The sequence below is a fragment of the Phyllobates terribilis genome, unplaced genomic scaffold (assembly GCF_046119375.1).
Source record: "Phyllobates terribilis strain yellow unplaced genomic scaffold, ASM4611937v1 Scaffold_7__3_contigs__length_470593459, whole genome shotgun sequence".
In the NCBI taxonomy this organism is placed as follows: domain Eukaryota; kingdom Metazoa; phylum Chordata; class Amphibia; order Anura; family Dendrobatidae; genus Phyllobates; species Phyllobates terribilis.
In genome coordinates, this window is record NW_027362767.1 from 440,027,526 (window position 1) to 440,099,614 (window position 72,089).

The window sequence follows — 72,089 nt, forward strand, 5'->3', positions numbered from 1 at the left end:
GTGAGTGACCCCCTCCATGGATGAGAAGCCCCCGCACACTGTGAGTGACCCCCTCCATGGATGAAAAGCCCCCACACATTGTGAGTGATCCCCTCCATGGATGAGAAGCCCCCACACACTGTGAGTGACCCACTCCATGGATGAGAAGCCCCCGCACATTGTGAGTGAGCCCCTCCATGGATGAGAAGCCTCCGCACATTGTGAGTGACCCCCTCCATGGATGAGAAGCCCCCACACATTGTGAGTGACTCCCTCCATGGATGAGAAGCCTCCGCACATTGTGAGTGACCCCCTCCATGGATGAGAAGCCCCCACACATTGTGAGTGACTCCCTCCATGGATGAGAAGCCTCCGCACATTGTGAGTGAGCCCCCTCCATGGATGAGAAGCCTCCGCACATTGTGAGTGACCCCCTCCATGGATGAGAAGCCCCCACACATTGTGAGTGACCCCCTCCATGGATGAGAAGCCCCCACATGTGAGGTCTCAGGAGGCTTCACTGTTGGCAGCACAGGACTCATGGCAGCGTCATCTTCTCTTCTCCGGACAATCTTTCTTTCTGATGTCCCGAACAGTCTGGAGGGGCTTCCGTCTGGGTGGGCACATCTATGCCTTGATAACGGGCCTTCATCTATTAAATGCACTGGATACAACACAGGTAATGACAGCTCAGTGCCAGCAGGCAGCGCTCTTGAGTTGTGGATGTGGAATTACAGTCCTGCTGTAGTCAGTGCCTCCTGCTGGGGAAGATTCTGGTCTTCAAGAAACAAAGAAAATTGCAGTCATCTTCACTTGGGTAATAAGAAGTTTGTCACAATCGAAATCTTTCTAAAAAAAAAATCTATCTTCTGAGTGTGAGAAAGGTTTTTGTTGCATAATGTAAAATCTTATGATCGTCTGGCACTTCATTATGCTGACAGGTAGCAGCGGTATTCTGATATAACAGACGGATAACAGAGGATCAGTGTCGGACTGGGGCGCCAAGGGCCACTGATATGGGGCCACTGTTCAGCTACACACAGATATTTTCTGATCCTCAGTCACTAATTTGTCTCAGCCTCTATATTATAATAATCTGGGTATTTTATTGAGTTATTAATTGTATGGGGCCCACTCCTGCATAAGGACCCATGGGGGGTTCACCTGATCCCTTGTGGGACAGTCCGAGCTTGAATTGGATCCACCATTGACAATAGATGTTCCCCCTGCTCCACCTCACTGCACAGGGAACTCTGCACAGATCCACAAAACTGTGGCCAACGGCACTTTTAGGCTGTGTGCCCACTATGCGTTTTTTAAGCGTTTCCGCAGAGGCAATTCCGCCGCAGAAACGCTTAAAAAAACGCTTGGTAGAAGGTCTGCCATGTTCCCCAATGATAATCCGCTGTGCTGTGCACATGCTGCGGAAATTTCCAATGCGGATTATCATTGCGGAAAAATTTGCAGCACTACCAATTATTTTGCGTAATCGCAGCGTTTTCGCCGCCATTGACTTGCATTGAATCACTTAATATCTGCATGACTACATGTGCACAAGCGGATATTAAGCGATTCAATGTGCGGATGGTACCCGGGTCTGGAGAAGAGGAGACTCTCCTCCGGACCCGGGTACCATAGAACCTGTAAAAAAAGAATAAAATAAAAAATATACATTATACTCACCTTCTGATGGCCCCCGGTCTCCTTAGCGATGCGTCCTGGCTCCCTGGCAGCTTGCGATGGTCTAAAAGGACCTGCCAGGACGTCATTTAGTTATGTGATGGGTCACGCGACCGCTGACGTTGGCGGTCGCGTGACCTGTCACATGACTAAATGATGTCATGGAAGGTCCTTTTACACAACCGCGAGACACCGGGGAGACCAGACGCATTGGATAAGGAGACCGGGAGCCATCGGAAGGTGAGTATATGATTTTTTTATTTTTATTTTTTTACCATTTTTATTCTTTTTTATAACTAACTTGGTCACACTATATAGATCCATGCCGGTTGCCGTTTGCATGGATTTATATTGTGTGACCAAATTGTCAAGCACTTTCCAAGTGATGCTAAAATCGCTTGGAAAGCGCTTGACAAGCCGCATGCGAAATTGCATGATCAAAACGCTTCACTTCCACTTGTCCCTGGTAGGAAAAACGCATGTACAATCCGCATGTACAATCCGCATGCGTTTTTTCTGCCAGGAAGATGCAGGAACGCTCAGGAAAAATCCGGAGCATTTCTGCATCATGGGCACATAGCCTTATGCACGCCTAATAAAAAGACGGACACCGTGGGATCACAGGCCAGACGGCGTCCATGGTGCCTCCATCTGCCTCGTTATAGGGAAACTTCGGGGGTTCCGTCTGAATCACTTATTTCAGAGATTTACACGGAAACCCCGGTGTAAGCGCTCAGCGCAGAGCACAGGATAACTGTGAGCTGAGCCTTACTGCGATCTTTGGGAGGCGGAGTGAACAAATCAGCAGCAGGTGAAGAATAGGTTTTATTTATTTTTTACTCCGTTCCTCGTGCGGTATAAGTGATTAGACGACTTTATTCTTCGGGTTGGTACAATTACAGCGATACCTGATTCATATCGGGTTTTTATGTTTGGCAGCTGTCACACACGAAAAGACGCTTTTATTTTTTAACTAAAACTAGTTTTTGCATCACTATAATTTTTCCATATTTCGTCCGACAGAGTCATGTGACGGGTTGTTTTTTGCGGAATGAGTTGACGTTTTTATTGGTGCCATTTTCAGGCACGTGACATTTTTTTGATCACTTGCTATTCTGATTTTTGGGAGGCAGAATAAACAAAATCAACAATTCAGGAATTGTATTTTTTTTTATTCTACTCCACGTGTGGTAAAATTGATAAGGCAGCTTTATTCTTCGGGTCAGTACGTTTACAGCGATACCACATTTATATAGTTTTTTATGTTTTGGCGCGTTTACACACTAAAAACTATATTATAGAAAAAATAATTATTTTTGCATCGCTTTATTCTGAGAGCTGTAACTTTTTTATTTTTTGCCTGATAGAGCTGTATAGCAGCTTGTTTTTTGCGGGACAAGATGATGTTTTCAGCGGTACCACGTTTATTTACATTTGTCTTTTTGATCAAGGTTTTATTCCACTTTTTGTCTGGCGGTATGATGATAAAGCATCGTTTTTTCCCTCATTTTTTTTTGTTTTTTTTTAACCGTGTTCACTAAAGGGGTTAACTAGTGGGACAGTTTTATAGGTCGGGTCATTCCAGACACGGCGATACCAAATATGTGTAATTTTAAGTGAAGGCGTCTTCCCCCAACAGCAATTGTAAGATCTCTCCTCAGGTGATCAATGGGATTTAGATCCGGACTCATGGCTGCCACTTCAGAACTCTCCAGCGCTTTGTTTCCATCCATTTCTGGGGGTTTCTTGACATATCTTTGGGGTCATTGTCCTGCTAGAAGACCCATGATCTAGGACACAAACCCAGCATTCTGACACTGGGCACTACATTGCCACCCAAAATCCATTGGTAATCTTCAGATTTCATGATGCCTTGCACACAGTCAAGGCCCCCAGTGCCAGAGGCAGCAAAACAACTCACAACATCTTTGAACCTCCACCATACCTGACTGTAGGTACAGTGTTCTTTTCTTTGTAGGCCTCATTCCATTTTTGGTAAACAGTAGAATGATGTGTTTTACACAAATACTCTAGGTTTGTCTCATCTGTCTACAAGACGCTTTCCCAGTAGGATTTTGGCTTACTCGAGTACATTTTGGCAAACTACAGTCTAGCTTTTTTTATGTCTCTGTGTCAGCAGTGGGGTCCTCCTGGGTCTCCTGCCATAGCGTTTCATTTCATTTAAATATTGACAGATAGTTTGCGCTGACACTGATGCACCCTGAGCCTGCAGGTCAGCTTGAATTTCTTTGGAACTTGATTGGAGCTGCTTATCCACCATCCGGACTATCCTGCATTGCAACTTTTCATAAATTTTTCTCTTCCTTCCACGTCCAGGGAGATTAGCTACAGTGCCATGGGTTGTAAACTTCTTGATTACATTGCACACCATTGACAAAGGAACTTCAAGATCTCTGGAGATGGACTTATGACCTTGAGATTGTTGATATTGTTCAACAATTTTGGTTCTCAAGTCCTCAGACAGTTCTCTTCACCTCTTTCTGTTCTCTATGTTTAGTGTAGCACACACAGTCACACAATGCAAAGATTGAGTCACCCTCTCCCCTTTTTATCTGGTTTCAGGTGTGATTTTCATATTGCCCACACCTGTTACTTGCCACAGGTGAGTGTGAACGAGCATCGCATGCTGGAAACAAAGTTTTTTTACCTACAATTTTGGAAAGGTGTCAACAATTTTGTCCGACCCATTTTGGGGGTTTTGTGTGAAATTATGTCCAATTTGCCTTTTTATCTCTGTTTTTTTTGTGTTGTTCCAATACACACAAAGGAAATAAACGTGTGGAATTGTGATAATTTTCGGCAGAAATACATAATTTTCTGGAAAAATTTCAAGGGTCCCAACACTTTCGGCCATGACTGTATATATCAGAATGGGGACCATATATAAGAGAAAGGCGCCCAGGATAGGGGGCATATATACCAGGAAAGGGCCCAAGAAAAGGGGAAAGTATACCAGGACAGGGGACATATAAAATGAAAGAACCCAGGATGGTGGGCGTATATACCAGGAAAAAGCCAAAGATGGGGGGACATATATATCAGGATGGGGGACATATATACTAGGAAGGAGCCCAGGATACGGGGCATACATACCAGGAAAGGAGCCAAGACATAAAAAAGGAAGGAACCCAGGATGGGGGGACATATATAGCAGGATGGGGGACATACAGTGGTGGCCAAAAGTATTGGCACCCCTGCAATTCTGTCAGATAATACTCAGTTTCTTCCTGAAAATGATTGCAATCACAAATTCTTTGGTATTATTCTCTTCATTTAATTTGTCTTCAATGAAAAAACACAAAAAGAATTGTCCTAAAGCCAAATTGGATATAATTCCACACCAAACCTAAAAAAAGGGGGTGGACAAAAGTATTGGCACCGTTTGAAAAATCATGTGATGCTTCTGTAATTCATGTAATTAACAGCACCTGTAACTTACCTGTGGCACCTAACAGGTGTTGGCAATAACTAAATCACACTTGCAGCCAGTTAACATGGATTAAAGTTGCCTCAACCTCTGTCCTGTGTCCTTGTGTATACCACATTGAGCATGGAGAAAAGAAAGAAGACCAAAGAACTGTCTGAGGACTTGAGAAACCAAATTGTGAGGAAGCATGAGCAATCTCAAGGCTACAAGTCCATCTCCAAAGACCTGAATGTTCCTGTGTCTTCCGTGCGCAGTGTCATCAAGAAGTGTAAAGCCCATGGCACTGTGGCTAACCTCCCTAGATGTGGACGGAAAAGAAAAATTGACAAGAGATTTCAACGCAAGATTGTACGGATGGTGGATAAAGAACCTCGACTAACATCCAAACAAGTTCAAGCTGCCCTGCAGTCCGAGGGTACAACAGTGTCAACCCGTACTATCCGTCGACGTCTCAATGAAAAGGGACTGTATGGTAGAATACCCAGGAAGACCCCACTTCTTACCCCGAGACATAAAAAAGCCAGGCTGGAGTTTGCCAAAACTTACCTGAGAAAGCCTAAAACGTTTTGGAAGAATGTTCTCTGGTCAGATGAGACAAAAGTAGAGCTTTTTGGGAAAAAGCATCAACATAGAGTGTACAGGAAAAAAAAAGAGGCATTCAAAGAAAAGAACACGGTCCCTACAGTCAAACATGGCGGAGGTTCCCTGATGTTTTGGGGTTGCTTTGCTGCCTCTGGCACTGGACTGCTTGACAGTGTGCATGGCATTATGAAGTCTGAAGACTACCAACAAATTTTGCAGCATAATGTAGGGCCCAGTGTGAGAAAGCTGGGTCTCCCTCAGAGGTCATGGGTCTTCCAGCAGGACAATGACCCAAAACACACTTCCAAAAGCACTATAAAATGGTTTGAGAGAAAGCACTGGAGACTTCTAAGGTGGCCAGCAATGAGTCCAGACCTGAATCCCATAGAACACCTGTGGAGAGATCTCAAAATGGCAGTTTGGAGAAGGCACCCTTCAAATATCAGGGACCTGGAGCAGTTTACCAAAGAAGAATGGTCTACAATTCCAGCAGAGCATTGTAAGAAACTCATTGATGGTTACCGGAAGCGGTTGTTCACAGTTATTTTGGCTAAAGGTTGTGCAACCAAGTATTAGGCTGAGGGTGCCAATACTTTTGTCTGGCCCATTTTTGGAGTTTTGTGTGAAATGATCAATGATTTGATTTTTGCTTCATTCTCTTTTGTGTTTTTTCCTTGCAAGCAAATTAAATTAAGAGGATAATACTAAAGAATTTGTGATTGCAATCATTTTCAGGAAGAAACTGAGTATTATCTGACAGAATTGCAGGGGTGCCAATACTTTTGGCCACCACTGTATATCGCAGGAAGGAACCCATGATGGGGGACATAAAAGTCACAAATTGTGTAATTTTTCCATTATTCTTACCAAAAGTTGAAAAAGTGGACATTGTTTAGCAAGAGAGGACAAGTCTAATTAATTTTTGACACTTTTATTAAACTTTGTAGGAGATAAAGTTGACAAATTTTGTTCCAAATCAGCACCTGCTCGTAGGAGGTTTAGGTTTCATTTTGTGACTTTAGAACCGTCTGAAGCTTCCCCGGAGTTATTCAGTGCTGTACTAAGAGGCGCCTTTTAATAAATTTGGTGCAGTTTACTTGGATGATTTTTCCTACTTTGGTATAAATCTGCTCGAGGGCAGTTTTCCTCCTCTTTTACCCCCGTGTGCAGCCATTACACCGGTCACGTAAGTGTCAGGATTTTTCTCGCTCGATCTTCCATTCCTCGTACGCGTCTTGCAGACGTCTGTGACTTGGAGATATTTATGTATTGGACTCAGCTCCAGTTTTACTGTTATGTTCCCGGCCAAGATCCTCGGAAAAACTTATCAGCTGTGAAATTATCTTGACATGATATTAGCAGAAGTATCAGGGAGACGAGCCGCCAGGTAGCTCCCGCTGCAGGTCACAGGCGGATGCACTTCTGTATTAACTTGCTGCAGCTTTAGATTTCAGATCTCTTCAGCTGAAACCTAAACCTGATGACATTCTTCTGTTCCCAGTCAGCTTTTAGAGAATCCTCTCCCAGAAAAACAGCATAAACTGTCAGTCAGTGAGCAATAAACCAAGAGATGGAGCAATTCCCTGCAGGATATTGGCTGTCCGGAAATATCTCATAGGTGTTACATTGTAACGTTTTCATTTTAACTGAACTGTAGTGCTGTGCATATAACGACCAACAGGGGGCAACATTAGGAAAGAATATAGCCATCTGAAGGCATAAAGAATGAATGGTGAATAGACCATATCACAATCCCCAGTCATTAATGTTCTTATAGTTATATTGTAACAAAATCAACAGTATCACAAACTATAGTATGAGCAAAGGCTAATTAAATTTGACTCCACAGGCAGAATAGAGAGTGCAGCTCTGGAGTATAATACAGGATGTAACTCAGGATCAGTAATGTAATGTATGTACACAGGGGCTGCACCAGCAGAATAGTGAGTGCAGCTCTGCAGTATAATACAGGATGTAACTCAGGATCAGTAATGTAATGTATGTACACAGTGACTGCACCAGCAGAATAGTGAGTGCAGCTCTGGAGTATAATACAGGAGGTAACTCAGGATCAGTAATGTAATGTATGTACACAGTGACTGCACCAGCAGAATAGTGAGTGCAGCTCTGGAGTATAATACAGGATGGAACTCAGGATCAGTAATGTAATGTATGTACACAGTGACTGCACCAGCAGAATAGTGAGTGCAGCTCTGGAGTATAATACAGGATGTAACTCAGGATCAGTACAGGATCAGTAATGTAATGTATGTACACAGTGACTGCACCAGTTGAATAGTGAGTGCAGCTCTGGAGTATAATACAGGATGGAACTCAGGATCAGTACAGGATCAGTAATGTAATGTATGTACACAGTGACTGCACCAGCAGAATAGTGAGTGCAGCTCTTGGGTATAATACAGGATGTAACTCAGGATCAGTAATGTAATGTATGTGCACAGTGACTGCACCAGCAGAATAGTGAGTGCAGCTCTGGAGTATAATACAGGATGTAACTCAGGATCAGTAATGTAATGTATGTACACAGTGACTGCACCAGCAGAATAGTGAGTGCAGCTCTAGAGTATAATACAGGATGTAACTCAGGATCAGTAATATAATGTATGTACACAGTGACTACACCAGCAGAATAGTGAGCGCAGCTCAGGGGTATAATACAGGATGTAACTCAGGATCAGTACAGGATCAGTAATGTGATGTATGAACACAGTGACTGCACCTGCAGAATAGTGAGTGCAGCTCTGGAGTATAATACAGGATGTAACTCAGGATCAGTAATGTAATGTATGTACACAGTGACTGCACCAGCAGAATAGTGAGTGCAGCTCTGGAGTATAATACAGGATGTAACTCAGGATCAGTAATGTAATGTATGCACACAGTGACTGCACCAGCAGAATAGAGAGTGCAGCTCTGGAGGATAATACAGAATGTAACTCAGGATCAGTAATGTAATGTATGTACACAGTGACTGCACCAGCAGAATAGTGAGTGCAGCTCTGGGGTATAATACAGGATGTAACTCAGGATCAGTAATGTAATGTATGTACACAGAGACTGCACCAGCAGAATAGTGAGTGCAGCTCTGGAGTATAATATAGGATGTAACTCAGGATCAGTAATGTAATGTATGTACACAGTGACTGCACCAGCCGAATAGTGAGTGCAGCTCTGGAGTATAATACAGGATATAACTCAGGATCAGTACAGGATCAGTGTAATGCACACGCCCGGACTGACTAGCGTGTGCGTGATTAGTGATTCCACTGTGCCATGAACCGGAGAGTGCCTGGAGGGGCGTAACTAAGTATCTGCCCGATCCGACCAGGGTCGCACGACGGCATACGACGCCAGTGCACCAGGGAGGAACCAAGCAGAGGGACCAGGTGCCACTCCAGGTCAGACCCCGGACACGGCTGTTGACCCACACCGGGGAATACAGGAACAGGCAGGCTAGAGCGCAGGCTGGGTAGGGTCCAGTACAGACTGGGAGACGGGTTCAGAGCCGCAGATGCGGTAGACAAGGCTGAGCAGAGTGAAACCGCAGACGCGGTAGACAAGGCTGAGCAGAGCGAAATCGCAGACGCGGTAGACAAGGCTGAGCGGGCAGGAACCGCCGAAGCGGTAAGTAAGACAGGACAGAGATAAATCGCCGAAGCGGTAAACAAAGACAAAGCAAATTGGACAGGGCTCTGTTCACACGGAACAGACTGGAAAAGAAAGGCAGAACCAGATACACACAAGGTACTTGCAAAGAAGTAGCGAAAGGACTCCAACTCACAAACGGAAGTACAATGACAACGAGTAGAAGTTAGGTGCAGGGACAAGAACAGTTACTGCAACAAAATGCAGGAACGAGCCTAGGTAAAGCCAAGTGCTGGTTCAGACACTGCAGAAAAAGGGAGCAAACGGACATAAAGACAAAACAGGTAAGAAGCTAGAAGACAGTTCAGACAAGAACAGTTACTGAAGCGAGATACAGGAGCGAGTCTGGGTATGCGGCCCCCAGAGGGCGGGACGAACAGGCTAAGAGCGAGTTCACACGGGCCTGGAATTACAGCCTCCAAGAAAGGCAGAAAGACAGCTGGCTAGAGTGCACAGACAGGACATAGTTCAGACACGGGAACTGATACCGCAAGGCAGGAAACATAGACAGGACCTGGCACATCAGTGACTAGAAGCCAACTGACAGAACAAGATGCTCAGGCATGGGTTTCAAGGAGGAGCTGGTTAAATACCAGGTGACAGACAGCAATAGGCTGAGGACGCATTAGAGGTGTGTCTGCAGCAGCTACAAGAAACAGGAAGTTCAGCGGGCGTCGCCCTAAGCAGCCAGAGCAGAGCAAAGCAGATAGTATGGAAAGAAGCCAGAGTGGCAGCTGGACTGGAAATCATGTGCGCGCTCTTGCACAGTGGGAGATGGACCACTATGCAAGGACGCCACCAGGTATGTTACAGTACCCCCCCCCCCTTACGCCCCCTCTTCTTCAGGCCTGCCAGAATCTTCCTCAGGGAATTTGAGGGCCCATCCTTCTCTTCAAGGAGATTACTTCTACTGTCCACAGGAAGAGACAAAACTGGTCTCATCTGGGTAGCTAGGATGCGGCCTCCTATCCAGCCATCCTCAGCAACAGACGAAACGGGTGGAGTACCTTGAACAGCACACAAGGAAGTCTCTCTCCACTTATTATCAGGTAACACCCCAGAGGGTTCAGGAGACAACTGGAAGTCCTCCGCCGGGTTGGAGGGGTGCAGAGACTCGGGGGTAACCTCTGCTTCGGGGTACATCTTGTCAAGCTCACAGTATGAAATGGGCGAGGTATCAGGTACAAGGTGTAGAAAAGTCACTGTCCCTTTGTTATCTGGTGGTACCCCGGAGGATTCAGGAAACAACTGGAGGTCCTCCGCCGGGTCGGAAGAGTGCAGAGACTTGGGGGTAACCTCTGCTTTGGAGTACACTAGGTCGGACTCACTGGACGAAGCAGGCGAGGTATCAGGTACAGAGTATAGGAAAGTCTCTGTCCATTCGCTACCAGGTAGCTCCCCGAAGGGTTCAGGAGACAACTGGAGTTTCTCCGCCTGGTCGGAGGGGTGTAGAGACTCGGGGGTAACCTCTGCTTCGGAGTACACTAGGTCGGACTCACTGGACGAAGCGGGCGAGGTATCAGGTGCAGAGTATAGGAAAGTCTCTGTCCATTCGCTACCAGGTAGCACCCCGAAGGGTTCAGGAGACAACTGGAGGTCCTCCGCCCGGTCAGAGGGGTGTAGAGACTCGGGGGTAACTACGGCTTTGAGGTACCCTTTGTCAAGCTCACAGGACGGAGCGGACGAAGTATCAGGTACCGGGTGTAGGAAAGTCTCTCTCCATTTGTCATCAAGTGGTATCCCGGAGGATTCAGGAGGCAACAGGGGGTCCTCCGCCAGGTTGTAGAGGTGCACAGACTCGGAGGTAATCACTGCTTCGGAGTACCCTTCGACAGGCTCACCGGGTAAAGTAGGTGAAGTATCAGATACCGGGTGCAGGAGGTCCTCCTGTGTGGATTCTGGGTGGGCAGCAGTCTCTTCGGGCAGGAGAACTGGTGCGCTACCCACGCACATTACCCGTCGGGGCTGCTCCGGGATACTGGGAAGTGAACTTCAGCAGGGACTTCAAGGTTGGGGTCAAGAGGTCTTAGGCAGGTCAGACCCTGGCGTGACGGCTTGCCTCTACGCCTAGCACGTCTGGACTGCCTCTTGAGGTTGGGAGAAGTATTCCGGAGAGCGTAGTCATCCTGTGTGGATTCTGGGTGGGCAGCAGTCTCTTCGGGCAGGAGGACTAGTGCGCTACCCACACACATTACCCATCAGGGCTGCTCCGGGATAATGGGAAGTGAAGCTTCAGCAGGGGCCTCCGGGTTAGGGTCATCGAAGACCATTAGAAAGGCCACCAGAAGGCCTGCAGGTCCAGGACGATAGGATCCTGTGCTTCCCATAGGGGGGTGATCCATTTCAAGGCATCACCCGCTAGGTAAGACATCATGAATCCCACCTTAACCCGATCGGTGGGAAAATAAAGAGGGTACAACTTGAAGTGTAGCATGCATTGCTCCACAAATGCACGACTCTGTCTTGGATCCCCATAGTACCGTGGTGGATCCGCAGGAACGAGTGCAGAAAGCTCCATCTGGACTGGTGCGTAATTCGCCTAGAACTCAGCTAGTAGCAAAAAAATAAATAAATAAATACATTTCTTCTAGATGCACGCATTCGCTGGAAAACGTCTCAGAGAGCGAAGGCCGTGGGGCTCAACGGGAACCATGGCCTGAGCATGCTGTAATGCACACGCCCGGACTGACTGACGTGTGCGTGATTAGTGATTCCACTGTGCCATGAACCGGAGAGTGCCTGGAGGGGCGTAACTAAGTATCTGCCCGATCCGACCAAGGTTGCACGACGGCATACGACGCCAGTGCACCAGGGAGGAACCGAGCAGAGGGATCAGGTGCCACTCCAGGTCAGACCCCGGACACGGCTGTTGACCCACACCGGGGAATACAGGAACAGGCAGGCTAGAGCGCAGGCTGGGTAGGGTCCAGTACAGACTGGGAGACGGGTTCAGAGCCGCAGATGCGGTAATCAAGCAGAGCAAAGCGAAACCGCAGATGCGGTAGACAAGGCCGAGCAGAGCGAAACCACAGACGCGGTAGACAAGGCTGAGCGGGCAGGAACCGCCAAAGCGGTAAGTAAGACAAGACAGAGATAAATCGCCGAAGCGGTAAACAAAGACAAAGCAAAGGGGACAGGGCTCTGTTAACACGGAACAGACTGGAAAAGAAAGGCAGAACTAGATACACACAAGGTACTTGCAAAGAAGTAGCGAAAGGACTCCAACTCACAAACAGAAGTACAATGGCAACGAGTAGAAGTTAGGTGCAGGGACAAGAACAGTTACTGCAACAAAATGCAGGAACAAGCCTAGGTAAAGCCAAGTGCTGGTTCAGACACTGCAGAAAAAGGGAGCAAACGGACATAAAGACAAAACAGGTAAGAAGCTAGAAAACAGTTCAGACAAGAACAGTTACTGAAGCGAGATACAGGATCGAGTCTGGGTATGCGGCCCCCAGAGGGCGGGACGAACAGGCTAAGAGCGAGTTCACACGGGCCTGGAATTACAGCCTCCAAGAAAGGCAGAAAGACAGCTGGCTAGAGTGCACAGACAGGACACAGTTCAGACACGGGAACTGATACCGCAAGGCAGGAAACATAGACAGGACCTGGCACATCAGTGACTAGAAGCCAACTGACAGAACAAGATGCTCAGGCACTAGCTTCCAGGTGAAGCTGGTTTAAATACCAGGCGACAGACAGCAATAGGCTGAGGACGCATTAGGGGTGTGTCTGCAGCAGATACAAGAAACAGGAAGTTCAGCGGGCGTCGCCCTAAGCAGCCAGAGCAAAGCAAAGCAGACAGTATGGAAAGAAGCCAGAGTGGCAGTTTGGACTGGAAATCAAGTGCGCGCTCTTGCACAGTGGGAGATGGACCACTATGCAAGGACACTGCCAGGTATGTTACAATCAGTAATGTACTGTATGTACACAGTGACAGCACCAGCAGAATAGTGAGTGCAGCTCTGGAGTATAATACAGGATGTAACTCAGGATAAGTAATGTAATGTATGTACACAGTGACTGCACCAGCAGAATAGTGAGTGCAGCTCTGGAGTATAATACAGGATGTAACTCGGGATCAGTACAGGATCAGTAATGTAATGTATGTACACAGTGACTGCACCAGCAGAATAGTGAGTGCAGCTCTGGAGTATAATACAGGATGTAACTCAGGATCAGTAATGTAATGTAATGTATGCACACAGTGACTGTACCATCAGAATAGTGAGTGCAGCTCTGATCAGCTGCTAGTCAGTGTGGTGATCACGGGTGTGGTGGCTGCAGATCCTGCTGTGAGCTCCTGATCTCTGAGAAACCAACACTTCTCCACCTGGGGACCTGTTCTCTCTCTTTCCCAGGGAGAGAGCGGGTTTCTGGGATGAGTGAAGGAGCCAAGTCCCAGGCTTCTGCTTCCCGAACCAGGCCGGCGAGGGGCAGAAGAAACCAGCAACCGGCCTGCACATCAGAGGACTCGGGGGTGAGACGCTGCACCAGGAGTCGCAGCAATGTGGCTCCTACTCCCCCCGGGATTGTGGAGACCCCTAGAAGCCGCAAGGCTTCCAGCATGGAGGAAAAGCCTGACAGCGGCGTGCATGATGGCGCTCCTTCCGGAGGAAAGCTGAGTGCTCATGGAGGTGAGGCCGACCTCCCTGAGGGGGGGTGGGCGCTGTAGGGACCCCGGGAGTCTGTGCCACCTATGCCTCCCGGGTCATGATCCACCTCCATGAGTATGAAGATGCCAGTAAGCTCATCAGGAGGCTCCGGGAGGAGCTGCGCTGCACAAGCGCAAAAGCTGCGGGGGCCTCCAAACCAAGGAAGGCCAAGCTCCAGACTGAAGTAAAGAGGCTGACCAGCGAGATTGACCTGCTGGAAATAAGGAAAGCCACAATCAGAGAGCAGAGTGGTCCATTCAAAGAAAAACTAATAAGTGAAGACTGCTTTAGAGAAATGGCTGATACCAGAGAGCAAAGGCAGATGGGGCTGCAGCCTGAGAGCCAGGTGGATGATGAGAGTGATGATGACCAGCAGGAAGCCCCACCTGGCAGCCTGCAAAGTCACCCGCAGGCCACGTGCAGCGAGCTCCCTGCAGGACAGGCGACAGTGACATCCGGTCGCAGTTCTGCCGGCTCTGGGGAGGACAGTGACAGCAGCGGCCAGGGCGGGGCGCTAATGGCGGAGATTAAGCTTCTGGAGTCCCCAGTGTGCCTCCAAAACTTCCATCTTGGTGACGATCTACCAGAAGAGGCACCTGGGGGCCACAAAAAGGCAAAGAAGACCAAGCCAAAGCTGCAGGAAGCGGTAAGATACGTATATGCCCCCCTCCCTGTACCCCCTGAGTCGGCGGCAGGCTCAGCTCGCTGTATAAGCCCCGTTGCCCAGCCCAGCCCGGGTTCTGCTGTGGATCCGGTGCAAAGGCGCGGGGAGATTACAGAGCGCGGTAGTGAGGCGCAGAGCTCCGTCTCTGCTTGTAGTAGTGGGGACGCAGCAGGAGGTGCATCAGCCGAGAGGCTGGACAGTGAGGGCGGCCCGGCGGCGGGCGTTCCATCAGGCCACGATGCTGTGGTGCGCTCCTCAGTGGGAGGGGGGAGCAGCCCGGTGTCGGGGGCAGCTCCGGTAGCCTCGGCGCCTCTGAATGCTGTTGCCGCTGATCACTTAGTTGAGAAGCGGCGGCAGTGTGAGGGGGCAGTTGGGGCTGAGCGTTCCGGTCCTCCCATGAAAGTGCTATTTTGTGTTGGCGTCGCTGGTCCGGAAGATCCTGATGCTAAAGATCAGCGGCGCCTAACTGCAGCTAGAGATCAGCGGCACATTATACCAAATGCCAAACAGCGGAAATTACCGACCGATGATGTGGAGGGCACACATAAGACCGGGGGTGAGGTCGCCTCCAGTTCTATGGAGGTGACTGAGCCCCTTGTGCCTGATGCGGAGGTCAAAAGGTCATCCACCATTGTTACTGGTCCAGCAGGAATGAATGTGGTGGTGGAGGTGAATGAGGATAATTCATTGTCTAGTGGTGTGGTTGCTGGTTTGGTGGAGGGTGAGATGGAGGTGGGTAATGGTGATACTGTTGGGGCTGATGTGGTCACTGGTCCGGTTGCCCCCCCGGGGGTGGCAACACCTGTCCAGAGTTATGCCAGTGTCACCTCCGGGGCAAATAGGGCATCCTCCTCGTCTCCGGGCTTTGGGGACGGCATGTTGCAACGGCGCCTTCTGGAGGCTCTAAAGAAGGGGGAGAGATCACTAATGGTAGAGGGTCGAGAGGTTGATCTATCCTTCTGGATAGAGAGGCATGGCCTCGGGGCCTTCCGAGAGCAAAAAGGGGGAGATACAGTGTGGTCCCTCCCAACAGCCGGGCCAGGCAGTGTGCGTAGGAATGTGGTCCGTCTTCGGTGGAGGGGCAGTGATGCATGTCCGCCATGGTCTAAAGTTGTGGAGCTCCTGCTGAGGATGGGCTTCAAGGCGATTGACATCTACGCCTTGATACATCCCTATTCCACGCCTGAGTTTGATGTCAGCTTTGTTCGGCCGGAGGGGCTTGAGCTCTTTTGGGCGAATTATGAGTTGGCAAAAAATGAGCCCGGCTGGCGAGACTTTGCCGTTCAGGCAGTGTCTCGCCAAAACCAGATCAAGAAAGTGACCGTGATGACTCGTAACGAGTCGCTTTCTTGCTATGACATCATGATGTGGCTTGGTCGGTATGGAGAGGTGGTGGAGATGCCAAAGAAAAACCGCGACGAGTTTGGTATCTGGTCAGGGGCCTGGACGTTTATGGTAAAACTTAAGCGTTCAGGTGGTACGGTTGCCCACATTCGATCGTCTGCCTTCCTGGGTAGGGATCGTATCCTGGTCTTCTACCAGGGGCAACCGAAGCTCTGTCACAGGTGCGGCGACCCCACACACTTCAGTGCAAACTGCACCGTGCAGAAATGCGCGTTGTGTGGGGGTGTCGGCCATCTTGCCGCCTCTTGTGTGGAGAGTTAGGCCACCCATTCAGCCGTTGTCCTCGCTCCTTTGCTAATGCAGTCGAGACCCCGGTGGGATAAGCCGTGAGGCCGATTCTGCTGGAGAGGGGACTAGCAGGGCTGGGGGAGCTGAGGGGCCAGGGAAGAAAAGCAATAAAAAGACGCCTGCCCAGCTGAGGCGTCTAGACAAGCGCAGACAGGAGAGGGAGCGGGGCGAGCCCCAGACTACCGGGGCAGCCCCTGTCCTGGATGCCAGTGTTGCTGCTGAGGCCCCGAGGGATGATGAGTTGGATGAGGAGGTCAGGAGGATCCACAGGGAGGAAACTGCCTCTGCTTCAGAATCCTCCCATTATGAAAGTATGGATGAGGATAATAAGTGGTGGCTAGAGCACAAGCGTAAGCTCGGCACCAAAAAGAAGAGAAAGAAGGGAGATAAAACATCTTCTCCCGCTCTGACCAAGGTACCTAAGGAAGGTAAAACCGACTCCCCTCTAGTTGGTCTTTCTAACCGGTTCCAAGCCCTTGATAACATCTCTTCCTCTGAGGAGGAGGCTGAGGGTGAGGTTCCGGCTTCAGCGGAGCTTACAGGGGGCGCCGAGTCTCCTTCTCCTGGGGATGCAAGGTCCTTGGGGGGAGGGACTGGCCCAGAGTCCGGAGACGAGGACGAAAAAAGAAGGAAAAATGTGGGAATGGACACCTCTGTGTCATTAAAGAGGGGGAAGGATTTCTCCTCTGAGGCAGAGGATAAGGGGAGTGGGAAGAAGAAAGCCATCTAACTCAATCACCAATGATGGCGGTACCCACTCCGTTGACGCTGGCGTCCATTAATGTCGCCAGCATTAAGTCAAACATGGCTAGATTTGCGGCCTTTGATTTTCTCAGCCGGGTTGAAGCTGACATTTTCTTTTTGCAAGAGACCAGGCTGCCAAATATGGCAGAGGTGTTTATAGCTAAGAGGGAGTAGAGACTCGGGCCCTCCTATTGGTCTCTTGCGGCCGAGCCGTATAGCGGAGTGGCGGTCCTTTTTACCGCACTGGTAGAATGCCGACGGGTTATTGAGTTAGAAATGGGGAGGTGCCTGATATTAGATGTCCTCATGAAGGGACAAGAGCTTCGGCTCATTAACATCTATGGTCCCCAATCTAAATGGGACCGGAAGTGTCTCTTTATGAGGATCAAGCCCTACCTTTTTACGAGTCGGCAGGTCGTCTTTGGAGGGGACTTCAACACTGTCACGAGGCCCCGGGATAGAGGAGGTTCCAGAGACAAGCTGACTTATGATAGCGTTGCCCTTAATAGTATAGCTAGTGAGGCTCGCCTGGTGGATGTCCACATCCGGCACACCGCAGGCCACGAGGGGTTCACCTATCATAGAGGTAACTGTAGGTCCAGGATAGACAGGTTTTATTTAAAGGAGGAAGCCGTCTCTTCAGCAGTATCTGTTGTTGAGGTGGAGTTCTCCGATCACTGTTTGATTTTGTTTTCCCTGAATGTTACAGAGACCCCCCGGATGGGAAGAGGCTTTTGGAGGCTCAATTCGTCTCTCTTGGAAGAAGCGGAGATAAGACAGTCCTTTGAGGATTTTCTTCATAGCCAGGTACCCTTACTGGATCTTTGTAGTAGTAAGTCAGAGTGATGGGAGATTTTTAAGAAAAGGGTGGCGAGATTCTTCCGCCAGCTCTCGAGCCTCAGGAGCCTGGACAGGTACCGCCTGTATCAGGGCCTGAGGAGGAAACTCGAGCATCTTGTCTCAACTGGAGGTAGCCGCGAGGAGATCTCCAGAGTGAAATCTTTGCTAATGAGGTGTCAGTATGATAGACACGCATCTTTGGTTTTTGAGAGGGATTACGGGAAGTACCGCTCGCCCGACCCTTATAGAAACTGCAAGATGTCAGTGAATAGTAAAGTTGTTACAGGACTGGTTGACACTGCGGGGTCCCTGAAAAGATCCAGATCAGGGATCCTGGAGGTCGTCAGATCCTTCTACTCGCACCTCTTGGGGAAGAGGGATCTGGATTGGGATGAGATGTCGGCTTTTCTGGCTGAAGCCGTCCCCGAACCAGGGGTAGACCCCTCTCTTGGCGTTTTGACAGAGATGATCAGGGAAGAGGAAGTTAAGTTGGCGATTGAAGGGCTTGCCCTGAAGAAATCTCCCGGTCCAGATGGCTTAATATCTGAATTCTATAAGACCTTTAAGGACGCCTTGGTTCCCCTCTTGACTGAGGTATTCAATGAGTGTCTTTCCTCGGGCACTCTGCCAAAGTCAATGAGGAGGTCTGCCCTGATCATCTTGTCAAAGGGTAAGGACCCATCTTGCATTGAGAATTGGCGTCCCATAGCGCTTCTCAATGCAGACAGGAAGGTTTTGGCAAAGGTGCTGTTTAATCGGCTGGTGAAATTTGCACCCCAGCTCCTTTCGGCGGCCCAGCATTGCTCTGTTCCGGGCCGCAGTACAATTAGTGCTGTACTCTGTGTCCGAGAGGCGGTGGAGCAGGGTAGGGCTGGCCACTGGAAGGGGTACATGCTGTCATTGGACCAGGCAAAAGCGTTTGATCGGGTTAATCATGAGTACCTCTGGTCTGTCCTTCTGAGGTATGGCCTGCCGGGGGGGTTTGTTGATTGGCTTAAGACCTTGTACTCTGGGGCAGAGAGTTTCCCGCTTGTGAACGGTTGGATTGGCAGCTCTTTTGAGGTTGGGTGTGGTGTTCGCCAGGGTTGTCCCTTGAGCCCGCTACTGTACGTGTTTGCGATTGACCCACTTCTTAGGAGGGTGGAGCGTGGACCGTTGGCTGGGATCGGGATGGACCGGGCAGCACCGGAAGCCACTCTGAGAGTGGTGGCGTATGCCGATGACGTCACCGTTTTTGTTTCCTCTGATGGGGAGGCAGAATGGCTGATGTCAGAGGTAAATCGCTACTCGGAGGCATCCGGGTCTAAGATCAGCAAAGCATTTGACAAAGTATCTCACACCATCCTTATTGAAAAAATGACCAAGTATGCAATGGACCAGGCAACTGTTAGGTGGATTCATAACTGGCTTAGTGATCGGACTCAAAGGGTGGTTGTAAATGGCTTCACATCCAGCTGGATGAATGTCTCAAGTGGGGTACCACAGGGCTCCGTCCTGGGATCTGTATTGTTCAATATCTTTATCAATGATTTAGATGAAGGAATTGAGGGTAAACTGATTAAATTTGCTGATGACACAAAGCTAGGAGGGATAGCTAATACTAGAGAAGAGAGAGAGAGGATTCAAAAAGACCTAAATAAACTGGAGCAGTGGGCAGCAACCAACAGAATGGTTTTTAACAGGGAAAAATGCAAAGTACTACATCTGGGCAATAAAAATGAAAAAAGCATATACAGAATGGGAGGAATAGAGCTAAGCAACAGTACATGTGAAAAAGACTTAGGTATACTAATAGATCATAGACTGAACATGAGTCAACAGTGTGATGCAGCAGCAAAAAAGGCAAATACAATTCTGGGATGTATTAACAGAAGCATACAGTCTAGATCACGTGAAGTCATTATCGGTCTTTACTCCTCTTTGGTCAGACCTCATCTGGAATACTGTGTACAGTTTTGGGCACCACATTTTAAAAAAGACATAGACAAACTGGAGCAAGTTCAGAGAAGAGCGACCAGAATGGTGGCCGGTCTGCAAACCATGTCCTATGAGGAACGGTTGCAGGATTTGGGAATGTTTAGCTTGCAAAAAAGAAGACTGAGAGGAGACTTAATAGCTGTCTACAAATATGTCAAGGGCTGTCACATTGTAGAAGGATCATCTTTATTCTCATTTGCACAAGGAAAGACTAGAAGCAATGGGATGAAACTAAATGGGAGGAGACACAGATTAGATATTAGAAAAAACTTTTTGACAGTTAGGGTGATTAATGAGTGGAACAGGCTGCCACGAGAGGTGGTGAGTTCCCCTTCAATGGACGTCTTCAAACAGAGGCTGGACAGACATCTGTCTGAGATGATCTAGTGAATCCTGCTTTGAGCAGGGGGTTGGACCAGATGACCCAGGAGGTCCCTTCCAACTCTACCATTCTATGATTCTATGATTCTATGATCAACCGGGATAAGTGTGAGAGTCTCTGGCTGGGAGGAGGAGATCCTGGTTTTGATCTCCCGGACACCCTTCCAGAACCCAAAGTCTCTGCAAAAGTTCTTGGCATCGAATTTGGCCAGGGGGATTACCCCAAACAAAATTGGGACAGCAGGCTAGAGATCGCCACTCAGAAGGTGAACCAATGGAAGGGTTGGTCTTTGACCCTAAGGGAAAGGGTAAACCTGATCAAAACTTACCTGCTCTCTTTGCTGATCTATCTGGGCAGTGTGTGCATCTTGCCAGAGCCTCTCTGGACTCGGGTCTACAGTTTGTTCTTTCAACTGTTATGGGGGAATAGACTGAACCTGGTCAAGAGGGAGGTTACCTACCGTACGAGGAGACTAGGAGGGTTGGGTATGGTCAACCCTGTGGTATTCCTTGTGAATACCTTCATTAAGATCAATATTGCAAACCTCTGGAAAGAGATGGCTCCTCCGTGGGTATTCTCCTGTAAGGGATGGTTTCAGCCTTTCTTCCAGGAATGGGAGACAGGAGGGCAAGTGAAGGATCTCCGCACACCGCATGGACATCTCCCGGCTTACGCTACCGTGGTTCTGAAGGTAATTCGCCGGTGGGGTCTGGGAATGTGGGAGCTCAGGACTCTGCCAAGGAAGCTCCTTGACAAAAGGGTTCTGTTGACCCATTTTCAGAGGCCTCTGGCGCTCAGGGATTGCCCAAGTCGGGATCTTGGGGTGGGTCTGCATCTTTTGAATTCTATCAGGATCCCCTCGAAGGTTTGGGACTTGGCTTGGCGCTGCTTCCATGGGAAACAGTGTGTGAGGGACAATCTGAAGTGTAGGAGCTCTGAGGACAGGAACTGTCCTCGGGAGCATTGTGGTACCATGCTTGAAAGCATGGACCACTTCCTGCTTCATTGTCCCTTTAACACAGAGGTGTACAACAGGGTGGGCGCCTCCATTGGCTGGCCCCGGCTGGCCGGTCTCTCTTATGCGGAATGGGCCTATGGAGCATTCGGGGACCTGGGTGGTCGGGACCGCTGCACCTTATTTCTAGTTAACGCAGTGGTTAGGTATCACACGTGGAACGCACGGTGCTTAGTATCGACGCAGCGGAAAATCCTCCCAGTGGACGATGTGTTTAGGACCATACTCGGTGACCTGGTGAAGGTGCGTTCTCTGGAGTATGAGAGACTGGGTACACGGAGGGCCGCTCTCCTCTGGAGGGGCTTTTCTTTTAGTGTGCCCTAGTCTGGTCATCTCCTCTCCTGGTGGTGGGCTGCTGCTGACACCATAGATTTTTGTTTTATTGATCAGTAGACAGTGATGTAGGGCTGCAGGCGCCGAACTTGGGCTTTGTCAGTTGTGGTTATTGTATTGTTTGTTTCTGTATATATTGTATATATGGGTTTGGGTGTAGGTGTTAGGTTGGGTGGAGGGAAAAGGGGGGAGGTGGGTTCATCTTGTGGGACACTGGTTATTTGGGTGAAAAACTGGCACTGCCTGATCTGGCCTATGGACGTTGGACATGGACTGAGGCATGAGGCGCGGGACCAGCTCTCAGGTCAGTGCCGGGGAGGGACTGGTGGGCTCGAGTGTGGGGGGTTTTGTTTTGTCTTGTATATATTTGTATAGTTAGCATTTATTTTATTTTATTTATTTAAAAAAAAAAAAAAAAATTGTATATATTAGTTTGTATATAATTTGTCGGTTATTGTTTATTATATTGTTATTATTTGTTTGGTAACCGGACCAGATGTCATGGTGTAGGTAGTTATTATTGTGTATATATGTATAATATGTGTGTGAGGAGAGAGGGAGCGGCTGGACCAGTTCATTACATTGTTTATTTTCTGGTTATTAATTTTGTTATGTTTCTGTTATTATTATTGTTATGTTTTTCATTTTTATAATAAAAGATCTACAGGATGTAACTCAGGATCAGTAATGCAATGTATGTACACAGTGACTGCACCAGCAGAATAGTGAGTGCAGCTCTGGAGTATAATACAGGATGTAACTCAGGATCAGTAATGTAATGTAATGTATGTACACAGTGACTGCACCAGCAGAATAGTGAGTGCAGCTCTGGAGTATAATACAGGATGTAACTCGGGATCAGTAATGTAATGTATATACACAGTGACTGCACCAGCAGAATAGTGAGTGCAGCTCTGGAGTATAATACAGGATGTAACTCAGGATCAGTAATGTAATGTATATACACAGTGACTGCACCAGCAGAATAGTGAGTGCAGCTCTGGAGTATAATACAGGATGTAACTCAGGATCAGTACAGGATCAGTAATGCAATGTATGTACACAGTGACTGCACCAGCAGAATAGTGAGTTCAGCTCTGGAGTATAATACAGGATGTAACTCGGGATCAGTAATGTAATGTAATGTATGCACACTGACTGTACCAGCAGAATAGTGAGTGCAGCTCTGGAGTATAATACAGGATGTAACTCAGGATCAGTAATGTAATGTAATGTATGCACACAGTGACTGTACCAGCAGAATAGTGAGTGCAGCTCTGGAGTATAATACAGGATGTAACTCAGGATCAGTAATGTAATGTATGTACACAGTGACTGCACCAGCAGAATAGTGAGTGCAGCTCTGGAGTATAATACAGGATGTAACTCAGGATCAGTAATGTAATGTATGTACACAGTGACTGCACCAGCAGAATAGTGACTGCAGCTCTGGAGTATAATACAGGATGTAACTCAGGATCAGTAATGTAATGTAATGTATGCACACAGTGACTGTACCAGCAGAATAGTGAGTGCAGCTCTGGAGTATAATACAGGATGTAACTCAGGATCAGTAATGTAATGTATGTACACAGTGACTGCACCAGCAGAATAGTGAGTGCAGCTCTAGAGTATAATACAGGATGTAACTCAGGATCAGTAATGTAATGTATGTACACAGTGACTGCACCAGCAGAATAGTGAGTGCAGCTCTGGAGTATAATACAGGATGTAACTCAGGATCAGTAATGTAATGTATGTACACAGTGACTCCACCAGCAGAATAGTGAGTGCAGCTCTGGAGCAAAATACAGGATGTAACTCAGGATCAGTAATGTAATGTATGTACACAGTGACTGCACCAGCAGAATAGTGAGTGCAGCTCTGGAGTATAATACAGGATGTAACTCAGGATCAGTAATGTAATGTATGTACACAGTGACTGCACCAGCAGAATAGTGACTGCAGCTCTGGAGTATAATACAAGATGAAACTCAGGATCAGTACAGGATCAGTAATGTAATGTATGTACACAGTGACTGCACCAGCAGAATAGTGAGTGCTGCTCTGGAGTATAATACAGGATGTAACTCAGGATCAGTAATGTAATGTAATGTATGCACACACTGACTGTACCAGCAGAATAGTGAGTGCAGCTCTGGAGTATAATACAGGATGTAACTCGGGATCAGTAATGTAATGTAATGTATGCACACTGACTGTACCAGCAGAATAGTGAGTGCAGCTCTGGAGTATAATACAGGATGTAACTCAGGATCAGTAATGTAATGTAATGTATGTACACAGTGACTGTACCAGCAGAATAGTGAGTGCAGCTCTGGAGTATAATACAGGATGTAACTCAGGATCAGTAATGTAATGTATGTACACAGTGACTGCACCAGCAGAATAGTGAGTGCAGCTCTGGAGTATAATACAGGATGTAACTCAGGATCAGTAATGTAATGTATGTACACAGTGACTGCACCAGCAGAATAGTGAGTGCAGCTCTGGAGTATAATACAGGATGTAACTCAGGATCAGTAATGTAATGTATGTACACAGTGACTGCACCAGCAGAATAGTGAGTGCAGCTCTGGAGTATAGTACAGGATGTAACTCAGGATCAGTAATGTAATGTATGTACACAGTGACTGCACCAGCAGAATAGTGACTGCAGCTCTGGAGTATAATACAGGATGTAACTCAGGATCAGTAATGTAATGTAATGTATGCACACAGTGACTGTACCAGCAGAATAGTGAGTGCAGCTCTGGAGTATAATACAGGATGTAACTCAGGATCAGTAATGTAATGTATGTACACAGTGACTGCACCAGCAGAATAGTGAGTGCAGCTCTACAGTATAATACAGGATGTAACTCAGGATCAGTAATGTAATGTATGTACACAGTGACTCCACCAGCAGAATAGTGAGTGCAGCTCTGGAGTATAATACAGGAGGTAACTCAGGATCAGTAATGTAATGTATGTACACAGTGACTGCACCAGCAGAATAGTGAGTGCAGCTCTGGAGCAAATTACAGGATGTAACTCAGGATCAGTAATGTAATGTATGTACACAGTGACTGCACCAGCAGAATAGTGAGTGCAGCTCTGGAGTATAATACAGGATGTAACTCAGGATCAGTAATGTAATGTATGTACACAGTGACTGCACCAGCAGAATAGTGACTGCAGCTCTGGAGTATAATACAAGATGAAACTCAGGATCAGTACAGGATCAGTAATGTAATATATGTACACAGTGACTGCACCAGCAGAATAGTGAGTGCTGCTCTGGAGTATAATACAGGATGTAACTCAGGATCAGTAATGTAATGTAATGTATGCACACACTGACTGTACCAGCAGAATAGTGAGTGCAGCTCTGGAGTATAATAGAGGATGTAACTCGGGATCAGTAATGTAATGTAATGTATGCACACACTGACTGTACCAGCAGAATAGTGAGTGCAGCTCTGGAGTATAATACAGGATGTAACTCGGGATCAGTAATGTAATGTAATGTATGCACACTGACTGTACCAGCAGAATAGTGAGTGCAGCTCTGGAGTATAATACAGGATGTAACTCAGGATCAGTAATGTAATGTAATGTATGCACACAGTGACTGTACCAGCAGAATAGTGAGTGCAGCTCTGGAGTATAATACAGGATGTAACTCAGGATCAGTAATGTAATGTATGTACACAGTGACTGCACCAGCAGAATAGTGAGTGCAGCTCTGGAGTATAATACAAGATGTAACTCAGGATCAGTAATGTAATGTATGTACACAGTGACTGCACCAGCAGAATAGTGAGTGCAGCTCTAGAGTATAATACAGGATGTAACTCAGGATCAGTAATGTAATGTATGTACACAGTGACTGCACCAGCAGAATAGTGAGTGCAGCTCTGGAGTATAATACAGGATGTAACTCAGGATCAGTAATGTAATGTATGTACACAGTGACTGCACCAGCAGAATAGTGACTGCAGCTCTGGAGTATAATACAAGATGAAACTCAGGATCAGTACAGGATCAGTAATGTAATGTATGTACACAGTGACTGCACCAGCAGAATAGTGAGTGCTGCTCTGGAGTATAATACAGGATGTAACTCAGGATCAGTAATGTAATGTAATGTATGCACACACTGACTGTACCAGCAGAATAGTGAGTGCAGCTCTGGAGTATAATACAGGATGTAACTCGGGATCAGTAATGTAATGTATGTACACAGTGACTGCACCAGCAGAATAGTGAGTGCAGCTCTGGAGTATAATACAGGATGTAACTCATGATCAGTAATGTAATGTATGTACACAGTGACTCCACCAGCAGAATAGTGAGTGCAGCTCTGGAGTATAATACAGGATGTAACTCAGGATCAGTAATGTAATGTAATGTATGCACACAGTGACTGTACCAGCAGAATAGTGAGTGCAGCACTGGAGTATAATACAGGATGTAACTCGGGATCAGTAATGTAATGTATGCACACACTGACTGTACCAGCAGAATAGTGAGTGCAGCTCTGGAGTATAATACAGGATGTAACTCAGGATCAGTAATGTAATGTATGTACACAGTGACTGCACCAGCAGAATAGTGAGTGCAGCTCTGGAGTATAATACAGGATGTAACTCGGGATCAGTAATGTAATGTAATGTATGCACACAGTGACTGTACCAGCAGAATAGTGAGTGCAGCTCTGGAGTATAATACAGGATGTAACTCGGGATCAGTAATGTAATGTAATGTATGCACACAGTGACTGTACCAGCAGAATAGTGAGTGCAGCTCTGGAGTATAATACAGGATGTAACTCAGGATCAGTAATGTAATGTAATGTATGCACACGCTGACTGTACCAGCAGAATAGTGAGTGCAGCTCTGGAGTATAATACAGGATGTAACTCAGGATCAGTACAGGATCAGTAATGTAATGTATGTACACAGTGACTGCACCAGCAGAATAGTGAGTGCAGCTCTGGAGTATAATACAGGATGTAACTCAGGATCAGTACAGGATCAGTAATGTAATGTATGTACACAGTGACTGCACCAGCAGAATAGTGAGTGCAGCTCTGGAGTATAATACAGGATGTAACTCAGGATCAGTAATGTAATGTATGTACACCGTGAATCTGGCAGCTCCGCTGTATAATACAAGCTGCGGGTCAGTACAGGATACACAATGCTGCTTTATAGGTGCAAAGTTACCGAGAACTATGAAAGCAAAAGAACAGAGGGGAAGAAGATGAAGTGCTGAGAAAATCAATATTGTAATAGAAAGTCTCTCATGGAGTCAGTGGATTGCACAGAACATTGAGTTTTGTTTTCTTGTTCTTTGTGAAATGTTTGAGAAATTCAAAGCGACCAAATTTTAAAGAGAAAGAAACAAAACTTGAAAACACTTTCTACGTCCGTCTGCCGCTCCTGATCCGTCCTGCATTATACCGACTTCTGCTTTCTGATTTGTGGACTGTGATGTGAACTGATTCTACAGAACAGTAAAGAAGAAAGCAGCGCTCACAGAATTGTAAAGAAACACTGGTATACAGTATACGCCATCACTACGCAGAGACCATGCAGGGTTTAAAAGAATGGCTGAAGAGAGAAGCTGAAGTGTCGACGGTCTCTGTATCATGATGGTGAAGAACTTGACATTTTCTTTGGTTTTGTTTTGGACTTTTGTTTTCTTCTTTACTATTCTGGAGAATTTGGGAACTTGAGTCTTTTACCTTAAGGACTTGGAGTTTTAGTCGACGTCTCTGGTCAGATGCAGTCAAAGTGATCATCTAAAAGGAAAAAAGCACTTGGGTTAAGGGGCACTTGTTTGACTGCTTCTTTTAACTTTTGGGATGATTGGGTGATTACCTGATTAGTAGGCTGGAAGTTGGATCTTTAATTTTTGATCCTTGGGTTTTTGATCCAGGTGTTCTGGGAAGCCAGGTATGTTTAGACAAGTGAAGAAGTAGTTCCCTGTGGAAACTAAGGCAATAATTGTTAGGAGTCAGGTAGAAGGGGTTTTTTTGTAACCTTGATTGATTCATTTGATTTTAAAGACATATGCAGATGAAAATAAATTTAAAATGGAGATAGTGATTGCAAAATATTATACATGCTAATAAAACGATAAAAAACAAGTACATTACCAGTTTCGGATACTGCGGTATCCTTCGTCAGGGATCCGAAACGCATAGGAGTATTGGTCCTCCCTGCTCTCCGTCCTCGTGACCGACCAGGACCTGACGCTACGCAAGTCCTATTACACAAGACGCCGCTCCACCAACGCGCGTCCGGATGCCGCAAGCTGATGTCGGAGTCTCCGGCCGGGACTCCCGACACCCACCAGCTCCTGCCCTGCCAGTACCACATCTCTGAACCGGACCAGGACGGCAGCTGCAGCACCACGGAACAGCGTCTACTTAAAGGTACCACACCGTATCACCAATGATTGCAAGGCAGTCTCCTACAAAGGAACTACTTACACCCTGCCGTTATCTGTGACACACAGAACAGAGCCAAGAGGCTCCCTGGACATACACTAAAGGACTATGTGCAGTCTAAGCTCTAAGCAGCCAAACCAGCATATTTACTCCAAAGTTAATAAAACAGGAGACAACAGAGTAAAGGCACCGCTATCCAACTAACAAGCCCTCTTGGCAACACCAAAATCCACCACTCCATCCAACCAGTGGTAATTGATATTATTGCTAGGGTAATTGTCTACCAGTGGATAATAAAACTAATACTAATCAATTTAACCTTAAGTCTCCACAGGGTAGCACTGTATTTTGGGGAATATCATTAACAAAATTATCCGTACCTACTATGGGACAAGCCATACGGCAGAGCCAGATAACAACAGAGAGAGGGAAAGAGCACTTTCCCAATGAATGGAGAGAGGGAGAGCGCGCGGTGGATGCCGGGTGTGACGTGCGGGGGTAACACCACCCACAACCTGGCAGCCACCATGGAACGTAGAAGTGTCGTGACGTCAGTGCCGGCTGCAGCCGGGGGTCACGTGATGCCTGTGAGCGGCCAGTGATAGCGCCACTCACAGGCAGAAAAGGCAGAGGTGTAAGCTGTTTCTTATGGTACGACTCAAGTTCCCAAAAGTTTAACACTTTAGTGTGCTTTCACCTACGGATCCTAAACTGTCCTGCCATCCACTGATCCTGTCTAGTGCTGCCACCTACTGATCCAGTATCGTGCTGCCACCTACTGATCCTGTATAGTGCTGCCACCTACTGATCCATGTATAGTGCTGCCACCTACTGATCCATGTATAGTGCTGCCTCCTACTGATCCATGTATAGTGCTGCCACCTACTGATCCATGTATAGTGCTGCCACCTACTGATCCTGTATAGTGCTACCACCTACTGATCCATGTATAGTGCTGCCACCTACTGATCCTGTATAGTGCTGCCACCTACTGATCCTGTATAGTGCTGCCACCTACTGATCCTGTATCGTGCTGCCACCTACTGATCCTGTATCGTGCTGCCACCTACTGATCCTGTATCGTGCTGCCACCTACTGATCCTGTATCGTGCTGCCACCTACTGATCCTGTATCGTGCTGCCACCTACTGATCCTGTATCGTGCTGCCACCTACTGATCCTGTATCGTGCTGCCACCTACTGATCCTGTATCGTGCTGCCACCTACTGATCCTGTATAGTGCTGCCACCTACTGATCCTGTATCGTGCTGCCACCTACTGATCCAGTATCGTGCTGCCACCTACTGATCCTGTATCGTGCTGCCACCTACTGATCCAGTATCGTGCTGCCACCTACTGATCCAGTATCGTGCTGCCACCTACTGATCCTGTATCGTGCTGCCACCTACTGATCCAGTATAGTGCTGCCACCTACTGATCCTGTATCGTGCTGCCACCTACTGATCCATGTATAGTGCTGCCACCTACTGATCCTGTATAGTGCTGCCACCTACTGATCCATGTATAGTGCTGCCACCTACTGATCCTGTATCGTGCTGCCACCTACTGAAACTGTATCGTGCTGCCACCTACTGATCCATGTATAGTGCTGCCACCTACTGATCCAGTATCGTGCTGCCACCTACTGATCCAGTATCGTGCTGCCACCTACTGATCCAGTATCGTGCTGCCACCTACTGATCCAGTATCGTGCTGCCACCTACTGATCCAGTATCGTACTGCCACCTACTGATCCTGTTTTGTTCTGCCACCTACTGATTCCTGTCTAGTGCTGCCACCTGCTGATCCCTGTCTAGTGCTGCCACCTACTGATCCCTGTCTAGTGCTGCCACCTACTGATCCTGTATCGTGCTGCCACCTACTGATCCTGTATCGTGCTGCCACCTACTGATCCCTGTCTAGTGCTGCCACCTACTGATCCTGTATCGTGCTGCCACCTGCTGATCCCTGTCTAGTGCTGCCACCTACTGATCCTGTATCGTGCTGCCACATACTGATCCCTGTCTAGTGCTGCCACCTACTGATCCAGTATAGTGCTGCCACCTACTGATCCCTGTCTAGTGCTGCCACCTACTGATTCCTGTCTAGTGCTGCCACCTACTGATCCCTGTCTAGTGCTGCCACCTACTGATCCCTGTCTAGTGCTGCCACCTACTGATCCCTGTCTAGTGCTGCCACCTACTGATCCATGTATAGTGCTGCCACCTACTGATCCCTGTCTAGTGCTGCCACCTACTGATCCTGTCTAGTGCTGCCACCTACTGATTCCTGTCTAGTGCTGCCACCTACTGATCCTGTATCGTGCTGCCACCTACTGATCCTGTATCGTGCTGCCACCTACTGATCCTGTATAGTGCTGCCACTTACTGATCCTGTATCGTGCTGCCACCTACTGATCCTGTATAGTGCTGCCACCTACTGATTCCTGTCTAGTGCTGCCACCTACTGATCCTGTCTAGTGCTGCCACCTACTGATCCCTGTCTAGTGCTGCCACCTACTGATCCCTGTCTAGTGCTGCCACCTACTGATCCCTGTCTAGTGCTGCCACCTACTGATTCCTGTCTAGTGCTGCCACCTACTGATCCCTGTCTAGTGCTGCCACCTACTGATCCCTGTCTAGTGCTGCCACCTACTGATCCTGGTTGAATTATCAGACAATTCTTGTTCAATTCTCACAGATTAAACTTTATTGATCAGAGAAGTTTTCTGGAAAGTTTCCAGGTAAATATCAATTCATATTAATTAAATTTTTCATCTGTATCAATAACTTTTTTCTGTATAATTTAGAATCGATGGGAGGGTTATGGATGGACAGAAGGCACAAAACGCGCCACTCAGACACAGACAATGGGAATCGCATCGATCGGCTCCTTGCACATTTGACTGAAATGTCAATATTGGGTCTATTAGTGACGGTTTCAGTGTTTCCATCCACTCGTTCATCGTCACAGCCCATTGTTACAAGGCGAGCGGTGGAGCTCTGGTGCCTCATTGGATTTGGCGGAGTCAAGTCTTGCGTTATGTGTCTGACAACAACCAAAAGAATTACTCTATGATGGCAAAAAATCACAGGCCCGATTCATCATTCACTTTTTCATTCGCACTGCGCCAGGCTATTTAGCAGAAGCAATAAATGGCAGCTTTGAGGGTATGTCCATTGTTGCAGCTGTGCAGCCTGATCCTACATTCACGTGCTACTCCATTACTATAATTGTATTGGAGTATGACATTACATAAGGTTATTGTGGTCTGTCACAATGACGATACATAAAATAAGATAATAAGAAAATCCAGAACTCTCATATGAATGAAAAATATAAAAACACCCTATATTTTAGAAAATTAAAAAAATATATATTTATATAGAAAATAAAAAAAGCAGCATAGAGAACATTATACAGCAGTACTGAGCATTGTAGATGTGAATGTAGCTCAAGGGAGAGATAAAACAGTTATTAGCAAGCAGCATCCTGGAGGACATTATACAGCAGTACTGAGCATTGTAGATGTGAATGCAGCTCTAGGGAGAGATAAAACAGTTATTAACAAACAGCATCATGGAGGACATTATACAGCAGTACTGAGCATTGTAGATGTGAATGCAGCTCTAGGGAGAGATAAAACAGTTATTAACAAGCAGCATCATGGAGGACATTATACAGCAGTACTGAGCATTGTAGATGTGAATGTAGCTCTAGGGAGAGATAAAACAGTTATTAACAAGCAGCATCATGGAGGACATTATACAGCAGTACAGAGCATTGTAGATGTGAATGCAGCTCTAGGGAGAGATAAAACAGTTATTAACAAGCAGCATCATGGAGGACATTATACAGGAGTACAGAGCATTGTAGATGTGAATGCAGCTCTAGGGAGAGATAAAACAGTTATTAACAAGCAGCATCATGGAAGACATTATACAGGAGTACAGAGCATTGTAGATGTGGATGCAGCTCTAGGGAAAGATAAAACAGTTATTAACAAGCAGCATCATGGAGGACATTATACAGCAGTATAGAGCATTGTAGATGTGAATGCAGCTCTAGGGAGAGATAAAATAGTTATTAACTAGCAGCATCATGGAGGACATTATACAGTAGTACTGAGCATTGTAGATGTGAATGTAGCTCTAGGGAAAGATAAAACAGTTATTAACTAGCAGCTTCATGGAGGACATTATACAGCAGTATAGAGCATTGTAGATGTGAATGCAGCTCTAGGGAGAGATAAAATAGTTATTAACTAGCAGCATCATGGAGGACATTATACAGTAGTACTGAGCATTGTAGATGTGAATGTAGCTCTAGGGAAAGATAAAACAGTTATTAACTAGCAGCATCATGGAGGACATTATACAGCAGTACAGAGCATTGTAGATGTGAATGCAGCTCTAGGGAGAGATAAAATAGTTATTAACTAGCAGCATCATGGAGGACATTATATAGGAGTACTGAGCATTGTAGATGTGAATGCAGCTCTAGGGAAAGATAAAACTGTTATTAACTAGCAGCATCATGGAGGACATTATACAGGAGTACTGAGCATTGTAGATGTGAATGCAGCTCTAGGGAAAGATAAAACAGTTATTAACTAGCAGCATCATGGAGGACATTATACAGCAGTACAGAGCATTGTAGATGTGAATGCAGCTCTAGGGAGAGATAAAATAGTTATTAACTAGCAGCATCATGGAGGACATTATACAGGAGTACTGAGCATTGTAGATGTGAATGCAGCTCTAGGGAAAGATAAAACTGTTATTAACTAGCAGCATCATGGAGGACATTATACAGCAGTACAGAGCATTGTAGATGTGAATGTAGCTCTAGGGAGAGATAAAACAGTTATTAACAAGCAGCATCATGGAGGACATTATACAGCAGTACTGAGCATTGTAGATGTGAATGCAGCTCTAGGGAGAGATAAAGCAGTTATTAACAAGCAGCATCATGGAGGACATTATACAGCAGTACTGAGCATTGTAGAAGTAAATGTAGCTCTAGGGAGAGATAAAACAGTTATTAACTAGCAGCATCATGGAGGACATTATACAGCAGTACTGAGCATTGTAGATGTGAATGTAGCTCTAGGGAGAGATAAAACAGTTATTAACAAGCAGCATCATGGAGGACATTATACAGCAGTACAGAGCATTGTAGAAGTGAATGTAGCTCTAGGGAAGATAAAACAGTTATTAACAAGCAGCATCATGGAGGACATTATACAGCAGTACTGAGCATTGTAGATGTGAATGCAGCTCTAGGGAGAGATAAAGCAGTTATTAACAAGCAGCATCATGGAGGACATAATACAGCAGTACTGAGCATTGTAGAAGTGAATGTAGCTCTAGGGAAAGATAAAACAGTTATTAACAAGCAGCATCATGGAAGACATTATACAGCAGTACTGAGCATTGTAGATGTGAATGCAGCTCTAGGGTGAGATTAAACAGTTAAGAAGCAGCATCATGGAGGACATTATACAGCAGTACAGAGCATTGTAGATGTGAATGCAGCTCTAGGGAAAGATAAAACAGTTATTAACAAGCAGCATCATGGAGGACATTATACAGCAGTACAGAGCATTGTAGATGTGAATGCAGCTCTAGGGAGAGATAAAACAGTTATTAACAAGCAGCATCATGGAGGACATTATACAGCAGTACTGAGCATTGTAGATGTGGATGCAGCTCTAGGGAAAGATAAAACAGTTATTAACTAGCAGCATCATGGAGGTCATTATACAGCAGTACTGAGCATTGTAGATGTGAATGCAGCTCTAGGGAGAGATAAAGCAGTTATTAACAAGCAGCATCATGGAGGACATAATACAGCAGTACAGAGCATTGTAGATGTGAATGTAGCTCTAGGGAAAGATAAAACAGTTATTAACAAGCAGCATCATGGAAGACATTATACAGCAGTACTGAGCATTGTAGATGTGAATGCAGCTCTAGGGAGAGATAAAGCAGTTATTAACAAGCAGCATCATGGAGGACATAATACAGCAGTACAGAGCATTGTAGATGTGAATGTAGCTCTAGGGAAAGATAAAACAGTTATTAACTAGCAGCATCATGGAGGTCATTATACAGCAGTACAGAGCATTGTAGATGTGAATGCAGCTCTAGGGAAGATAAAACAGTTATTAACAAGCAGCATCATAGAGAACATTATACAGCAGTACAGAGCATTTATTAATTAAAGCCAAGATGCCATAATTCACTGCGCTCCTCTGCATTGTATCGTCCTGGATGTTTTTCTTTTAAAAACATCACTGTACACTACAAAAGTATTATGTCTGTACCTACAATGAACCACTAGGAGGCAGCAAAGAGCTGTGTTAGTTATAAGGACAGTAATTCTAAACGCAGCTCTGGATGTGACTGGAGTATAAGACAAAAAAAAAGTAACACAAACTATTTACAAAGTTGTTTACATTTGAGAAGTAGAATAAAACTTGGAGAACTTTCTAACAGAAGGATCATGTGATGAGAATCAGGCCATCGCTCCTTTTGGTGCAGTTGCTGAGTTATAAATGCAGTTGAGTTTGGTCTGTCAGAATCCAACAATAACTCTCTACCAACAATGGACGGCGGAAAGCACTTTCACTTACTGTGACTTATTGTAAACAAAATGTAAAAGTCTCGGGGGAGGGGCAGCCATTTTTTTATGCATTTACCGTACGTGGCGGAGGAAATCCTAAAGCAAAACATCTCTCCAGAATTTCCTTTTACAGAGGAAGTAAAATGAAAAATGTGCTAACAGATGAGGGCGGCAGCAAAGAATAGAGGCAACTTTCCTAACTTTCCCCCACGAGGCCAGCGACATCAGAGTTTATTTGTTACATTACTGACCTACGTATATATTTTTAGTTGATTTTTTTTTACTGCCCAGATGGGAAATGAAATACTCATATTCCATATAGAGTCAGCTGCAGGAGTAATCCACCTCCGCTGCCGACAAGGGCGCCGCGCCGTGATATATCCCCCCATCAGCAGGATACATGGTGGCAGGGTGACAGATTTCATTCCATTCGGGAACATGAAACACTTTAAGCCGATTCTATACATCACTTAGGAGGCGAAAGAAATGAAATCAAAATTTTTTTATTAGCTTTCAAAATGCAAAACCGTGCTCATTGGAGCGCGAAATCCTATACATCTGAATCCTGTGAACTCTCCACCAGCGGTGCCGCACACCCGCGATCATTTTTTGAAATTGAAATGGCGCACGGGGGGGGGGGGGGGGTTCAGAAGATTTTGTGCAAAATCTTTTTTTTTTTTCGTCTTTAGCCTTTATTGTGACTTTTTTTTAGGATACAAGAAGTTGCATGTTCTGCTAAAATGTAGCAAATATTATGTAAAAAAATCACTCCAGAAAGGAACTGGAAATACATTTGCACAAAATTTTTTCAAATTTTATAACATTTCTACAGATGATTCAGCCACAAAACACCAAAACCCACTCACAGTGGAGAACATAAAAAAAATAAAAACAGGCAAATACATAAAATAGACTTAAAAAAAGGTGATAATTATAGGAAGATTTTCTAACTTTTGTTACAAATCAAAAGCTGCCTAAATGTTGGTCATTGAAGCAAAAGGAAAAGATGGAGGGGAAAGGAAATGTTTCACAAAAAGTTCTTTGCAGCAATGTTTTTCTTTGCAGCTGTATTGTGAGATTCTCGCACACCAGGTTCTAATACTTGTCCCATGGGGAGGAAGGAAGTGACAATTGTACTCAATGGCTGGACCTTTGCAAAAGTGAAGGAGTCAATTACCCTGTGACCTCATCACTTGTCAGCCCCATGGTGTAAACGTATGCCATAGTTCAGTGTTATTTTCCACAATATTGCAGTATATTGTAGGCACTATGTGTCAGTAGTAAGGGGTTCTCTTAACAATAACCTTAGTTCACACTAGCTCTAAGGACTACGGCACTATTTTGTAGGCAGTGTTATATGAGTCTTCTATAATTTAGCATTGTATGGAGGTATTATTAATTAGGTGTTATATGGCACTATAATTGGGGTTTAATTATGACGTTCTTTGTCACACTGTATGACATTATAATTGGGAGCTGATTACGACATTATGGCAGCGCCTCCAAGTTTGTTCAAGTGCCAACCTGAACTTTACCAATATAACGTCTACACTGAATACAGATCCTGCAGAGAGCGGCATCACCACACGCCGTCATACGGGAAGTCGATGGCGGTTAGGTTGCATTTAAGTACATCAGCAGATTATTATCATTATAATAATAATAAATAATAATCATTTTTATTTATATAGCGCCAACATATTCCACAGCACTTTACATTATTATTATTATTATTATCACTGCATGGCTGCAGTGCTAACCACTGAGCTACCATGCTGCCCTATAGATAGTACAGTGCTAACCACTGAGCCACCCAGCTACCCTATACATAGCACTGTGCTAACCACTGAGCCACCCAGCTACCCTAAATATAGCACCGTGCTAACCGCTGAGCCACCCACTTACCCTATACATAGCACTGTGCTAACCACTGAGCCACCCAGCTACCCTAAATATAGCACCGTGCTAACCACTGAGCCACCCACTTACCCTATATATAGCATCGTGCTAACCATTGAGCCACCCAGCTAGCCTATATATAGCACTGTGCTAACCACTGAGTCACCCAGATAGCCTATATATAGCACCGTGCTGACCACTGAGCCACCCGGGTACTCTATATATAGCACTGTGCTGATCACTGAGCCACCCAGCTACTCTATATATAGCACCATGCTAACCATTGATCCACCCAGCTAGCCTATATATAGCACTGTGCTGATCACTGAGCCACCCAGCTACTCTATATATAGCACCATGCTACCATTGATCCACCCAGCTAGCGTATATATAGCACTGTGCTGATCACTGAGCCACCCAGCTACTCTATATATAGCACCATGCTAACCATTGATCCACCCAGCTAGCGTATATCTAGCACTGTGCTGATCACTGAGCCACCCAGCTACTCTATATATAGCAACATGCTAACCATTGATCCACCCAGCTAGCGTATATATAGCACTGTGCTGATCACTGAGCCACCCAGCTACTCTATATATAGCAACATGCTAACCATTGATCCACCCAGCTAGCGTATATATAGCACTGTGCTGATCACTGAGCCACCCAGCTACCCTGTTTTATTTCTGATATGTAATCATGTACTTCATTAAGACATCTTTAATTATATGATATGCAAACCTATTATGTAGATTGAAAAAAGTTCAAACTATGAACAAAAACTTTGCCACATGGGCTTCCATTTTCTGACTTCATCAAAGTGGTTTGGTAATCCGGCACGAGGCGTGGCTCCAGCTCTCTGTAATCCAGTGGAAATGAAAACAATTTATTTAAACCGGAGTGCCCCTGTAACTGCTGAACAACAACAACAAGCGTTGTCTTTCACTGACACTAAACAGAAATCTTAAAAATAGTGATTAAAAGTTGAAAATCCACCGAACAGTAAAATTATTTTAAATTTGGCAAATCCAATACTTTCGTCTCATAATCCGGAATCCCCGATAATCCAGTAACTATCAGGTGGTGATAGCTCCAGATTATAGGAATTCTGCAGCGGATTGAAGATTTCCATTTCCATCATCTTCTATGGGTTCAGGATTTCTTACATTGGATGGAACCTTCCACCAGCATTTCCCGCCATGATAGGAGAGAATTACTACAGATCAGAGAGAGGAGCGGCGGCGCCATCTACAATGAACACCAGCGACGGAAAAAAATCCGAAAAACAACTGATCAGCGGCTGCCATCTGTGCAGATAAAGGTTATCAAAATGTTACCAGTCTCAAACAAACATGGAGGCAGAAAATCAACGCGGCACACAAAGCGCGAGGACGGGACGTGGTGACCGCTGAAACAACACCGAGACCCCATCAGAACAACGCACCAGTGACCACGGAAACACCGCCGGATCCAGAGACTTTCCAGAGCGGCCGGGATATTTCCTGAGAGGCTCAGAGTAATCTCATCTCCCAATGGAGGACGACGACGTCAGAGCAAGAGCGGATGAGACCACGAGAACAGCAGAAGCTTAGATACAATCAGATACAGGGATAGATACACATAGATACCATCAGATACAGGGATAGATGCACATAGATACAATCAGATACAGGGATAGATGCACATACATACCATCAGATACAGGGATAGATACACATAGATACAATCAGATACAGGGATAGATACACATAGATACCATCAGATACAGGGATAGATACACATAGATACCATCAGATACAGGGATAGATACACATAGATACCATCAGATACAGGGATAGATGCACATAGATACCATCAGATACAGGGATAGATACACATAGATACAATCAGATACAGGGATAGATACACATAGATACCATCAGATACAGGGATAGATACACATAGATACCATCAGATACAGGGATAGATACACATAGATACCATCAGATACAGGGATAGATACACATAGATACCATCAGATACAGGGATAGATACACATAGATACCATCAGATACAGGGATAGATACACATAGATACCATCAGATACAGGGATAGATGCACATACATACCATCAGATACAGGGATAGATGCACATACATACAATCAGATACAGGGATAGATACACATAGATACCATCAGATACAGGGATAGATACACATAGATACCATCAGATACAGGGATAGATACACATAGATACCATCAGATACAGGGATAGATGCACATAGATACCATCAGATACAGGGATAGATACACATAGATACAATCAGATACAGGGATAGATGCACATAGATACAATCAGATACAGGGATAGATACACATAAATACCATCAGATACAGGGATAGATGCACATAGATACAATCAGATACAGGGATAGATGCACATAGATACAATCAGATACAGGGATAGATACACATAGATACCATCAGATACAGGGATAGATACACATAGATACAATCAGATACTGGGAGACATATACATAGATACAATCAGATACAGGGATAGATACACATAGATACCATCAGATACAGGGATAGATACACATAGATACCATAAGATACAGGGATAGATACACATAGATACCATCAGATACAGGGATAGATGCACATAGATACCATCAGATACAAGGATAGATGCACATAGATACAATCAGATACAGGGATAGATGCACATAGATACAATCAGATACAGGGATAGATGCACATAGATACCATCAGATACAGGGATAGATACACATAGATACCATCACATACAGGGATAGATACACATAGATACAATCAGATACTGGGAGAGATATACATAGATACAATCAGATACAGGGATAGATACACATAGATACCATCAGATACAGGGATAGATACACATAGATACCATAAGATACAGGGATAGATACACATAGATACCATCAGATACAGGGATAGATGCACATAGATACCATCAGATACAGGGATAGATGCACATAGATACAATCAGATACAGGGATAGATGCACATAGATACAATCAGATACAGGGATAGATGCACATAGATACAATCAGATACAGGGATAGATGCACATAGATACAATCAGATACAGGGATAGATGCGCATAGATACAATCAGATACAGGGATAGATGCACATAGATACAATCAGATACTGGGAGAGATATACATAGATATAATCAGATACAGGGATAGATGCGCATAGATACAATCAGATACAGGGATAGATGCACATAGATACAATCAGATACTGGGATAGATACACAGATACAATCAGATACAGGGATAGATGCGCATAGATACAATCAGATACAGGGATAGATGCACATAGATACCATCAGATACAGGGATAGATACACATAGATACCATCAGATACAGGGATAGATGCACATAGATACAATCAGATACAGGGATAGATACACATAGATACAATCAGATACAGGGATAGATACACATAGATACCATCAGATACAGGGATAGATGCACATAGATACAATCAGATACAGGGATAGATGCACATAGATACAATCAGATACAGGGATAGATACACATAGATACCATCAGATACAGGGATAGATACACATAGATACCATCAGATACAGGGATAGATGCACATAGATACCATCAGATACAGGGATAGATGCACATAGATACAATCAGATACAGGGATAGATACACATAGATACCATCAGATACAGGGATAGATACACATAGATACCATCAGATACAGGGATAGATACACATAGATACCATCAGATACAGGGATAGATGCACATAGATACCATCAGATACAGGGATAGATGCACATAGATACAATCAGATACAGGGATAGATGCACATAGATACAATCAGATACAGGGATAGATACACATAGATACCATCAGATACAGGGATAGATACACATAGATACCATCAGATACAGGGATAGATACACATAGATACAATCAGATACAGGGATAGATGCACATAGATACAATCAGATACAGGGATAGATACACATAGATACCATCAGATACAGGGATAGATACACATAGATACCATCAGATACAGGGATAGATGCACATAGATACCATCAGATACAGGGATAGATGCACATAGATACAATCAGATACAGGGATAGATGCACATAGATACAATCAGATACAGGGATAGATGCACATAGATACAATCAGATACAGGGATAGATGCACATAGATACAATCAGATACAGGGATAGATGCACATAGATACCATCAGATACAGGGATAGATACACATAGATACCATCAGATACAGGGATAGATGCACATAGATACAATCAGATACAGGGATAGATGCACATAGATACAATCAGATACAGGGATAGATGCACATAGATACAATCAGATACAGGGATAGATGCACATAGATATAATCAGATACAGGGATAGATGCACATAGATACAATCAGATACAGGGATAGATGCACATAGATACCATCAGATACTGGGATAGATATACATAGATACAATCAGATACAGGGATAGATACACATAGATACAATCAGATACAGGGATAGATACACATAGATACAATCAGATACAGGGATAGATACACATAGATACCATCAGATACAGGGATAGATACACATAGATACCATCAGATACAGGGATAGATGCACATACATACCATCAGATACAGGGATAGATACACATAGATACAATCAGATACAGGGATAGATACACATAGATACCATCAGATACAGGGATAGATACACATAGATACCATCAGATACAGGGATAGATACACATAGATACCATCAGATACAGGGATAGATGCACATAGATACCATCAGATACAGGGATAGATACACATAGATACAATCAGATACAGGGATAGATGCACATAGATACAATCAGATACAGGGATAGATACACATAAATACCATCAGATACAGGGATAGATACACATAGATACCATCAGATACAGGGATAGATACACATAGATACAATCAGATACTGGGAGAGATATACATAGATACAATCAGATACAGGGATAGATACACATAGATACCATCAGATACAGGGATAGATACACATAGATACCATAAGATACAGGGATAGATACACATAGATACCATCAGATACAGGGATAGATGCACATAGATACCATCAGATACAGGGATAGATGCACATAGATACAATCAGATACAGGGATAGATGCACATAGATACAATCAGATACAGGGATAGATGCACATAGATACCATCAGATACAGGGATAGATACACATAGATACCATCAGATACAGGGATAGATACACATAGATACAATCAGATACTGGGAGAGATATACATAGATACAATCAGATACAGGGATAGATACACATAGATACCATCAGATACAGGGATAGATACACATAGATACCATAAGATACAGGGATAGATACACATAGATACCATCAGATACAGGGATAGATGCACATAGATACCATCAGATACAGGGATAGATGCACATAGATACAATCAGATACAGGGATAGATGCACATAGATACAATCAGATACAGGGATAGATGCACATAGATACAATCAGATACAGGGATAGATGCACATAGATATAATCAGATACTGGGAGAGATATACATAGATATAATCAGATACAGGGATAGATGCGCATAGATACAATCAGATACAGGGATAGATGCACATAGATACAATCAGATACTGGGAGAGATATACATAGATATAATCAGATACAGGGATAGATGCGCATAGATACAATCAGATACAGGGATAGATGCACATAGATACAATCAGATACTGGGATAGATATACATAGATACAATCAGATACAGGGATAGATGCACATAGATACAATCAGATACTGGGATAGATATACATAGATACAATCAGATACAGAGATAGATGCACATAGATACAATCAGATACAGGGATAGATGCACATAGATACAATCAGATACAGGGATAGATACACAGATACAATCAGATACAGGGATAGATACACAGATACAATCAGATACAGGGATAGATGCGCATAGATACAATCAGATACAGGGATAGATGCACATAGATACCATCAGATACAGGGATAGATACACATAGATACCATCAGATACAGGGATAGATGCACATAGATACAATCAGATACAGGGATAGATACACATAGATACAATCAGATACAGGGATAGATACACATAGATACCATCAGATACAGGGATAGATGCACATAGATACTATCAGATACAGGGATAGATACACATAGATACAATCAGATACAGGGATAGATGCACATAGATACAATCAGATACAGGGATAGATACACATAGATACCATCAGATACAGGGATAGATACACATAGATACCATCAGATACAGGGATAGATGCACATAGATACCATCAGATACAGGGATAGATGCACATAGATACAATCAGATACAGGGATAGATGCACATAGATACAATCAGATACAGGGATAGATGCACATAGATACAATCAGATACAGGGATAGATGCACATAGATACAATCAGATACAGGGATAGATGCACATAGATACCATCAGATACAGGGATAGATACACATAGATACCATCAGATACAGGGATAGATGCACATAGATACCATCAGATACAGGGATAGATGCACATAGATACAATCAGATACAGGGATAGATGCACATAGATACAATCAGATACAGGGATAGATGCACATAGATACAATCAGATACAGGGATAGATGCACATAGATACAATCAGATACAGGGATAGATGCACATAGATACAATCAGATACAGGGATAGATGCACATAGATACCATCAGATACTGGGATAGATATACATAGATACAATCAGATACAGGGATAGATGCACATAGATACAATCAGATACAGAGATAGATGCACATAGATACAATCAGATGCAGGGATAGATGCACATAGATACAATCAGATACAGAAATAGATACACATAGATACAATCAGATACTGGGAGAGATTTACATAGATATAATCAGATACAGGGATAGATGCGCATAGATACAATCAGATACAGGGATAGATGCACATAGATACAATCAGATACTGGGATAGATATACATAGATACATTCAGATACAGGGATAGATGCACATAGATACAATCAGATACAGAGATAGATGCACATAGATACAATCAGATGCAGGGATAGATGCACATAGATACAATCAGATACAGAAATAGATACACATAGATACAATCAGATACAGGGATAGATACACATAGATACAATCAGATACAGGGATAGATACACATAGATACAATCAGATACAGGGATAGATACACACAGATACAATCAGACACTGGGATAGATATACATAGATACAATCAGATACAGGGATAGATGCACATAGATACAATCAGATACAGAGATAGATGCACATAGATACAATCAGATACAGGGATAGATGCACATAGATACAATCAGATACAGGGATAGATGCACATAGATACAATCAGATACAGGGATAGATGCACATAGATACAATCAGATACAGGGATAGATGCACATAGATACAATCAGATACAGGGATAGATACACATAGATACAATCAGATACAGGGATAGATACACATAGATACAATCAGATACAGGGATAGATGCACATAGATACAATCAGATACAGGGATAGATGCACATAGATACAATCAGATACAGGGATAGATGCACATAGATACAATCAGATACAGGGATAGATGCACATAGATACAATCAGATACAGGGATAGATACACATAGATACAATCAGATACAGGGATAGATACACATAGATACAATCAGATACAGGGATAGATACACATAGATACAATCAGATACAGGGATAGATACACATAGATACCATCAGATACAGGGATAGATACACATAGATACCATCAGATACAGGGATAGATGCACATAGATACAATCAGATACAGGGATAGATGCACATAGATACAATCAGATACAGGGATAGATGCACATAGATACAATCAGATACGGGGATAGATGCACATAGATACAATCAGATACAGGGATAGATGCACATAGATACAATCAGATACAGGGATAAATGCACATAGATACCATCAGATACAGGGATAGATGCACATAGATACAATCAGATGCAGGGATAGATGCACATAGATACCATCAGATACAGGGATAGCTACACAAAGATACAATCAGATACAGGGATAGATGCACATAGATACAATCAGATGCAGGGATAGATGCACATAGATACAATCAGATACAGGGATAGCTACACAAAGATACAATCAGATACAGGGATAGATGCACATAGATACAATCAGATACAGAGATAGATGCACATAGATACAATCAGATGCAGGGATAGATGCACATAGATACCATCAGATACAGGGATAAATGCACATAGATACAATCAGATACAGGGATAGATGCACATAGATACCATCAGATACAGGGATAAATGCACATAGATACAATCAGATACAGGGATAGATGCACATAGATACAATCAGATACAGGGATAGATGCACATAGATACCATCAGATACAGGGATAAATGCACATAGATACAATCAGATACAGGGATAAATGCACATAGATACAATCAGATACAGGGATAGATGCACATAGATACAATCAGATACAGGGATAAATGCAGATAGATACAATCAGATACAGGGATAGATACACATAGATACAAACAGATACAGGGATAGATACAATCAGATACAGGGATAGATGCACATAGATACAATCAGATACAGAGATAGATACACATAGATACAATCAGATACAGGGATAGATGCACATAGATACAATCAGATACTGGGAGAGATATACATAGATACAATCAGATACAGGGATAGATACACATAGATACCATCAGATACAGGGATAGATACACATAGATACCATCAGATACAGGGATAGATGCACATAGATACAATCAGATACAGGGATAGATGCACATAGATACAATCAGATACAGGGATAGATGCACATAGATATAATCAGATACAGGGATAGATGCGCATAGATACAATCAGATACAGGGATAGATGCACTTAGATACAATCAGATACTGGGAGAGATATACATAGATATAATCAGATACAGGGATAGATGCGCATAGATACAATCAGATACAGGGATAGATGCACATAGATACAATCAGATACAGGGATAGATGCACATAGATACAATCAGATACAGAGATAGATGCACATAGATACAATCAGATGCAGGGATAGATACACATAGATACAATCAGATACAGAAATAGATACACATAGATACAATCAGATACAGGGATAGATACACATAGATACAATCAGATACAGGGATAGATACACATAGATACAATCAGATACAGGGATAGATACACATAGATACAATCAGACACTGGGATAGATATACATAGATACAATCAGATACAGGGATAGATGCACATAGATACAATCAGATACAGAGATAGATGCACATAGATACAATCAGATACAGGGATAGATGCACATAGATACAATCAGATACAGGGATAGATGCACATAGATACAATCAGATACAGGGATAGATGCACATAGATACAATCAGATACAGGGATAGATGCAATCAGATACAATCAGATACAGAGATAGATACACATAGATACAATCAGATACAGGGATAGATGCACATAGATACAATCAGATACTGGGAGAGATACACATAGATACAATCAGATGCAGGGATAGATGCACATAGATACAATCAGATACAGGGATAGATACACAGATACAATCAGATACAGGGATAGATGCACATAGATACAATCAGATACAGGGATAGATGCACATAGATACAATCAGATACAGGGATAGATACACATAGATACCATCAGATACAGGGATAGATACACATAGATACCATCAGATACAGGGATAGATACACATAGATACCATCAGATACAGGGATAGATGCACATAGATACAATTAGATACAGGGATAGATGCACATAGATACAATCAGATACAGGGATAGATGCACATAGATACAATAAGATACAGGGATAGATGCACATAGATATAATCAGATACAGGGATAGATGCACATAGATACAATCAGATACAGGGATAGATGCACATAGATACAATCAGATACTGGGAGAGATATGCATAGATATAATCAGATACAGGGATAGATATACATAGATACAAACAGATACAGGGATAGATGCACATAGATACAATCAGATACAGAGATAGATGCACATAGATACAATCAGATACAGGGATAGATGCACATAGATACAATCAGATACTGGGATAGATGCACATAGATACAATCAGATACAGGGATAGATGCACATAGATACAATCAGATACTGGGATAGATATACATAGATACAATCAGATACAGGGATAGATGCACATAGATACAATCAGATACAGGGATAGATGCACATAGATACAATCAGATACAGAGATAGATGCACATAGATACAATCAGATGCAGGGATAGATGCACATAGATACAATCAGATACAGAAATAGATACACATAGATACAATCAGATACAGGGATAGATACACATAGATACAATCAGATACAGGAATAGATACACATAGATACAATCAGACACTGGGATAGATATACATAGATACAATCAGATACAGGGATAGATGCACATAGATACAATCAGATACAGAGATAGATGCACATAGATACAATCAGATACAGGGATAGATGCACATAGATACAATCAGATACAGGGATAGATGCACATAGATACAATCAGATACAGGGATAGATGCACATAGATACAATCAGATACTGGGAGAGATATACATAGATACAATCAGATACAGGGATAGATGCACATAGATACAATCAGATACAGGGATAGATACACAGATACAATCAGATACAGGGATAGATGCACATAGATACAATCAGATACAGGGATAGATACACATAGATACAATCAGATACAGGGATAGATACACATAGATACAATCAGATACAGGGATAGATGCACATAGATACAATCAGATACAGGGATAGATACAATCAGATACAGGGATAGATGCACATAGATACAATCAGATACAGAGATAGATACACATAGATACAATCAGATACAGGGATAGATACACATAGATACAATCAGATACAGGGATAGATGCACATAGATACAATCAGATACAGGGATAGCTACACAAAGATACAATCAGTTTACAGGGATAGATACACAAAGATACAATCAGATACAGGGATAGATGCACATAGATACAATCAGATACAGGGATAAATGCACATAGATACCATCAGATACAGGGATAGATGCACATAGATACAATCAGATACAGGGATAGATGCACATAGATACAATCAGATACAGGGATAGATGCACATAGATACAATCAGATACAGGGATAGATGCACATAGATACAATCAGATACAGGGATAGATGCACATAGATACAATCAGATACAGGGATAAATGCACATAGATACCATCAGATACAGGGATAGATACACATAGATACAAACAGATACAGGGATAGATACAATCAGATACAGGGATAGATGCACATAGATACAATCAGATGCAGGGATAGATGCACATAGATACAATCAGATACAGGGATAGCTACACAAAGATACAATCAGATACAGGGATAGATGCACATAGATACAATCAGATACAGAGATAGATGCACATAGATACAATCAGATGCAGGGATAGATGCACATAGATACCATCAGATACAGGGATAGATGCACATAGATACAATCAGATGCAGGGATAGATGCACATAGATACAATCAGATACAGGGATAGCTACACAAAGATACAATCAGATACAGGGATAGATGCACATAGATACAATCAGATACAGAGATAGATGCACATAGATACAATCAGATACAGGGATAAATGCACATAGATACAATCAGATACAGGGATAGATGCACATAGATACCATCAGATACAGGGATAAATGCACATAGATACAATCAGATACAGGGATAAATGCACATAGATACAATCAGATACAGGGATAGATGCACATAGATACAATCAGATACAGGGATAGATGCACATAGATACCATCAGATACAGGGATAAATGCACATAGATACAATCAGATACAGGGATAAATGCACATAGATACAATCAGATACAGGGATAGATGCACATAGATACAATCAGATACAGGGATAAATGCACATAGATACAATCAGATACAGGGATAGATACACATAGATACAAACAGATACAGGGATAGATACAATCAGATACAGGGATAGATGCACATAGATACAATCAGATACAGGGATAAATGCACATAGATACAATCAGATACAGGGATAGATACACATAGATACAAACAGATACAGGGATAGATACAATCAGATACAGGGATAGATGCACATAGATACAATCAGATGCAGGGATAGATGCACATAGATACAATCAGATACAGGGATAGCTACACAAAGATACAATCAGATACAGGGATAGATGCACATAGATACAATCAGATACAGGGATAGATGCACATAGATACAATCAGATACAGGGATAGATGCACATAGATACAATCAGATACAGGGATAGATGCACATAGATACAATCAGATACAGGGATAGCTACACAAAGATACAATCAGATACAGGGATAGCTACACAAAGATACAATCAGATACAGGGATAGATGCACATAGATACAATCAGATACAGAGATAGATGCACATAGATACAATCAGATGCAGGGATATATGCACATAGATACAATCAGATACAGGGATAGATGCACATAGATACAATCAGATACAGGGATAGATGCACATAGATACAATCAGATACAGGGATAGATACACATAGATACAATCAGATACAGGGATAGATGCACATAGATACAATCAGATACAGGGATAGATACAATCAGATACAGGGATAGATGCACATAGATACAATCAGATACAGAGATAGATACACATAGATACAATCAGATACAGGGATAGATACACATAGATACAATCAGATACAGGGATAGATGCACATAGATACAATCAGATACAGGGATAGCTACACAAAGATACAATCAGTTTACAGGGATAGATACACAAAGATACTATCAGATACAGGGATAGATGCACATAGATACAATCAGATACAAGGATAGATGCACATAGATACAATCAGATACAGGGATAAATGCACATAGATACCATCAGATACAGGGATAGATGCACATAGATACAATCAGATACAGGGATAGATGCACATAGATACAATCAGATACAGGGATAGATGCACATAGATACAATCAGATACAGGGATAGATGCACATAGATACAATCAGATACAGGGATAAATGCACATAGATACCATCAGATACAGGGATAGATACACATAGATACAAACAGATACAGGGATAGATACAATCAGATACAGGGATAGATGCACATAGATACAATCAGATGCAGGGATAGATGCACATAGATACAATCAGATACAGGGATAGCTACACAAAGATACAATCAGATACAGGGATAGATGCACATAGATACAATCAGATACAGAGATAGATGCACATAGATACAATCAGATGCAGGGATAGATGCACATAGATACAATCAGATACAGGGATAGATACACATAGATACAATCAGATACAGGGATAAATGCACATAGATACAATCAGATACAGGGATAAATGCACATAGATACAATCAGATACAGGGATAAATGCACATAGATACAATCAGATACAGGGATAGATGTACATAGATACAATCAGATACAGGGATAGATGCACATAGATACCATCAGATACAGGGATAAATGCACATAGATACAATCAGATACAGGGATAAATGCACATAGATACAATCAGATACAGGGATAGATGCACATAGATACAATCAGATACAGGGATAAATGCACATAGATACAATCAGATACAGGGATAGATACACATAGATACAAACAGATACAGGGATAGATACAATCAGATACAGGGATAGATGCACATAGATACAATCAGATACAGGGATAAATGCACATAGATACAATCAGATACAGGGATAGATACACATAGATACAAACAGATACAGGGATAGATACAATCAGATACAGGGATAGATGCACATAGATACAATCAGATGCAGGGATAGATGCACATAGATACAATCAGATACAGGGATAGCTACACAAAGATACAATCAGATACAGGGATAGATGCACATAGATACAATCAGATACAGGGATAGATGCACATAGATACAATCAGATACAGGGATAGATGCACATAGATACAATCAGATACAGGGATAGCTACACAAAGATACAATCAGATACAGGGATAGCTACACAAAGATACAATCAGATACAGGGATAGATGCACATAGATACAATCAGATACAGAGATAGATGCACATAGATACAATCAGATACAGGGATAGATGCACATAGATACAATCAGATACAGGGATAGATACACATAGATACAATCAGATACAGGGATAGATGCACATAGATACAATCAGATACAGGGATAGATACAATCAGATACAGGGATAGATGCACATAGATACAATCAGATACAGAGATAGATACACATAGATACAATCAGATACAGGGATAGATACACATAGATACAATCAGATACAGGGATAGATGCACATAGATACAATCAGATACAGGGATAGCTACACAAAGATACAATCAGTTTACAGGGATAGATACACAAAGATACAATCAGATACAGGGATAGATGCACATAGATACAATCAGATACAAGGATAGATGCACATAGATACAATCAGATACAGGGATAAATGCACATAGATACCATCAGATACAGGGATAGATGCACATAGATACAATCAGATACAGGGATAGATGCACATAGATACAATCAGATACAGGGATAGATGCACATAGATACAATCAGATACAGGGATAAATGCACATAGATACCATCAGATACAGGGATAGATACACATAGATACAAACAGATACAGGGATAGATACAATCAGATACAGGGATAGATGCACATAGATACAATCAGATGCAGGGATAGATGCACATAGATACAATCAGATGCAGGGATAGATGCACATAGATACAATCAGATACAGGGATAGATACACATAGATACAATCAGATACAGGGATAAATGCACATAGATACAATCAGATACAGGGATAAATGCACATAGATACAATCAGATACAGGGATAAATGCACATAGATACAATCAGATACAGGGATAGATGTACATAGATACAATCAGATACAGGGATAGATGCACATAGATACCATCAGATACAGGGATAAATGCACATAGATACAATCAGATACAGGGATAAATGCACATAGATACAATCAGATACAGGGATAGATGCACATAGATACCATCAGATACAGGGATAAATGCACATAGATACAATCAGATACAGGGATAAATGCACATAGATACAATCAGATACAGGGATAGATGCACATAGATACAATCAGATACAGGGATAGATGCACATAGATACCATCAGATACAGGGATAAATGCACATAGATACAATCAGATACAGGGATAAATGCACATAGATACAATCAGATACAGGGATAGATGCACATAGATACAATCAGATACAGGGATAAATGCACATAGATACAATCAGATACAGGGATAGATACACATAGATACAAACAGATACAGGGATAGATACAATCAGATACAGGGATAGATGCACATAGATACAATCAGATACAGGGATAAATGCACATAGATACAATCAGATACAGGGATAGATACACATAGATACAAACAGATACAGGGATAGATACAATCAGATACAGGGATAGATGCACATAGATACAATCAGATGCAGGGATAGATGCACATAGATACAATCAGATACAGGGATAGCTACACAAAGATACAATCAGATACAGGGATAGATGCACATAGATACAATCAGATACAGGGATAGATGCACATAGATACAATCAGATACAGGGATAGATACACATAGATACAATCAGATACAGGGATAGATGCACATAGATACAATCAGATACAGGGATAGCTACACAAAGATACAATCAGATACAGGGATAGCTACACAAAGATACAATCAGATACAGGGATAGCTACACAAAGATACAATCAGATACAGGGATAGATGCACATAGATACAATCAGATACAGAGATAGATGCACATAGATACAATCAGATACAGGGATAGATGCACATAGATACAATCAGATACAGGGATAGATGCACATAGATACAATCAGATACAGGGATAGCTACACAAAGATACAATCAGATACAGGGATAGATGCACATAGATACAATCAGATACAGGGATAGATGCACATAGATACAATCAGATACACGGATAAATGCACATAGATACAATCAGATACAGGGATAGATACACATAGATACAATCAGATACAGGGATAGATGCACATAGATACAATCAGATACAGGGATAGCTACACAAAGATACAATCAGATACAGGGATAGATGCACATAGATACAATCAGATACAGGGATAGATGCACATAGATACAATCAGATACACGGATAAATGCACATAGATACAATCAGATACAGGGATAGATACACATAGATACAATCAGATACAGGGATAGATACACATAGATACAATCAGATACAGGGATATATACACAGATACAATCAGATACAGGGATAGATACTCAAAGATACAATCAGATACAGGGATAGATGCACATAGATACAATCAGATGCAGGGATAGATGCACATAGATACAATCAGGGGTGGATTAAGAGTAGCAAGGGCCCCGGGCAGTTTAGAAGGCGCGGGCCCCCCCCCACCTGATTTGTCACGTGACATGTCACATGATCCCCTGTGATAGATCATGTGATAGTTCACAGGAAATTTATTTGGCACAATATTAATTGTGCTGCCCCATCTGACAGCAGCACAATATTGGGGCAGATACCCTGATTCCAGCGATGTGTCACTTTTTCAGCTGCTTGTTGTCATTTTGAGAAAATCACCGTTTTATCTGCTGCAGATCTAGCAGCTCTCTGAATGCTGCGCTCTGTATAGCCCCGCCCACACCACTGATTGGCAGCTTTCTGCCCATGCTCAGTGTACACAGAAATCTACTGATCAGTGATGGGAGTGGGGTCCTACAGAACTTACTAGTCATCTAGTGATAATTACCTTCTGACAAATCAATGATTTTATCAAAACAACACTAAGCAGCCCAGTAAGTGACACATTACTGGAATCAGTGCCTCTAACCCTACATTATGCTGCTCTCAGATTAGGTGGCAAAAACCTGATGACAGATTCCCTTTAAAGGAGCTGTAAACACAAAAAAGTTGGTATTAAAAAAAATACAAGCCATTTGTGAAATTAACTTTTTTTCATTGTTAATTCACATTAGACTGTATCTTCAACACTTTTGTCAGCAGGTCTTATTACAGACTCTGAATAGGGCAGCTCTCTCCCTCTCCCTCAGCAGAAAGTCACAGCATGGTTAAAAAACGGGATCTTTTATGATTTTCTCATAATAAATAAAAAAGGACATGCAAGTCCTCCAAACTATTTTCCGTTTCTGTATAGGGGAGGTCCTAAATCTTTCTTGTTCTTTAGTTGATCACATGTCAAAAAGGCAAAGCATTTACTATGAACTCGCCTAAAAAAATATACACTGGGAGAGTAATATCATCATCTGCATGTAAATATTCCTTGACTCTAAGGGCTCGCTCACACTGTCGTATAACACGGCCGAATGCTATGTGATGTTTTATCGGATAGGACTCGGCCCTATGTTATACTATGGGACAGTGCAGATCTGCGATTATTGGCATGAGAAAATAATCTCATTCGATATTCGGACCATGTGCACCCATACAAGTCTACGGGTGCACGTAAAACATTGGACTGCACTCGGATGTCATCCAAGTGCAGTCCGATGAACACTCACAGAGACTATGGAGAAGATGGAGAAATTAAGTTCTCCATCTTCTCCATATCTGTGCTGCGAGAGAATCGGATCACACTCAGTTGAAGCTCTGACAGAGTTTGAGCCAAGTGTCATTAGCATAATTGGCCCTATTCTCTTGCATGAGAGAATATATGGCTTAGTGAGTGGACCCTAAAACTGAATAGTAGTGACGGACAGGCACCTCACAAGCGGGATCCATGTAGCTCTGAGATGTCATGTAGGTAGGGCTTCATTCCATGGAGTAGGGCTTAATTTCAAGGTATATAAAAAAATGGACTTCAAATAAAAATTAAATGAACACAAAAAGCACTAATTGAATTATTTTTTTCGTATTTATGTTTGCAGCCCCTTTAAAAATCCTTTGAGGACCAAGGCACACATATGTCCCATAGTTTTAAACTGGAAAAAAATTTGATTGAATAAAATTTAAGGTCCTCAAAGGTTTAAGTAGGTCATAAATTCATATGAATACTTGCTCATACAATTGCACATGCCAAAAGATGAAGAAGAACAGAATCAAAAATATGACATTAAGTGGAGCACTTACAGGTATTCAAGGTGAAAGAGACCAGCAAAGGCATCGTCTCGAATGACAGTAAATGAGTTAGAATTCAGCAAGCTGAAAATGAAGACAGCAGGTTAGAAGCGAACCAGACTTTATGGTGCTCAGAATTAGTCAAGCAGAATTTATTGACTGCTCTTGCAAAGCACTGAGACTCCCGCGGTGTATAGATGGCGCTGTGCGGCCTCCCGCTGTGTATAGATGGCGCCGTGCGGCCTCCCGCTGTGTATAGATGGCGCCGTGCGGCCTCCCGCTGCGTATAGATGGCGCCGTGCGGCCTCCCACTGTGTATAGATGGCACCGTATAGATGGCTACGTGCGGCCTCCTGCTGAGTTTACGTGTATAGATGGCTACGTGCGGCCTCCTGCTGAGAATAGATGCCGCACGGCGCTCCCCCCAGAGACAGCAGGAGGCCGCACAGCGCCATCTATACTCAGCGGGAGACCGCACGTAGCCATCTTTACACAGCAGGAGGCCACACGGCGACATCTATACTCAGCGGGGGGCCACACGTAGCCATCTATACACAGCGGGGGGCGCACGTAGCCATCTATACACAGCGGGGGGCCGCACGGCGTCGTCTATGCACAGCGGGGGGCCGTACTTAGCCATCTATACACAGCGGGGGGCCGCACGTAGCCATCTATACACAGCGGGAGGCCGCACGGTGCCCCCCCCCAGAGACATCAGGAGGCCGCACTGCGCCAACTATACTCAGCAGGAGGCCGCATGCAGTCATACACACACACAAACATATACAGACACGCATAAACACATTTGAAACACAAAAATACATACAAACAGACATCACACAATGACATCTGCCCACACACACACACAAACAGACAGACAGACATCACACACACACACACCTGCCCACACACACACCTGTGTGTGTGTATGTATAGTGTGTGTGTGTGTATAATGTGTGTGTGTGTGTATGTATAGTGTGTGTGTATGTATAATGTGTGTGTGTGTGTATGTATAGTGTGTGTATATGTATGTATAGTGTGTGTGTATGTATAGTGTGTGTGTGTGTGTGTATAATTTGTGTGTGTATTTTTTTTTTAAGTTAAAAACAAGTAAAATGCATGTGGCATCAATATCAAGACTCCAGATATAAGGGCCTATTCACACTGAATTTTGCAATGTATTCATCTCCTCTTTCCAGGCTTCTATCTAAATCCCTGAAAAATGGCATTCAGATGGGCCTTGACATAGCCATTGATTTGAACAAAGGCAAACCGAGGCTAAAGTCTGAATATTCAGGCTCCATTTGCTCTGCTTTCAGATGTCTCATTTCAGACAGCACAATCCTGAATTTCAGGGATTCAGTTGTAAGCCTTGTGTAAAGACCTGAATGCAGCGCTGAATGTAGTGTGAATAGGTCCTTACATCCTACACCACCTCAGGGGATTGTTGTTATGGAGTATTGCCCCTGGGTGGCCACAGTTATGACCACCACCAGGGCTCGCGGTTACCCACCCTAGCTTTGGTATTCTGGGGAGCCGGTATAATGAATATCTGAGAAGAGCCCTAGAGAAGCAAGAACATTGGACAACCAAGAGGTGGTGGCCTCAAGTCAGGTGTAGTGTTCAACAGGGCAAGACTTTCTAACCTGCCCACACACACACACACACACACACACACACACACACACACATACACACACCTGCCCACACAGACACACACACACACACCTGCCCACACACACCTGCCCACACACACACACACATATACACACACACCTGCCCACACACACACACACCTGCCCCCACACACACACACATATACACACACACCTGCCCACACACACACACATATACACACACACCTGCCCACACACACACATATACACACACACCTGCCCACACACACACACACACACACCTGCCCACACACACACACCTGCCCACACACACACACACCTGTCCGCACACACACACACACCTGCCCACACACACACCTGCCCACACACACACACCTGCCCACACACACCTGCCCACACACACACCTGCCCACACACGCACACACACACACCTGCCCACACACACACACACACACACACATACACACCTGCCCACACACACACACACCTGCCCACACACACCTGCCCACACACACACCTGCCCACACACACACACACACACACATACACACCTGCCCACACACACACACACCTGCCCACACACACACACACCTGCCCACACACACACACCTGCCCACACACCTGCCCACACACACACACACACACACCTGCCCACACACACCTGCCCACACACACACCTGCCCACACACACACACACACACACCTGCCCCCCCACACACATATACACACACACCTGCCCACACACACACCTGCCCACACACACACACCTGCCCCCCCCCACACACATATACACACACACACACACCTGCCCAGACACCTGTCCACAAACACACACACACCTGCCCACACACACACCTGCCCACACACACACACATATACACACACACACACCTGCCCACACAGACACCTGCCCACAAACACACACACACCTGCCCACACACACATCTGCCCGCCCACACACACACACACTCACCATCCCCCGGCTCCATTCCTCCTGCCTGCTCTGTCTCTTTTCCGGTGCAGCACTGCAGGCCGGGGCGCACAGCGTGACGTCACAGCTAGGAGACTCAGCCACGCACAGGGCCGTGTCTCCTAGCAGTGACGCGACCGGGCCAGCACAGGGAAGTTAACTGCTGCAGTGCTGGCCCGGCCGATGAAGAAGTAGTGGCGGCCGCAGCTGGGGGAGCGGTCCGGGCCCCCCCTCCCGCCACTGCTACCGCTATGTGCCGCGGCGGCCCGCACATATAATGAGGGCAATCCGGCATTAGACACCCCGCCTGGAGCCGCGGGCCCCCTGCCGGCTCGGGGCCCCGGGCGGTCGCCCGGATTGCCCTCATTATAATCCGCCTATGGATACAATCAGATACAGGGATAGATGCACATAGATACAATCAGATACAGGGATAAATGCACATAGATACAATCAGATACAGGGATAGCTACACAAAGATACAATCAGATACAGGGATAGATGCACATAGATACAATCAGATACAGGGATAGCTACACAAAGATACAATCAGATACAGGGATAGATGCACATAGATACAATCAGATACAGGGATAGATGCACATAGATACAATCAGATACAGGGATAGATGCACATAGATACAATCAGATACAGGGATAGATGCACATAGATACAGGGATAGATGCACATAGATACAATCAGATACAGGGATAGATGCACATAGATACAATCAGATACAGGGATAGATGCACATAGATACAGGGATAGATTCACATAGATACAATCAGATACAGGGATAGATACACAGATACAATCAGTTACAGGGATAGATACAATCAGATACAGGGATAGATGCACATAGATACAATCTGATACAGGGATAGATGCACATAGATACAATCAGATACAGGGATAGATGCACATAGATACAATCAGATACAGGGATAGATGCACATAGATACAATCAGATACAGGGATAGATGCACATAGATACAATCAGATACAGGGATAGATACACAGATACAATCAGATACAGGGATAGATGCACATAGATACCATCAGAAGGCAAAATCATAGAGAAAGATGAGGATAAAGCTAATCTATTAAATAATTTTTTTTCGACAACTTTCACAAAGGAAATAGAACTAACAGGAGAAATGAGAAGTGACAAACTTAATCCTCCACTAAGTATGACAAATCTAACCCAAGCTGGGGTACAGAAACGCCTCAGTAACATTAAAATAAACAAATCACCAGGACCTGATGGCATACACCCACGGGTACTAAGGGAACTAAGTAATGTGATAGACAGACCGTTATATCTTATATTTAAGGACTCTGTTGAGACTGGGTCTGTGCCACTTGATTGGCGACAGGCGAATGTAGTGCCAATATTCAAAAAGGGAGCAAAAAGTGACGCCGGAAACTATCGGCCGGTGAGTCTGACGTCCGTTGTGGGCAAAATTTTTGAAAGCTTCATTAAAGAGGCAATTACGGAGCATCTTGATGCTAATAATCTTTTAATCCCGAACCAACATGGATTCATGAGGAATCGCTCCTGCCAAACAAACCTGATTGACTTCTACGAGGAGGTTAGCTCTCGAGTAGATCAGGGGGAACCAGTGGATGTCGTGTATCTCGACTTCTCAAAAGCGTTCGATAGCGTGCCACATAATAGGTTGGTATACAAAATGAGAATGATGGGGCTGGGGGAAAATGTCTGCAAGTGGGTAGCTAACTGGCTAAAGGATAGAAGGCAGAGGGTGGTTATAAATGGAATATACTCAGATTGGGTAAGCGTCACTAGTGGGGTACCACAGGGGTCTGTACTAGGCCCAATGTTATTTAATATCTTTATTAACGACATAGTCAACGGGATAAATAGTAAAATATCAATATTTGCAGATGACGATGACACAAAGTTATGCAAAACAATTAATACAAAAGAGGATAGTGCAGACCTACAGAGGGATTTGGATAAGCTGGGTAGGTGGAGCATTAAATGGCAAATGAGGTTTAACGAGGAGAAATGTAAGGTCATACATATGGGAAGGAAAAATGGAAGTCACCAGTACTCACTGAATGGGAAACCATTGGGGAATTCAGAGATGGAGAAGGACTTGGGCATCTTGATTGATAGCAAACTAAATTGGAGTGCCCAAAGTCAGGCCGCTGCTGTAAGGGCAAACAGGGTAATGGGATGTATCAGAAGAGGTATAGCTGCAAAGGAGGAGAACATTGTTCTTCCACTGTACAAAGCTCTGGTCAGACCACACTTGGAATACTGTGCTCAGTTATGGGCCCCAATATATAGAAAGGATATAAATGAGCTTGAAAAGGTACAAAGGAGGGCAACAAAATTAATAAAGGGAATGGAGGGACTGCAATACCCAGAGAGGTTGGCAAAACTAGGACTATTCAGCCTGGAAAAGAGAAGGTTGAGGGGGGACATAATAAATGTGTACAAATATGTTAGGGGACAGTATAGAGATCTTGCCAGGGATTTGTTCAAAAGGAGGGATATTACGGTAACAAGAGGGCACTCACTAAGACTGGAAGAGAAAAGGCTTCAGCACCAGCATAGGAAGGGGTTCTTTACGGTAAGAGCAGTGAGAATATGGAATTCACTGAGTGAGGAGACGGTAATGTCGGATTCACTACACCAGATCAAGCGGGGACTGGATGCATTTCTAGATACCAGGCAGATTTCTGCATATACTTAAAAATAGAATAAAATAGTAGGTTGATACAGGGATTTATTCTGACTGCTGGTTTCAGAGTCGGGAGGGAATTTTTCCTCAGGTAAAGATTGGCTAAATCATTTGGGGTTTTTGCCCTCCTCTGGATCAACTTTAGCAATTACAGAACTAACAGGTCGAACTTGATGGACGCAAGTCTTTATTCGGCTTTACTAACTATGTTACTATGTTACTAGATACAGGGATAGATGCACATAGATACAATCAGATACAGGGATAGATGCACATAGATACAATCAGATACAGGGATAGATGCACATAGATATAATCAGATACAGGGATAGATGCACATAGATACAATCAGATACAGGGATAGATGCACATAGATACAATCAGATACAGGGATAGATGCACATAGATACAATCAGATACAGGGATAGATACACAGATACAATCAGATACAGGGATAGATGCACATAGATACAATCAGATACAGGGATAGATACACAAAGATACAATCAGATACAGGGATAGATACACATAGATACCATCAGATACAGGGATAGATACACATAGATACAATCAGATACAGGGATAGATACACATAGATACAATCAGATACAGGGATAGATACACATAGATACCATCAGATACAGAAATAGATACACATAGATACCATCAGATACAGGGATAGATACACAAAGATACAATCAGATGCAGGGATAGATACACATAGATACCATCAGATACAGGGATAGATACACATAGATACAATCAGATACAGGGATAGATACACATAGATACAATCAGATACAGGGATAGATACACAGATACAATCAGATACAGGGATTGATACACATAGATACAATCAGATACAGGGATAGATGCACATAGATACAATCAGATACAGGGATAGATACACAGATACAATCAGATACAGGGATAGATACACAGATACAATCAGACACAGGGATAGATACACAGATACAATCAGACACAGGGATAGATACACAGATACAATCAGATACAGGGATAGATACACAGATACAATCAGATACAGGGATAGATACACATAGATACCATCAGATACAGGGATAGATGCACATAGATACAATCAGATACAGGGATAGATGCACATAGATACAATCAGATACAGGGATAGATGCACATAGATACCATCAGATACAGGGATAGATACACAGATACAATCATATACAGGGATAGATACACATAGATACAATCAGATACAGGGATAAATGCACATAGATACAATCAGATACAGGGATAGATGCACATAGATACCATCAGATACAGGAATAGATACACATAGATACAATCAGATACAGGGATAGATACACATAGATACCATCAGATACAGGGATAGATACACATAGATACCATCAGATACAGGGATAGATACACATAGATACAATCAGATACAGGGATAGATACACATAGATACAATCAGATACAGGGATAAATGCACATAGATACAATCAGATACAGCGATAGATACACATAGATACAATCAGATACAGGGATAGATACACAGATACAATCAGATACAGGGATAGATACACATAGATACAATCAGATACAGGGATAGATGCACATAGATACCATCAGATACAGGGATAGATACACAGATACAATCATATACAGGGATAGATACACATAGATACAATCAGATACAGGGATAAATGCACATAGATACAATCAGATACAGGGATAGATACACATAGATACCATCAGATACAGGGATAGATACACATAGATACAATCAGATACAGGGATAGATGCACATAGATACAATCAGATACAGGGATAGATACACAGATACAATCATATACAGGGATAGATGCACATAGATACAAACAGATACAGGGATAGATACACAGATACAAACAGATACAGGGATAGATACACAGATACAATCAGATATAGGGATAGATACACATAGATACAATCAGATACAGGGATATATGCACATAGATACAATCAGATACAGGGATAGATACACATAGATAAAAACAGATACAGGGATAGATATACAGATACAATCAGATATAGGGATAGATACACATAGATACAATCAGATACAGGGATAAATACACATAGATACAATCAGATACAGGGATAGATGCGCATAGATACAATCAGATACAGGGATAGATACACATAGATACAAACAGATACAGGGATAGATAAACAGATACAATCAGATATAGGGATAGATACACATAGATACAATCAGATACAGGGATAAATACACATAGATACAATCAGATACAGGGATAGATACACATAGATACAATCAGATACAAGGATAGATGCACAGATACAATCAGATACAAGGATAGATGCACATAGATACAATCAGATACAGGGATAGATACACACAGATACAATCAGATATAGGGATAGATGCAATCAGATACAATCAGATAGAGGGATAGATACACATAGATACAATCAGATACAGGGATAAATACACATAGATACAATCAGATACAGGGATAGATACACATAGATACAAACAGATACAGGGATAGATACACAGATACAATCAGATATAGGGATAGATACACATAGATACAATCAGATACAGGGATAAATACACATAGATACAATCAGATACAGGGATAGATGCACATAGATACAATCAGATACAGGGATAGATGCACATAGATACAATCAGATACAGGGATAGATACACATAGATACAATCAGATACAGGGATAGATGCAATCAGATACAATCAGATAGAGGGATAGATGCACATAGATACCATCAGATACAGGGATAGATACACAGATACAATCAGATACAGGGATAGATACACAAAGATACCATCAGATACAGGGATAGATGCACATAGATACAATCAGATACAGGGATAGATGCACAAAGATACAATCAGATGCAGGGATAGATGCACATAGATACAATCAGATACAGGGATAGATACACATAGATACAATCAGATGCAGGGATAGATGCACAAAGATACAATCAGATACAGGGTTACATACACAGAGTGGTATGAAAGTGTTTGTCCCCTTCCCAATTTCTTATTCTTTAGCATGTTTCGCACACTTAAAGAAGTTGTATACTACTTTATATTACCCCCCCCCTCCCCAATGTATCCCCACGAGGCCCGTAAGACTTTTTGTAAATACCTTCCGTTGCTGATAATGCCTGTGAGCGGCGCTATCCTTGGCCGCTCACAGGCATCACGTGACCCCGCGCTGACGTCACGACAAGTGAGGCGTGACTGAGTGCTGGGGTCCCCACGGTGGCTGCTGGGTTGTGGGCTGGGTTACCCCCCCGCGTCACACCCGGCATCCACTGCGCGCTTTTCCAATGAATGGGGAGAGGCAGAGCACGCGGTGGATGCTGGGTGTGACGCGGGGGGTAACCACACCCACAGCCTGGCATCCACCGTGGAACCAGGAAGAAAAAGACCCCCCGGCTGCTGCCAGCACTTGTCGTGACATCAGCAGATGTCAGAGCCGTCTGAAGCCGGGGGTCACGTGATGCCTGTGAGCGGCTAGTGATAGCGCCACTCACAGGCAGTATCTGCAACGGAAGGTATTTACAAAAAGTCTTAGGGGCCCGGGGGGATACATGGGGTGGTAGTCTAAAGTAGTGGACAACCCCTTTAAATATTTGAGATCACAACACAAATGTAAAAATTAAATAAGGTGATCCCCTGTAGGGTGTGTAAAGAAAACTAACATGCGGCACCAATCTACCAATGTAACTCCCTGGTGCCCTCTTGATGAAGTTTTATTCACCCACCTCTTGCCACAAAAACTTCAAGCATATGGTTCCTCCTCACGCTTCGGGGTTTAGTCCGGGTCTGCTGCTCACCTGGAATTGATCTTGTGTTGTATCCTGCCAATCAGATCCCGTTTTAAAATATACCAGTGCTTTTTCAGAATCATGCGTATCTTTTTGTTTCCCCTATTAAAGGTCGTGATAAAATAAAATTTCCACCTGCCTCCTTCTCTATCTTTTGTTTCTTTAAAAAAATCACCTCATTTTCTTCCCCTTCTTTTTTACTCAAACAATCCTCCTGCTTTCTTGCCCTATTTTTTTCATATGCGGCCTGAACCAATTTTTTGGGATATTTCTTTTCCTCAAATCTTTTCTTTAAGATGTCAGCCTGCGTTTCATAGTCTTTCTGTTCAGTACAGTTTTTCCTGATGTTAAAAAACTGACTGTACGGAATGTTTTCTTTCCATTTTTTGCAATGGGCACTTCTAAAATTCAAAAATCCATTGGAATCAACCTTTCAACCTTTTTAAAATGTGTTTTTGTGATGATACACGTACCCTTCTGGCTAATTTCCAAATCTAAATACGTTATTTTTTCGTCATTTATTTCTGAGGTGAATGAAGTGCCCCAATCACTTTTATTCAGCATATTTTAGTATTTCCATAGCTTTTTCTTTTGTCCCATTCCAAATAATTATCAAATTGTCTATAAAACGCCGATACAAAACGATTTCTTTGTATTTTCCAACTTACTTAAAATTGCTGAGGACTCGAATCGCTCCATAAAAAGATTAGCGAAACTTGGGGCGACACGAGTCCCCATCGCGGTCCCGAGCCGCTGCAAATATAGTGACCCTTCAAAATTGAAAACATTATGCCTTAAAGTAAATCCCAAACTGTTCAACAGAAAATTCTTTTGTTAAGTTGCAAGCCCAATCTCTGTGAGATAATAATCTACCGCATTTATCCCTAAATCATGATCTATGTTGGAATATAATGAGTTAACATCAATGGTGATAAAATAAAAATTCTTTTGCCATTCTATATTTTTAAAGTCATTAATTAATTGTGTAGAATCTTTTAGGTACGATGATAAAGATTTAACAGGCTCCTGCAAGAAAAGGTCTATATAGTGGGACAAATTTGCAGTCAGGGAGCCGATTCCAGATATTATCGGTCTCCCGGGGGGTTAACAGGATCTTTATGCATTTTTGGCAGATGGTAAAACAGTGCCATTGTTGGTGTAGGAATTATCTGAATTTTTTTTTTCCCTTTTATTTATAATGTTTTCCATAAAAGCTTCATTTATAAGTGTCATATATTCTTTAATATATATTTGTATTGGATCATTCTGTAATCTCAAATAATATTTAGCATCAGAAAGAATCCTATAACAGTTTGGGATTTACTTTAAGGCATAATGTTTTCAGTTTTGAAGGGTCACTATATTTGCAGCGGCTCGGGACCGCGATGGGGACTCGGGTCGCCCCAAGTTTCGCTAATCTTTTTATGGAGCGATTCGAGTCCTCATCAATTTTAAGTAAGTTGGAAAATACAAAGAAATGGTTTTGTATAGGCGTTTTATAGACGATTTGATAATTATTTGGAATGGGACAAAAGAAGAAGCTATGGAAATGATAAATACGCTGAATAAAAATGATTGGGGCACTTCATTCACCTCAGTAATAAATAACGAAAAAAATAACATATTTAGATTTGGAAATTAGCCACAAGGGTACGTGTATCATCTCAAAAACGGATTTTAAAAAGGTTGAAAGCTTGATTCCAACGGATTTTTGGATTTTAGAAGTGCCCATTGCAAAAAATGGAAAGAAAACATTCCGTACAGTCAGTTTTTTCGCATCAGGAAAAACTGTACTGAAGAGAAAGACTATGAAACGCAGGCTGACATCTTAAAGAAAAGATTTGAGGAAAAGAAATATCCCAAAAAATTGGTTCAGGCCGCATATGAAAAAAATAGGGCAAGAAAGCAGGAGGATTGTTTGAGTAAAAAAGAAGGGGAAGAAAATGAGGTGATTTTTTAAAGAAACAAAGGATAGAGAAGGAGGCAGGTGGACATTTTATTTTATCACGACCTTTAATAGGGGAAACAAAAAGATACGCATGATTCTGAAAAAGCACTGGTATATTTTAAAACGGGATCCGATTTTGGGAAAATGTCTGCCTGAGGAACCAGGGATAACTTTTAGGAGGGGGAAATAAAAGTCTAATAGCCCCAAGTAGGTTAAGAGATAATAAAAAAAAGAGCAGAACGGGCACAGAAACAGAGCAAAAAATGGGTTTTTAAAACATAGCTTGTCGAGACATTTATTTCTTAAGCATGGTAAGGATTTTAATATAATGGTGACACCTCTAGGACAAATACCTGTGGAAACTATTAATAGAAATTCTCTGCTTAATCGCAAAGAGGCATATTGGATTTATCGCCTTCATACATTGCATCCCAATGGCCTCAATGATATAGTGGAAAGAATTTAATATATGTATATATATCCCTTTTTTTAAAAAAAAAATTAAGAAAAAACTCTTTTCTATATATAAAAAACTTGTTTTTTCTTGTAAATCAAGTGAATTCTTTGTGGGTAGTAATTGTATTGATACATGTCTTGAGTGGTTTTTACTTTAGTGATTTGCTGTATAGGGATGTTTGTTTTCCCCATTTAATGAAGCGCTATAATGAAGCGGATAGTGAGACTGATTAGACAGATGTGGTGATTTCCACACCCTTATTTGAATACCTAGTAAGGTGTAATTATCTTTTTCCTATAAAGCAAAGAGTCATATGTATTTTTATTCAGATACCTGAGGAAGGCGGTTGTTTCCGGCTGAAACGCGTTGTATCCGTTCTTTTACATTCGTATGCTTGAGCAATCAATTTTATTTGTGGACAAGAAGTTTTTAAAATCATTACCACGGGGAGCGCAGCCACTATAGAATTGTATTATTTTTTTTTGAAATGTAAATATTAGACAAAGATAACACAAGTAAACACAAAATGCAGTTTTTTAAATGAAGGTCTTTATTATTAAGGGAAAAAGAAATCCAAACCTACAGGGCCCTGTGTGAAAACATGATTGCCCCCCCTTAAAACATAAATTAACTGTGGTTTATCACCTCTTTGGGAAGCTGAGTACAATTTCCCTCACCACACACAATATCACGTTCATGAGTGGCAAAACTATGTGACCCCTTAGAATTAGCAAATAATTTTTTGGTGAAATTACAGTAAGTTTGGTGTTTCCATCAATGAGATAACAATCAGGTGTGAGTGGGCGACCTGTTTCCATTTACTTAAAGGGAATCTATCAGTAGGTTTTTGCTATGTAATCGGAAGACGGCATGCTGTATGGGTTAATTATAGATTTCCGCATTGCCTCGCATGGAGCTCTATGGTTTTGTTAGCATACAATGATTGTTTTAGCAGCAGGAGCTTATCATTGCTGGACACAGTAGCTTGTTCCTCCTGGTCCAACAACGCCCCATGCTGTGATGAGCATCTCACTGTCTATGGACATTGTATTTACAGAGCCTGGTGTGGGCGGGGGATGCTGTGGTGTGGGCGGGATTAGCTTCCTCAGCTCTGCTTCATGCTAAATCTAAAAGTTCTGATTTTTTCAGGACGGCTGCACACAGTAATCTAAGTGATACAACGCTGGATTCAGCTTCTCTTTGCCTACATCAGGCTGCTCTCAGATGAGGTAGGAAAAACCTAATGACAGATTCCCTTTAAAGAACAGGGATCTATTAAAGTCTGGTCTTCACAACACATTTGTGAAAGTGTATCTTGGCACGAGCAGAGGAGATTCCTGAGGATCTCAGATGAAGAGTTGTTCATCCTCATCAGAATGGAAAAGTTTACAAAACCATCTCTATATAGATTGCACTTCACCAATTCAGAGTCAGATACATTGTGTGCGAATGGAGAAAATTCAAGGCCATTATTACCACTCGCAGGAGTGGTCGACCAAAAAAGATAATTACATGAGTCAGGAGTGCAAATAGTACACAAGGTCACAAAGGAACCCAAGGTAACCTTTAAGCAACCAAAGGTCTCCATAACATTAAATAATGCTAATGTTCACGAGTCCATAATCAGGAAAACACTGAACAGCAAGGATGTGCATGGCAGGATTGCAAGGAAAAAGCCACTGCTCTCTAGGACAAATGTTGAGGTGTCAGTGATACGCTAACGATCATCTAGACTGGCCAGAAGTCTACTGGAACAATGATATTTGGACAAAGATCAAAATAAAGCTTTCTGGTTTAAATCAAAAGGGCTATGTTTGGAGAAAGCAAAACTCTGCATCAAAGCAACAAAACTTCATAGCATTAGTGACACACGGTGTCGGTAGTATCATAGTCGGGGATTGTTTTGCAATTGTTGATGAAATAATGAATTCTGATTTATACCAGCAAATTCAAAAGGAAAATGCCAGGACATCTGTGTATGTGGTGAATCTCCATGAAATGTGAGTCATGTAGCAAGACAGCGGCACAACCCAAAGCCTCTAGTCATTCCACACAAGAATGGGTAAAGAGGAATAAAGTTAAATGGGTTGTCCGGGACTTTTACACTGATGGCCTGTCTCTAGAATACATCATCAAAGTCTGTTCAGTGTGAGGGCGATTGCCAGCACCCCCACTGATCAGCTCTTCCCGCTGCTGGGCAGCACATATGCCCCCTAGTGGAATAATATGGGCTGACATGCAGTACCGGGCTGCAGACTCTATACAGTTGATGGAGATCTGCAGCTCCACAGTTGAGCACTTCTGGCCACTGCTTGTACCAGGAACAGCTGGTTGGTGGGGGGCCATGTGTTGCAACCTCACCGATCAGATAGGCTATTAATGTTTAAGTCCCGGACAACCTTTTTAAAGTTTAGGAATTGCCAAGTCAAAGACTTGATCTTAATCCTATAGAAATGTTATGGAAGGACCTCTCGTCGGCTATACACACAATCTGCTATCTTCCACCACTTATCTCTCGCCGTCCGTACACACATCCCATTCTCTTCCACCACTTATCTCTCGCCGTCCGTACACACATCCCATTCTCTTCCACCACTTATCTCTCGCCGGCCGTACACACATCCCATTCTCTTCCACCACTTGTCTCTCGCTGGCCGTACACACATCCCATTCTCTTCCACCACTTGTCTCTCGCTGGCTGTACACACATCCTGCTCTCTTCCACCACTTCTCTCTTGCTGGCCGTATACACATCGCGCTCTCTTCCACCACTTGTCTCTTGCCTGCCGTACACACATCCCACTCTCTTCCACCACTCGTTTCTCACCAGCCGTACACATATCCCGCTCTCTCCCACCACTTGTCTTTCACCGGCCATACACACCTTTGCTCTCTTCCACCATTTCTCTCTCACCGGCTGTACACACACCCCACTCTCTCCCATCAGTTGTCTCTTGCCGGCCGGACACACATCCCGCTCTCTTCCACCACTTCTTGCCGGCTGCACACACATCCCGCTCTCTTCCACCACTTGTCTCTTGCCGGCCGTAAACACAATCCTCGTCCCGCGAGGCCGTTCTGAATATTTCTGTTTTTGTAACGACATCACTGTGGGGGAAACTATTCTGAACTTCAGTAAAAACAAGTGTGTGACAGCCGTGTGTTTCCTGCCCTCTTGTACGCAAACAATTTATGATCCTCAGTGTAACCCTGACCCGGAGCCTGGGAACTATCATCAGAATATTCCAGTGGACGATGCAGGACTCGCCTGGCGAGGCCTCTGCACAGCAGGGATATTGGGGTGAATGCCGGGATCTGTACTCGTACAGTGAGTAGTATAGATCAGAATTATCAGCGTTAACCCCATAATAACTGCTATAAGGGCCGGCTCCAGGTTTTTCTGGGCCCCGGGTGAAAAAGTCTCAGTGGCCCCTTTAGCACATACCACGATTCATGATGCACAGATACAGCAGAGAAATATAGGTATACAACACAGGGCCCAGGCTGTCCCCTCATACTTTACATATGCAGACATGCACACCGACACACAATACACAGACATGCACATGGTACGTAGACATGCACACACACAGTACGCAGACATGCACACGCACACGGTACGCGGACATGCACGCACACGGTACGCAGACATACATGCACACGGTACGCAGACATACACGCACACAGTACGCAGACATGCATGCACACGGTACGCAGACATGCATGCACACGGTACGCAGACATGCACGCACACAGTACGCAGACATGCATGCACACGGTACGCAGACATGCATGCACACGGTACGCAGACATGCACGCACACAGTACGCAGACATGCATGCACACGGTACGTGGACATACATGCACACGGTACGCAGACATGCACGCACACAGTACGCAGACATGCACGCACACGGTACGTGGACATACATGCACACGGTACGCAGACATGCACGCACACAGTACGCAGACATGCATGCACACGGTACGCGGACATACATGCACACGGTATGCAGACATGCACGCACACAGTATGCAGACATGCAGACACACGGTACGCGGACATACATGCACACGGTACGCAGACATGCACGCACACAGTACGCAGACATGCACACGCACACGGTACGCGGACATGCACGCACACGGTACGCAGACATGCGCACGCACACGGTAAAGAACTTGTTCTGCTGCTCCATCAATCAGGCCCAATGCTGTCACTTTCCAGACATGGCCATGCGCAATGCACTGTGCGGCTGTGTCTGGTAGTAATGACGCGTCAGGGGCGACACTACATCATTAATTATGCTTGTGTGTCGCACCTGCCATGTCATTACTACCAGACACAGCGCACATCGCACAGCACACGGCCATGTCTGGAAGGTGACAGCACTGGGCCTGATTGGTGGAGTAGCAGCACACTGACCGCACACTGACTGCTGCTGCATGAAGCAGAGCAGGGCTCGGACTGCACCAGCGGCCCTGCACAGATACCGGGCCCAGGCAGCGAGTGGGCCCCCCGATTGTCCAGGGCCCCAGCACTTGCCCGGGTATGCTGGGTGCTGACGCCGGCTCGGAGTCTGCTATTGTAAGGTAGATGCAGGTGCATTGACATGGTGGACTACACGGCTTTTCTGCAGAGTGGAGGCAGTGATTAGAACAGTAAATGTGCGATTTTATAATGGACATATTCCCTAAATAGCTGAGCGCAACACAAATTCTACTGTAAAACTGTTATAACAAACTTTGCATAAAACTATAAAACAAATGAATATAAGAAACTTTGTAATGTATCTTATCAGAGATATCTGCTTCCTTCTCCTCTCCCACCTGCCTCTTAAAGTCAACATTCACTATGAAAACCTGCAAAAATCTGCTAAAAGAAGATGGACTGCCAGGTCACTGAGGGATCAGATTATAGCTGCCTTTTTATCATTATGGAGTAGATCAGAGATTGGGGGGCAGAGCGAAGGGTTGGGGGTAGAGTGGGAAACACAGACACAGAGAGATAGTGCTGCATTTTTCAAGCACCAAAGTGCTGAATTCACATCTACACTGCTTAGCCCATTTGAATAATGTCATCTATTGCGTGGTTTCTTCCTAGTAAGTATTTTTCTTTCCCCCAGTGTTGGATTCACAGCTACACTGCTCGGTACTGCTGTATGAAGTCCTCCATGTTTCTGCTTTCTAGTATGAATATATCTCACTCCAGTGCTGGGTTCACAGCTACACTGCTCGGTACTGCTGTATGAAGTCCTCCATGTTTCTGCTTTCTAGTATGAATATATCTCACTCCAGTGCTGGGTTCACAGCTACACTGCTCGGTACTGCTGTATG

The 72,089-nt window shown here is 43.5% G+C and overlaps 1 long non-coding RNA gene across 1 annotated transcript; it reads right to left on the reverse strand.

The window, feature by feature from the left end:
* Nucleotides 1–6,725: 6,725 nt before the first annotated feature.
* Nucleotides 6,726–57,882, reverse strand: LOC141153344 (uncharacterized). The gene is made up of 5 exons (XR_012247288.1): nt 57,787–57,882; nt 55,189–55,260; nt 27,547–27,660; nt 27,411–27,467; nt 6,726–7,399 (listed from the first exon to the last, which is right to left on the reverse strand). It is a non-coding gene; the product is annotated as an uncharacterized lncRNA (long non-coding RNA).
* Nucleotides 57,883–72,089: the final 14,207 nt, after the last annotated feature.